The sequence below is a fragment of the Solanum lycopersicum genome, chromosome 5 (genome assembly GCF_036512215.1).
Source record: "Solanum lycopersicum chromosome 5, SLM_r2.1".
Lineage (NCBI taxonomy): Eukaryota > Viridiplantae > Streptophyta > Magnoliopsida > Solanales > Solanaceae > Solanum > Solanum lycopersicum.
In genome coordinates, this window is record NC_090804.1 from 34,596,556 (window position 1) to 34,668,644 (window position 72,089).

The window sequence follows — 72,089 nt, forward strand, 5'->3', positions numbered from 1 at the left end:
TATCCTGGTACCGGAACGTGGCACCCGATCCATATACTATCCTGGTGTCAGAACGTGACACCCGATCCATATATTCTATCCTGGTACCGGAACGTGGCACCCGATCCCCTAATCTCACCACTTTCATTCATCAAGCCTTCTTTTATACCAAGGCATCATCATTAACAAAGTAGATTAGGGTTTCTTTTCAAGATTTGGGATTCAATAGCTTCATCATGCTTATTTATTCACAATTACATAATCACATCATTCATGCAAGCATACAATTAAGCATATAGAAGGTTTACAATACTACTAACACATATCATTCGCTATTAAGAGTTTACTACGAATAGCATGAAAACCATAACCTACCTCCACCGAAGATTAGAAATCAAGCAAGCAAATTCCCAAAGCTTTGTGTCCTCTTCGTTTCTCCTCTTTCTCGTTCAACTTCCTCTCACTTTCTCTTGTTCTTTCTATTTTCTTTATTCAAATCCTCTTTCTTTTACCCTAATTAGTATATAATTAAGGATAAAAGATGGCAATAATGCCCCACTAATTAACTTAAGGTTACCTCTTTTAACCCCCAAGTAATTAGACTTATTAACATTAACCCACTAACTTTATAATTAAGGCAAGAATAGTCAAAAACGTCCCTTAAAACGTATCAAGAAATCCGACCCGGACTGGGATTGCGCAACCTGTGACGGGCCGTCGTGCCTGCGACGGTCCGTCCTGCAGGTCGTCGTAAAGTTCAGAGACCCAAATTTCCACCAAGGGTCTATGACGGTCCGTCACACCTGTGACGGCCCGTCCTGCCATTCCGTCACGAAGTTCAGAGAGTCGATTTTCCGTACCCAATTTCAAATTTTCTAAGTGTTTTGAAACAAGACACCCTCGACGGTCCGTCGTGCCCATGACGTTCCGTCGTGGGTTCCGTCGTCTCAGCCTGTTTTTCCAGAAATAAAATCTGCTGCTCAAAACGACTAAACAGGTCGTTACACTTTGTTGTTCGTTGGCCTAAATATTCGGTAAGCTTTCCGTAATTCAAAATCAACATTCAAAAAAGAATAAACATTCAAACACACCATCAATGTCAGTTTTCTTTTACTTTTTGGTAATCAAGTTTAAAAATTTATAGTTAAATTAGAATAAAAATCTAAACTTCTTTGGGACTCAACAAATATGAATTATATATCGGTTTCAGAAAATTAAACAGTAATTAAAAATAAAAATATGACAACTAATAGTAAAGCAACGTGGATCATATATGCAAGGATTCATAACAACAACAAAGTGCGGAGTCTTGTGATATTGGCATAGCTCCTCCCTGATGTATAGGACAATGTTATAAATGAATCTAAAAGTGAGACATATTTTGACTACATTGGTTGTAAATAACGGTAAAAAAATATCATACAAAATAAAATACATTAAATATAGCTCATTTTAAAAGAAATTACTAATTAAGGACTCAAATTTGAGAAATTAAAGAAACTAAGTGTTGAGTAGCATGTTTCTCTAAATCTAAACCTTTGCAATGTAGAGAAAAATAGCTTAAACTCATATGCTCACATAAGCATTATTAGTGCTTAGTAGCGTATTATCAAATATATAACAAACTAAAAAAATAAAGAAATTAAAAGGGAAAAGTTACAAGTATCTCTCCCATCCCCCATCTCCCCATCCCACTCAACTATACGTGAAATTTCAGCGATACACTTTAACTTTACATGAGTTCTAATACCCCCTTGAATTGTTTCAAATTGTAATTACACACCCTTAACACAACCTAAACCTTATATTTTATCAAAAAAAGAAATTTAAATAAAAAATATCAATTTAAGTTTTAATGTTAATTAATTATCTCTACTAATTAATTATAAAAATTTCTAATTAAAAATGAAAATTGTCCATATTAATCAAATTTTAATACCTTTTTTCGTATCTCACATGCATCTAGAAGAATAAATACACTTTCTGTGTCACCTCAGCATGGAATAGTGTGTTTATTACACTTTAAAATAATTTGAGGAGGCGAGGGTAATAGAACTTATGTATAATTAAGGTATGTCGCTGGAATTTCGTGTATAGTTAAGGGAGTACTTATGCCTTATCCCAAATTAAAATGAAGAAAAAATTCCATAAATACCATCACGGAGAGCTGTTTACTTCTATATAGTATGAATTTTCTCCCTCTCTCTTTCTAATAACAACCAATTATATGCCATCCAACACATACTTTTAACTCATATTCTTTAGAGTACATATAACCCCTTAGGCATTTAAATTTAATAAATTTAAGAAACTAAATAAGGTAATATTTTCTTGGGGATTAGACTCTAATTTCTCTTCTCCATTATTTCTCTCTTCTTTTTTTAATCTCTTTGTCGATTATTAGACTTTGACAAGGGAAATTGAAGTGGAATACAACGATAAGAAAACACACAGAAGATAAAATAATTTTCTAAATGTGAATTTTCTAAAACATTAAAAAATAAAGTAAAAATTTATCTATTTAGTTGAGGAGAACCTAACATTTTAGTTATTTCTGTTAGGATCGAAAATAAGTAAGTAAAAATGTGAAAGCTAGCAAAGCAAACCTCGAAAGATCAAGAGTAAGAAGACAACGAGAAATATACCAAATGACACAAAGATTTAACGTGGTTCGGTCAATCGACCTACATTCACAAAGGAGATGAGCAGTCCACTATAAATATGAGAGTACAAAATACAGAGAGAAACAACGTCAACCAATTTACTCGGAATATTTGAGAGGTTCACACAAGTGATAACGTATCAAGCTTGTGACCCATAAATTTCTCTCCCTAATCAAAACTATCAAAGTCTTTAAGACTACATTGTGAATGATGATTAAATTAGAAGGAACATGTCTCTATTTATAGATTCTTAAACCTTTTCCCACTAGAAAAAGGAAGTCAATCCAAAATATTTTCCTAAAAGGAAAATCTATATATGGTAAGAAATCAGGGCAAATAAAAACCAATAGATCTCTCCCTTGACCTGAATTTCTAACAAAATAAATTTGTCAACCTTCTTCACTTAATCTTCAAAAAGTTGCTTCTCCTCTCCATAATCTCCTTTGCAAAATTTATGTCTCAACACAGAGAACCTCTCTGAAAACATTTCTCCAACAAAATCTTCATTACTGTCAAAAAAATTGCTGCTAGAACTACACCGCCAAGATGAATACCTCTGTCTAACCTGGTTCAATCATCGATTATCGAACCACTGAACCTGACTCAATCATTAAATCTTGCTCTGATACCACTTGTTAGGACCGAAAATAAGTTGGTATAAATGCGAAAGCTAGCAAAGCAAACCTCAAAAGATCACGAGTAAGAAGACAGCGAGAAATATACCAAAAGACATAAAGATTTAACGTGCTTCGGTCAATTGACCTACATCCACTATAAATATGAAAGTACAAAATACAGAGAGAAACAACCTCAACTAATTTACTCAGAATACATAAGAGGTTCACACAAGTGATAACGTATCAAGCTTGTGACCCTTAAATTCTCTCCCTAACCAAAACTCTCAAAACCTTTAAGACTACATTGTCAATGCTGATTAAGTTAGAAGGAACATGTCTCTATTTATAAAGTCCTAAAACTTTTCCTACTAGAAAAAGAAATTTAATCCAAAATCTTTTCCTAAAAGGGAAACCTATTTATGGTAAGAAATCAAGGCAAAAAAACTCAACAGATCTCCCCATTGACCTGAATTTCTAACAAAATAAATTTGTCCACCTTCTTTACTTAATGTTCAAGAAGTTGTTTCTCCTCTCCATAATCTCTTTTGCAAAATTTATGTCTCAACACAAAGTATCTCTCTAAAACAATTTTTCCAACAAAATCTTCATTACTTGTCAAAAAGGTTACTGCTAGAACTACACCGCCAAGATGAACACCTCTTTCTAATCTGGGTTCAATCATCGATTATCGAACCACTGAAACTGACTACATCATTGGATCTGGCTCTGCTATCACTTGTTAGGACCGAAAATAAGTAGGTGTAAATATGGAAGCTAGCAAAGCAAACCTCGAAAGATCACGAGCAAGAAGACAACGAGAAATATACCAAAAGACACAAAGATTTAACGTGATTCGGTCAATTGACCTACATCCACAAAGGTAATGAGCAATCCACTATAACTATGAGAGTACAAAATACAGAGAAAAACAACTTCAACCAATTTACTTGGAATACATGGGAGGTTCACACAAGTGATAACGTATCAAGCTTGTGACTCATAAATTCTCTCCCTAATCAAACTCTCAAAGTTTTTAAGACTACATTGTGAATGTTGATTAAGTTAGAAAGAACACGTCTCTATTTATAGAGTTCTAAACTTTTTCCTACTAGAAAAAGGAAGTCAATCCAAAACGTTTTGTTAAAAAGAAAAATCTATTTATGGCAAGAAATCACAATAAAACCCAACAGTTTTCAAGCGGGTGATAAATTTTTTGAAAAAAAATTCCAGCAAAGTACTAAAAAAATAAAAGTAAACAGATTTTTTGGAGCAATGCAGTTCGTTAAACATGAAATTCCGTTATCGTCCAGCGGTTAGGATATCTGGCTTTCACCCAGGAGACCCAGGTTCAATTCCCTTGTTTTTCGACCAATAACAATAATATATCCTATGAATAGAAATTAATATTAGAAAGAAAGGTTAAAATATTCGACTGACTCAACTGCACTTTCTTTTTCAAAAGTCACTAAACTTTGTCAAATTAATTTTTATGATCATTTTTGAAAATATAATTATTTATACTTATTTATTGACAAGACAGTAATATGTGATTTTTTAGGAAATAAACGGGGTCATAGTACTTTTGTACTTTGTATAGTTTAGGCCTATGAGCTAGACATTTAATGGCACGATATGAAAATTATGATTCGAAAATTTGATGTTTTAATTTTTGAAAATGCTATTCAATTACTATATAATTATAACTTTAATAATTAAAGGTAAAATAAATCGGTAATAAGTTTGATCAACTTCAACTTATATATAATAATATAAAATTATGATTTCAATTTTTAAAAAATATACTAATTATATCATACTAACATCATATATAGAAATATTAAAATAAAATACGAATAATTTAATTCGTTAACCAATCTTGCGAAAAAAATATTTTAATCAAGATAAAGAAATCAAAATTCAAACATATAAGTAATCACTAATATTATTTTATATATTTTATATGATATTTGGTATTTCAATTTTGTATTATAAATATTTAATACCATAGCACTTAATCAAACTTTTATAAAATGCATCGGTTTGCTTACTTTCTGACATCTGCTGTGATGCCAACTTCTAAATTAAAATAATCAAAAAGATAATGTTATCATGCTATTAGATTAATTACAATCTTATAAACTTCAATTATTTTTTTCATTACACAATAAAAGGCTACATTCACGCCCTTCATGGGAATCTAGGAATTTCCAAGTTGACTTTCTTTTTTGGCGAGTATTGATTAATTTTTCATAATACTTTATCCATCTCTATTTATAATTTAATTATCAAATATTGATTTGATACACCAATTAAAGAAATATTGATGGATATAATGATTTTATCATTTTATTTGATTTTTATCAATTAATAGTGCCCTAAACATATTTATTTACTACTTTTTTTAAAGTCATTACTCAATATTAATAAATTAAGATATAATAAAAAATCATAATTTTTTTTTAATTTGTCAAAAATAATAGACAAAAGGAGAAATCAAATAAAAAGATTTTGACGAGTAAATAGGGACTGATGGAAAGTAATACACAGGGACTAATGGAAAGTAATGCATGGTTTTATGAATTTGAATTCCAACAACCATAAAGCCATTCTTCTAATCCTAAAAGTTCTTTCTTCACTTAAAAAAAAGAATTAAGTAATATTTCTTTGTTCCAGATTTTTTCTTTTTAATACATTTTTAAAAGTATGATATTAATAGAAATAACTATTTTTTTTTGTAATTTTTAAATGAATTTTTTTATAATTACAAAAATATTTAAAAATTATTTAGACCATTAATTTTAATTTTTTTTTAAACATCATATTAAGTTAAACATGCTATAAAATTATTTAGACCATAATTTTTTTTAAATCCCATTTTTTCTTAATATCTTAGTAAATTAAACATGCCCTATAAATTGAGCCGAAGATGAAACAAAAACAAGTGCATAGTGAGTCAGAAAACTATATACAAAAACTTTTGTATTCATTTAAACTTGTTTTATCATATTTTGATTCGGCATAAAATTCAAAAAAATAAAACATATATATTTTATAAGTTTAAATTAAAAATATATTAAATCAAAGTAGTTTTAAATTTTTATGATTTTAAACGATTTATGTGAAAATTTGAAATTAAAACTTCATCAATTTTCTTTTTCTTTTCAAACATACTTCTTAAAAAACAATTTAGCATAGCAAATACAAGAAGGCCTTATCCACGCCCCTAGATTTAGAACAAACAAAAAATAGTGGTTTTTGTAATTGTTATCTAATTGCAAGGGCAATTTTAGAAATAGATGAGTACTAAAAACAATGACATAAAGGCAAATGAAAAGCCTCTTTAAATTTCACACTTTGATGATTCAACAGAAAGAGGAAACAAAAAAAAAACAAACAGCAGAATAGTAAAATTGCTTAGTGGCAAGATTTTTTTAAAGCCATGGCTGCAGCAGCAACAGAAGGCAAATGGATCAAGGTTTTGGCTCTTTTCCCTATTAATTTCATCCATTGCAGTCTTATTGAGTCTTCTTGTTGTAGTTAGTTCTTTTTTATTTGTATGGATGGAACTAGAATTTTAATTTTACTAGTTCTGAATTTTAAATAATAAAGTTATTAAGTTTGGCTGAATCTGTTTACGGGCTCTTAGTGAAGAATTGGGATAACATAACTTATGCTGATAAACTGATCAAGGTTTAGTTGCTGATTTCAGCCTGAATGAGAAGGGGATAAGTTATGTGATTAAGATTGTACAGATTTAAAGCACCTGGATTGTCCCAATTTATATCACATTTGGTTGGGCAACTTTCACATAGAGCAAATAAAAAATTCATATTTGTATGCTATAGCAAAGTTTTCATAATTGCGTTCCATAGCGAATATAGAAACTGTATAATTCGCTATACATATACAATTGAAGCGAATTGTATAAAACGAAGTGTATAAAACAAGAAAGAGAAAGACACTTGGACAAAGAATTGTATAAACGAAGTGTATAAAACGAATTGTATGATTATAAGTGTATAGAACGATTATATACAATTTGAATTTGTATAAAATGAGAAAGAGAAAGATAAAAGAGACTTGGACAGGGAATATACAATTGAATCGAATTGTACAAAACGAGAAAGAGAAATTAGATACAGTTTGAATTTGTATCAAACAAGAATGAGAGAAAGGCAAAAGAAACTGGGCAGGGGAGTATTTTTATTGTATAATAATAAGTGTATAGGACGAAAATATATGTACTTGCATGTGTATATATAATTTTCTCACGTTTTATACAAACAGAAACACAATTTATACATTTCGCAAGAGGGCAGAAAGGGGAACAAAAATGTATGTATTTATACAATTTTCTCTGCTTTATACAAATAGAAATAATTTTTATATACTTGTGTTTGTACAAAAAGTGAGGAAGCGAGCGAGAGATTGGAGTGAAAATGGGAGAGTGGCGAGCGAGATTTTTGAGAGAGAGGCGACTGACAAATTTTGGCAAACGTTTGCTATGGAGCATAATTAAATCAAACCCTAGCTACTCCATTTATTTTAGATTATTAGTTTGCTATTATATACAATTATCCCTATTTGATTTGATACCAAGTTTTAAAACAAAAGCATACTTTTGAAATAAGTGATGCAAGTCGTTTGTGTAGTTATAGATCACTTTATTAGCGAGCATTTGAGTTAAATTGTTAAGTATTAAATAGAGGAATGTGTCACTTTTTTTAAATTGATTAAAAAGGAAAACCTACAAACTTGACAACCTTGTGTTGAACTTAATTTATGCTAAACTCGATTAACGAACAAATAGGTTGTCATTTTGGTTTTATAATTTTTTAAAAAATTGGGATAGAGGGGAAGTTCAAACGGTAGAGGATATTGCAAGATAGGATATCTTAGTAGCCAACTAACTTAGCTACTAAAATAGTTTCAAGAAAAAATATTTCTTGTGTTCTTTCGTGTAGAACTGGTAATAGGATGTGATACAAGTATATACCTTGAAAAATGCTTATTTTATTGGGGATTAAGCTGTAGTATAACATATCTTTATGCAGAATTGATGTCAATTGATGCAGATTTAGGATTACCATAGTTTTGGTTTTTTCAGAAATGTCTTTCTGGCTTAATGATGAATTGTTGCTCTTGATGGTTTCTACTAGATAGAGTAGCTATTTCTTGATTGTTTCAGTAACCCTTTTTGTAGTCTTTATACTTTCAAGTTGATGTCATGATATTGTTAAATAGACGTAGAATGGTGTTTGTTTCATTCTCGTAAACGGGATAATATTTCAATTTTCCTTCAAGTTCCTAGGCTGTGGAAGTGTATGATCAACTTTAAACTTGTTGTTGGATTGTTATTTACATTGACCCTCCAAATGCAGCTGGAGGAAAAAGGCGCCGGACCTGGGGCAAGAAGCTCACATGCCATCACCATTGTGGGACATAAGGTCTATTCCTTCGGGGGTGAGTTCACACCTCGTGTCCCTGTTGACAACAAATTGTACGTGTTTGATCTCAATAGCCAAGAATGGTCTGTGGCTGATGCTGCTGGGGATGTCCCTCCCCCTCGTGTAGGTGTCACTATGGCCACTGTAGGGGAGACTGTCTTCATCTTTGGTGGCAGAGATGCCGAACATAAGGAGCTTAACGAGCTTTATTCTTTCGACACAACTACCAACAAATGGACCTTATTGTCTAGTGGTGATGACGATGACCCTCCTCATCGGAGCTACCACTCGATGACTGCTGATGATCGGAGGATCTATGTCTTTGGTGGTTGTGGAAATGCTGGAAGGTTAAATGATCTTTGGGGTTACGACGTTGTTGATAAGAAATGGATCAAATATCCTGTACCAGGGGAAAATTGTAAACCAAGAGGTGGACCTGGTTTGACAGTGGTCCTAGGAAAAATATGGGTTGTCTACGGATTTTCCGGTGATGAGCTTGATGATGTACATTACTTTGATACAATTGAAGAAAAGTGGATGCAAGTTGAGACAAATGGTGAAAAACCTACTGCTAGGAGTGTATTTTCAACAGTTGGGATTGGGAAATTCATTTTTATCTATGGTGGTGAAACAGACCCTAGTGACTTAGGTCATTTAGGTGCTGGGAAATTTGCGGGTGATGTCTATGCACTTGATACAGAGACACTAGTTTGGAAGCGGTGGATGGATTCCGGTGACCATCCAGGGCCACGAGGGTGGTGCGCCTTTGCTAGTGGACAGCGAGATGGCCAAGAGGGGCTGCTGGTTTATGGTGGCAATACACCATGCAATGATAGGCTTGGTGACATTTTCTTTTTCACTCCCCTGGTGGAGATTTGAGTGCTGGAAATGACATGTTTTCAATGTTGTAAGAAAAAACAATCTTCAAGTTTGAATTTGAGTTTTTAGCCTTGTGTTGGATAATGGGGGAAAATATCTTCAGTACTGTTTATTGATGTTCTTATAAAGGTTTGTTCAATTTGTTAAACCAGGGTGTATGTTGTTGAAAGTCTTGCTTTCGATCACTAATTTTTATGTTTAAATTTACATATAATACATAAATATGTCTTTTCACTTGACTTCAGCTAACATTTATGTCATTTAACTTTGAATGTGCATAATTAAACATTTAAACTTGTATAAAGTTGAACGAATAAAGACACACATCTTACGCATCATCCAACATGATAATTTGTATCCTATGGGGTGTCCTATATGTATTATATAAATATGACATTTAAATTGACTTCATGTTACGTTTATGTCCTCCAACTTTGGATATGCTTAAGTAGACACTTAAACTTGTATAAAGTAGAACAAGTAAACACAGTCCTACATGACACAATACACGTAGGACAAAAAATGACATGTAGGATGTCATGTAGGACATGTGTGTCTATTTGTTCAACTTTATACAAGTTTAAATGTTTACTTGTGCACATCCAAAGATGAAGGACATAAGTGTTTGAAGCCAATTTAAATGCATTTTTATGTATTATGCATGTATTATATTACTAGTATTGAAAACGTGCGCTGCACGTTTATCTTCTATTACAATCTAAAATTTATGTAAGTCTGATCTCATGTCTATATAAATATTTATCACAATATATTTTTATAAATAGGCTAAAGCTTGTATTTAATACGGTTCTATATAAAACTTACTTTTGCATCCAAAAGTAATTGAAAAGAAGGATTTCAAATATTGTCTTCTAGACTAAAATATCTAAACATATGTTTTTCTATACAAATACAAGGTGACAACTAATTCTTTTCATTTAACTTTCAGTTGTTTGTTTGAAAAATAAGATATGTGGAATTATATAAAATTAATTAAGATAATATAGCATCTGATGATATGTGGAATATCAAGGAACTCTTGCTCCAAATCTAAAAAGTGCACATAAACATCACTAACTTGGATGCTTTTTTTTTTTTTTAACACTTTGAGCTGGTACTTAGGTGAATGCAATAAAAAATAGGTACACCACATAATATTCGGATATGACCATCATTAATCTAAAATGATTTTCTTCCAAAGATTGTAGCTAGCTAGGTATGATATGAAACAGGAAAAACTGAGCTCTTATAAAGTAAATGGAATAAATTTAATGACAGAAAGATAAATGTAGCACCTTTTCGATGATCAATTTACATAACATAATTAAGTGAAATGACAAAGAAAGGAAGAAGAGAGTTTTCATCTCACTTAGCCAAAGTATGTAAATCAGTGAAACGCGTTGAATTTCTTCAATAATTGCCTAAAAATTAAATATCAAAAGAGAATATATCAAAACATGAACATGTATTAGTTACTTACTATGTTTGTTAGAAGGTCAACTTTGTGAAAAGATGAATTTAATATCCGTAAATATATTCAACATTCATTTTCATCACATTGCAAGCTCCTTATGAAGTTTTAGAATGTGTACATACATTTTTCTCCGGTAAAAAAAATAAAAAAATATAATGAAAGTGATTATTGATCCACTAATGTATTTAGAGTGAAATGAAAGATTTATTTAATAGTCATGCTTTTCTCTCATAAAACCATAATCAATACCGTACAACTCTTCATTCACCCTCTTTATAGTAGAAGTGAACAACTATAGGTAATGGGAGAGTAATTTAGATAGGAAGAAAATCAAAAGCCAAAAAACTGATGAAACAATATGATATAGTTATTATTTAATATTTAATTTATTAATAATTTATAACATTTTAATTAAATGCAGGGGTAACACGGTAATTTAATTTTTTTCAATTTTTTTTAAATTTATAGTAAGGGTAAAACAGTAATTCAATTTCTAACTTTTTTTCCCACTTATATATATGATGTAGGACTCGTTATCTAATTGTTAAACTTGTATGTATTTCTTGGTGCACACCCAATGTTAGAGGTATAAATATCAAATAAGACCAAGTTAAATAACACAAGTTTTTTTTTTCAAAAAAAAGGACACATTTATATATGATAATTTAAATTTACTCGAATTTAGTACATTAAAATAAACTTAATCTTTCATTTTCATGTTTCAAGTTTAATTAAGGGAAAAGACATAAATTACCCTCGAACGTGTATCGAAAAGTCATTTACACACTTAAATTATTGCGGCGACCTATTATACACCTAATTTTGTTCAAATTGATATTAATACCCCCTTTCGAAGACAATCCCAGTTTCTGTCAAAAGAAGTGTTGTACACGCGTTTTCACATATAAATAAAAAAAAATAATTTTAAAAAACCTTTATCTCTTGATACTTTTTTAAACCTTTCAAAAGAATATTTGGGCATCTTCCCCCTCTCATCATACTTTTCTCTTTTTTAAATATATTTCTTCTTTTTCTCCATTGTTCATAAATTGAAGGAAAAAATAAAAATTTGAAGAGAAAATAGGAGTCAATAAGTCAATTATGAAGATGAGAGCAGAGGCGATAGGCGCGATGGGCAACACCATTGTTGCCGGTGGAACAAATAAAATTTTCAGATTTGTAAAATTCTTTTAAAATCATGATAACTAATATGTGAATCAAGCATTTCATTAGTATTCTTTGTGGGTAATGATTAATCAAATATGCTATGATGATTCGAGACATAAAAATGACATTGTGGTGATTGTAGGTAGTGCTCCGGCGAGAATAGAGAAGACAAAGATGGAGAAATCACTTTCTTCAATGAATTTTTGATAAATTTGGGCAATATAATCATGAATTTTATGTATAAATGTTATAAGATTTTCAATTGAAATCGTTATCTTTTTCGTAATTATTTTTCGGTAATCTTCTCCGGTGAATCCTCCGGCAAGTTCGAACGGAAAAATCATGAATTTTAAGTTGAAAAATATTGACATTTTTTTTGAAGTCATCATATTCTACTCCTTTTGATTTCTTTTTACAAGTTCTTCTTTAAGGATAGAGTACTGGATGTGCTTCCATCAAACAATCAATGGTGACAAATCTAATGATTCCTAAGAAGGAGAAGAAGAAGAACTCAAAATTAAGAAAAATGTGAATGCTTTGAAGAAATTAGGGCCACCAATAAAAAGATCAAAAAAGAAAAAAATTGAAATAATTGATATATTAAAAAATGTAATACATAATTATATAATGACCAATAAAATATTGTCACGTGTTCAATTTTTTCATTCTAACATATTAAAATATTGTACGCACCTTAAGGAAGGTGAATATATTTTCTTTGTCATATCACATTCTGAGGGGGTATTATTATCATTTTGAATAAGATTAGGAGTGTAATAGGTCACTGAAATAATTTAATCATGTAACTGACTTTTCGATATAAGTTCAAGGAAGAATTTATGTATTTTCCCTTTAATTAACATAGTAAGGCCCTAATGGCTACTCCTACATAACACTTCAAATAAGTGATTTTATTCAACCTTCCAAAAACATTTATTAAATAGGGTAGTTTAATATACTACACACATTATATTTACTGATTTTTAATAGATATGACTTTTTGTTAAAATGACCCTTATTTTAGGATGAAGTAATGCAAAACATAAATTTATGTGTAAAATTCAAAAAGCTGAATACTAAAATCTTATATGAATAGAACTCTTTATAAGTTTAAATTTTGACATCAGTATATGAGAGTATAGCACAATAAAGAAATGAAGTTTGGCTCCCACATTTGTAAACTCTAATACCTAGTTATTTTTTAGACTAAAAAGCATATATCCACAAGGATTAAAAAAAATTGAATCTGTTCAACTAATTAGACATTAGACAAAAAATTTTTTGTCTAAAAAGGAATGCCACTTTTCAAACAGTTCATTTTTTTCATTATAGCCACACAAATATTCAAGATTTATTTTAGATCAGAAATTGTACAGTTAGAGCAATGTGGGCGCTGTCCTTGCTCACCTGATAAGAAGACAAGTGAATATCAGAATCTTCACTTGAGCATGATAGGCCATCATGACTCTCACATTCTGAATACAAGACATGATTTTGAGATATGTTGCTCGAACTCTTTGAAAAATCTCGACGGATACATGTTAGATCCTCTAACAGTAGTGCAATTTTGCCTATCACTTTGTACATCGGGCAGTATCTTATGAAATGTCCTGGTTTCCCAAACATGTGAAAGAGATCATTTACATTTGTGGGTTTACTTCCACTTCCTCTTCTTATAAACCAGTCATTTCTTCTTACAACGTTATAAAACCTTCAAGTCAGATAGGTCATATCTTCATCTTCTTCACTGAACTCACCTTGAGAAGTCTTGAGAGCCAGATATTTTTTATCTTCAGATCCTTCTTATATTGATCATATTGCTTGTTAAGCTCATGAGTTTTTAAGTTTCTAGTTAACTCATTCATTGCAAGTATTTTCAGATCTCTGGTTTCATTAATGACATAAACATTGTTTTATCATTTTTTTGCTTGGATGAATCGTCTCACCTAGGCTGTGTAGCTCATTTATGATGGAGGTAAACCTGGTGCATCTTTTGGATGATTTCACCTTCTTTAATAGTGAAGTTCTCATACTGAATTGGGAGCATGTCCATTTTAGATTCTTTCACCTGACTATTTCCTCTATAAGTTATTTACAATCTTTTCCAGATTTCTTTGGCAATCACATCCCTAGATCTAATTGTATTCATCATGTCCTATACCACAGACAAGTAATTTTTTGCTTTATAATTCATTTTGATCTTCTTCCGATTAGCTTCGTTGTACTCCCTTTGTGTCTTAGGAGTCAGTATTGTTGTTTTTCCTTCATTAACTTTATTCATAAGAACATGAGGTCCATCCAGAGTGATGTCCGAAAGTTCTCTATCTTCAGCCATGATAAAATTATGCATTTAGTCTTCCACCAACCATAGTGTTGACCATTGAATCAGGGGTCTCTGTCCTTCGTCCAAGTTTGGAGGAACTGCCATCTGAGCAAGATCCTCTCTAATTAAGTCGTATAGAAGTTATATACTAATTGTTTGCTTGTATGAGCCCACCGTCAATCATGTGACCAATTCCCTTGACTATGCTAGTAATATAAAGAAGACTTAAGTCATCCACAACAACTTAAAAGTTATCCTCATATTTCACTTACACACCTCTTTTGTTCAAAACATATACCCATTAGATACTTTTTAATGATATGCATTACATGTGTAGTACACGCCTCAGAAGCGCATGAAACCAATACAATTTACTTACAAACCAATCAAAAAATTACATGTCAACATTTAAAAAGTGGAGCAAAAGTTTGAATGAATATATATATATATATATATATATATATATATATATATATATATATATATATATATATATATTCCTAACAATATCTTCTTCCCCAATTCCAAACCACTTAGCCTTTTGCATTTTCCTCACTGGATAAATCCTTTAGCCAACGTCTCTGCCACACCTCTTTCCGTATTCATCTTTATTTTTCCTTTCTACTATCATCCGTCAACACCAATATCGTCATTTTTATCTTAATCGGAAAAGTGTCTATTAAATAAATGACCGTCAAAATCAAAAAATTCAAAAGAGAATTAACTGATATATAAAAAATATAATCTAACCTTATAAATTGCTAAAAAATTCAAGAGAGTTAAAGCTACAGAAGGAATAATAATAATAATAATAATAATAAAATAAATAAAGAAATAAATAAATAAAAAATTAGATTGCGTCAAAAAAATCCGGCAAGCATCCATTTTTCTGACCAGACTATTACAAATCTAATTTGTTTTCTATGAAATTGTTAAAAAAGTCAAATCCTAAAGAATCCACAATACAAAAAAATACCAAAAAATCTCAAATGATGTACGAAGAAGAGAGTGAGAAACGGAAAAATAGCAGCTATTGTATTGATACAAAATTGCCAAATGGGAATAAAAAGAAGAGGATAGGTAGCAATAATGGTGTTGATGAGAGGAATATGGTGAAGATACTTGCCGCTCGTTATCGGGCTATGGTGTTCCGGTGGACTAATTCTTCCGGAAAGGGGTTATGGGTATATAGGGTTGATTTTTCTTTTTGTATTATTTTTTACTTTAAAATAATTTTTATAAGATATTTTTGAATAACTTTTTGAAAATAAATGACATGTCAAAGTTTAATTTGTTATTGTGCCACGTCATGGCGAGTGAATCTCACACACTTCAAAATTTTTGGCTGATTGTCAAAAAAATGTCTAATAGGTATCAATTCAATATAGTAGATGTGTTCAATAGGTACAAACCTTAGTTGAGGCGTTTAAATGAATTATGTGGACAACTTTAAGTGGCTTTGGATGACTTAAGCCTATAAAGAACAACTAATGCTTGAAGTAATAAACACATATGTTATGTGGAAACTTTCTTACTCAAGAGAATAAAAACTATGGTCTGTCACATAATATATCTCAAGGCTCCACTAATTTCAAGAAATTAAGAATACAGACTCGAGTACTCACAAAGGATTCAACTCTTAGTCCTACCGACCTTATAACACCTCTATTACAAGACTCAAAGCAATAACTCTATCGCTACTATATCAACTACATCTAGTTGACATAAACTTCAAACGGTTACAACAAGACTAACTCTAGTCATTAACTCAACTCTTAAAACTAAAATGAGCCAACACGATCTAATCTCCTTTATAACATATGAATATATCTCGAGCACAACACACTAAACTCAAATACAACTCGAGAATTTGGTGCACTCAATCAGGTCCTTGATACATATATGTGAATGGTTCTTTCGTGACAAAATGACTTTTTTGCTATTGAATATTTTTTTTACTAAAACTAGATTGTTTCTTATCAATGTGTTTAATGTATATAAGATCAGAGAGAAAATAACTTAGTAACATGTCATTGGTCGATGACTGGGCACCTTCGATGATTGGGCAACCTATGTAGCAGGTTCCCACCTACCACTCCACACAATTTCTGCAGCTTTATAACTGCACTCTATTGACTTGTCTTGTACAACTACAACTCGAAGGATCACATTCCTTTACCATATCCTATTTTCCATAGTTTGTTAAAGACTTAAGTCATATGTGGCTTTTTTAAGTTGTCCGCATATTTCACTTCAACACCTTAATTTAGGCTTGTACACATTGATTAATTAAACCTTAACAAATTTATACCTATTTAACACAAAATGATAGGAAAATAAAAGAGATATGTGTGCATTTTAAATGCTCATACATAGCAAATGGACCAAGAAACGATGACACATGACAATTGGATTAATTTTTTTTAAAAAAATCTTTTTAAATAATCAGAAAGCAATTTAAGAAAGTAAAATTTTATTTTTGAATTAACCTACCCCACTCCACCTCACCCTACCGGACACCCACCATCTTCTTCTTCTCTGTCGATCTTATTCCCCTGTCCACTGGTTTACGTTTACTAGTAAACTGTCACCTCCATCCTTTTTCTACTTCTCCGTTTCCTTTCCACTAGTCGTTGCGCCTCAATGCTAGTCAACCATAGTCTCCATCCCTTTCTTCTTCTCCATTGATTTTTTTCCCTTTCACCGGCATCAGTAATACACCATTATTGTTCATCTAATCTTTCTCATTCACCTTTCATTCTAATAGCATCAAAACCTTCTACTTGTTATCTTCATCTTCTTTCCACTAATAATTTTTCGTAACAATTACAAGAAAATTTTCAGTATTTTATCAAAAATAATGAAACTTTGCTAGAATATTTGAGACTTTAATTAGATTTACATAGGAAAAAAAGGACAAAATACGAGAAGAATTGAAGAGGATGAGAGAGAACGGTGGAGGGGGTGATGTGTGTGTAAAGAGATGGGAGTAGCTGCGGTGAGGGAGGATGTGAAGAAGACGAATTTATTTTAATTAATTATTATTTGTACATTATTTACTAATTTAGTTTATTAGATGGAAAGAAAAAAAAAACATTTCCAATGATTTCATGCTCTTAAGGAATGTGAAATACACATTTTTTGTCATGGAAGTATTTTGTGTCCACTAGAAATCATTTTTAAATATATTAGATATTCAACATGTATCAAGCTAAATTAAAATGTAATATGCGGACAACTTTAAGAGTTTAAAGGGTGCATATGACTTAAACTTTTTTTAAATCATCAAAAACACCAAAATACAACATACAACAACTGAAATCTTTCCATGGCTTTAGAAATAACAAAACCACCAAATTCATGGCCTACTTTGTTGTTCATGTTATATTCCAAACATACTTAGAACAAAATTTTAAAAATCTTTGTAAGACGACAAAGTTTAAGAACATTTTCACAACTAGAAAATTAAGACTAGTAGTGAAACTAGAATTGGACGCAAATTTAAAAAAAATATACGAAATATTTTTCTTAAAGAAGAATTGTTGTTAATATGTGTCTAAAGAATCTTATTGATTCCAACAAACTATGCAGAAACACGAAGTTACCAAGTTTAATGAACCAGTGAAGAACAGAAGAATAGAAGAACTGAAATTAATTCACAAATCTAAAATTTGTAAAACACGTACCAGAATTTGAAAAAAATTTAATAGGAAAAAGATCAAGTCCACTAAACTAACAAAGTCCCCTTAAGGAAATTATTCCCCTCTAGTATCCGAGGTTTGATTTGGAATATGACCTCCCAGGGTAAGATGATCTCAATCATCAGAGTATAGATATCAGAAACTCCGGTGTCAGCGAACCACTCAACGGCAGTAAAGTACACTTAGAATTCTAGATTTAGTAGTTTAAGAAGAAGTCCATGAATTCTATATTAAAATGAGAGGAAATCCCTCAATTTATAGAAAACAAAGGGTAGTGCAAAAAGGTTCTTATTGCCCTTACAGGAAAGGTCACAAACCTTTGGAAAAGTCAGAATCTTTCAAAAACGTCATTACCTTTTATAAAAGTCACAACTTTCCATAAAAGTCACAACTTTTCATAAAAGTCGCAACTTTTCATAAAAGTCACAACTCTTCATAAAAGTCGTTACTCTTCATTTTTCATTCACACCTTTTTAAAACCCAACACTTGGTCCCTCCGTTTTTCTTTGTCACCACCAACTTTGACAGTCTTTATAGTCAACTTCGTGCATCGAGCAACCTCTAATAAGATGGCTTGGTTTGCCAAATTTATGATATAGATCATTATCATTTGAATATTTGCTTTCACCCCTCTTCTCAAGAACCCTTCCTTTCATTTTATAACCTTCTGAAACCTTGGAGTAAATTAAGTCATATCTTCATCTTTCTCATTTAACTCATTTTGAGAAGCCTTGAGAGCTAATGTTTTTTTCTTTCTATAGATCCTTTATAGGTTGATCTTATTTCTTGTTGAAATCATGGGTCTTTAGATTTCCAATCATCCATATAGTGAGTTTCAAGGTAGCTTTAATATTAGCATCAACCTTACTTTCTCAAGATTTGGAAAGAAACTTGAAAATCTTTCTCACTTGCTTACTCTGGTGAATCATCTCCCCAAGAAAGTGTAGATCATTTGTGATGAAGGTGAAAGTGTTATGCATTTTGTTGAATAGTCTCACCTTCTTTCTAATTAGTGAAGTTTTCATACTAAGTAGCTAAAGCACATCCACTTTGGACTATTTTAACTTGGCTTGTTCTTTCATCAGCCATCCTTATGATTTCCTTTATCTCTTTGGCAGTTTCGCAGGACAAGATTAAGTTGTATTCATTGGGTCTTATTCCACAAACGAGTAGCTTCTTTTCCTTGTATCTTTTTTCAATCTTCTTTGTGTCGGCTTCATTGTATTCCTTTCTTTTTTTAGGAACAACTTTGGTGATTTTTCCTACCTTGACATCCTTCATGGCCATGTGCAGTCTATCCAGAATGATGTCCCACAGTTCACTATCCTCAGGTATGATGAAGTCGTGCATCCCGAGTCTTTCACCATCCATAATATTGTCAATTGAAGTAGGGAGGTCTGGTGGTTGACTGACCTTCTTCTAGATTTGGGTGTTAACTGTATAAAGAGTTAAGGATCAGATACCAATTATTCTCTTTTATGAGTCCACCACCAATTAGGAGATCAAATCCCTTAATTGTACTAGTAACAAAAAGTAATGTGAATGCTTAAAGTAAAGGCCACATATGTTCACGTGCACTAATTAGGTGCCTCTGATGTTTGCAGTGGCGAAATTTGAGAGTTCCAACGACATTGTTCCTGCATTGCATTTTTCCTCAAGAATGGTTCTGGTACACTAATTTTAGCAATTTCCAGTAGTTCACTAGTTTTGACTATCCCAAGTACTTATCTTATTTGGCTCAAAAAGACTCGAATCAGAAATAAAACACTAAGCTATCTTAACAAAGAAAATATCTAAAGCTTCAGTTTCTGAAATGATCATGGGTTACCTCTCATCAAGCTCTTGATTAACATCATGACACGATGCAAATATCTTTACCACCTGTGTCTTTATTTGGAAGATATGAATCTTTGCGCCAATTTTGAATAAAGAACATGGATATGCCCATGGGGTGGTGATATCGAGACAAAACAATATTGAGGGTATACTATTTTACGTGTTTTCACCTTCAAATGATCAATTTTCATTTTTTCTTGTCGACTTGACAAATTTCAAAATGTCATGGCTTGACCCCACTCTTCCAGATTTACCATTATTTCAATTCTAATCTTCCTAATCATTTTGGAGAGGCAGTCGTATGCAAACTAGTACCTATTTTGGAGAGGACTTCAAACCTCATAAAAAATAATGTAAGGGCAATTGAGAAGTTAAGGAATTACAAATCACTTATTTTAATCCAAACAACTCATACAAGTAAAAACAATTTTGAGGGGGTGGGATGAGGGGACGAATTTTGATATAAAATGAACACAAGGATAAAAATAGCTAGATAAAGGATAAATTGATCAATGACCTTCACAACCTAGGATAACAAGGAGATCTGGGAATGAGAAATCAATCAATATCTATATGATCCATTACAGACAATTGTTTACTATCTAATTAACATGTCTCAGGATTCTCGATTATACACCCACATCTCTCCATCGTAGGTAAATATTTCTCAACTAGTTCTTTCAAACCTATCAAAGCATTCCAATTTAAGCAACACTACTAAGAGTATGTTTGGTATGAAGGAAAATGTTTTCCTAGAAAATATTTTTTTTGAAAAAATAAGTGAATTTATAACTTATTTTCTCATATTTGATTTATGGGTAGAAAATAATTTTTATTTTTAGCTTGAGACTAAAAAGTATCTGTACGAAAATAAATTTTGTTTCGAATCAACCCCAATAATTGATCTAGGACCGACCCCAACCCCGACAACCAAACTAGGACAATACTCCGATGACTGTTCCAATTTTGATCGTGAGATTTGACCTAGGATTTTTTTTTCAAAAACAGTTTTTTTTAAAAAAAAACTGACGGGGTGGCAGCGAGGGGGGGGGGGTGGGAGGGCGTAAAAAATGATTTTTTGAAAATTATGAAATATTTTTCAAGAACAATCACGGGGATGGCCTGGGTGGGAGTGGTGATGAGGTGGGGTCGCATAAAAATAAAAAAAACTTAAATTGGAAATATTTCCCAAAAAATATTTTTTTTAAATGACGGGGTGGCTCGAGTTGGGTGGCCTTGTGTGTGTGTGTGTGGGGGGGGGGGGGGGGCAGGGGGGATGGCGTAAAAAAATTTAAATAAAATAAAATTTGAAATACTTTTCAAAAGCAATTTTTTGCGGGGTAAGTATAGGGGTAGTAAGGGTTGGGTGAGGTAAAAAATTTTTAAATTTGAAACATTTTTTTAAGAATATATTTTTTAAAAAAATCATTTTCATAAATAAATTGAAAAATTGTAATTTTTTTTGAATGAGAAGGGGCAAGAAAAAAAAATTAAAAGGATTAACTTGAGTTTTGGAAATTATATTCTTTAATTTTGGAAGGAAAATCATTTTTTTTAAATTTGAGGAAAATGAGTTGATTTATGTAACGACCCGCTAGGTCGTTTTGAGAACTAGGACTAATTTGACTCCTTTTGAAAATTTAAAGGGTTATATTTAAACTATTAGATAACTATGAGTACCCAATTGATGAAACTTTTATTAAATAAGTAATATAGATAATAGATTAGTGGGGTTTCACGGTTAACAAACTCTTGTTCAGAAAATAAAAGGGGTGGGGGCAGAAACTTACTGTAAGCGACGAACGAGAGGAAAAACAATAAGAATTGCTCAGGTAAACGCAAGAAATTTTCATTCTTTCTCAGTTCTACATATTAAAATAGGTTGTCAGAGGGCATTAGAATGTTGTTATTATTATATTCTTAGGTTGTTTATTAAGGGTGTTTTTTTTCATGGGTAAGATGTAGTGTATAGTGAGTTGAGAATTTATTTATTATCAAGGATTGGGATTTCTAGGAACGTTAGTGTGGTTATTAGGTGATAGTCTAATAAAATCCTAATCGCTAGACGTATTGTGAAAATCTGGGAACTTGATCTGCAAATTTCCCTCCCGTATAATTAATTGTTGCATAAGAATGATGGGAAAGAATGTTGAGCCAATCATTGGGCAATGATTGCCAATGATTGGCATGTGACAAACAGGCCAAATTGTCACCCGTACAGAATGACAAATTGGAGGAGAATTGCAGGCTGCTTGCGACTGATGTCGTGCATCGTTAGGGTGAAATTATTCTTATTTTATTTATTTACAAAATTAATTTACTAGTTTTTGATATATTGAGATAGGTAATTAATTATTAGATATATATTATATGATCTAACATTGAAATTTAGTGTATTTAAGAAATTAAGGTTAAATTCTTGGCTTGAAATTTGACAAATTGACATATAAATCATATCAAGATTTGGAGTTTGGTTGAAAATATGAGTGGATTTTAGCGTCTATGATAGACATATAATAATTTGAATGTCTACAAAAATTGCTTACTTACGAATATTGCAAAATTGGTAGATTGGGAACGTTTCGAAACCTTGCGAAAAGGAAAGGAAAAATCTTAAAAGATTCGTGGCACAAGTTCGGCATCTAAGGTATGTTAAGACTTTTTAGACTTGTTGAAGGACGTTTTCCTAATTAAAAATTAAAAATGAAAATAGACAAAGGGGTAAGGGGGAAAGATGGTGGTCTCGTATCAATGGTGTGACGGGCATTGGTACGAGTACCGGTGTTATAAAAAGGAAAATACTATTATAGAATGTGGATTGAAATTTGAGAATGCCAAAGCATATGGGCATTAGCTGATATATTATTGGCTTGAATTCCTTGTGTGATTGTGTTTTTTTTATTTCACTCGTATAGTTGAGATAATTGAGGTGGTTATGTATTATATTCATATTGATTGATTGAGATGCATCATCATTCCCTCTATTGAAACAATATTGTGCACATGCATCGAGATGAGACTGAGTATAAGTTGGGCACGTGGAGATCGTCCGTGCTGGGGATGGTGAGATGTTAAGATTGTAATTTGGGCACGTGGAGACCGTCCGTGCGAAAATTGTTTGATATTATGATAGTGCGTTGAGATCGTCCGCACAGACACGTGGAGATCGTCCGTGTCGGTATATGGACCTCGCGAGTCCCCCATGGGTCATGAACTCTCGATGTATTTCCGAGGAGTATCATGTATATACGGTTGAGTGAGTACTGGGTATTCTGAGACATATCATTACATGGCATCATATTGCATTGCATTTCATCCCATCATTCATTCTTGATGACTATATGTTTCATTTGGTGTTTGAAAAATATTAAATGTTGATTTCCTTTATTGATGAAACTTAAATAGTGAGTGTAATATATATATATACTTGTATAATTTAAGAACTTATTTTTTTATATAAACTCCCGTCACTACTTCTTCGTTGTCGGTCAATGAGACATACTGGGTACACGTGGTTTCGTACTCATACTACGCTTGTTGCACTCTTTGTGGTGCAGATTCGATTCCGAGTAGGAGCACATCTCGTGGAGCAAATTGAGTCCGGCTTGAAGTTCTTGGAGTTGTAGTGAGCTGCTTGGCTGTTCCGTGGCCCACACCTCCCTCTATCTTTTACTTATTCTGTTATTCAGTATTCAGACAGGATATCCCTTATGTTAGATTTGCCTTTTAGTTTCAGACTTGCATCGTATTTTAGAAGCTCTTTTACTCATGACACCATTTATTGGGTAGTACTTTTTTCAGTTTTCCGCATTCGTACTTATAAGAACTCAGTGTTGGAGATTTGGAAATTGTTGTCTTTTCACTTCTTTGTTAGTTAAGTTTGTTAAAAATATGTTTGTTGGCTTACCTATTGGTTGGGAATATAGGTGCCATCACGACTCGTGATTTTGGGTCGTGACAAATTTGGTATCAGAGCCGGGTTCATCGGTCTCAAGAGTACAAGAGCAATGTCTAGTAGAGTCTTGCGGATCGGTATGAAGACGTCCATACCTATCTTCGAGAGGCTATAGGACATTTAGGAAATATTCTTTTCTTTTATTCCTTATCGTGCACACTTGACCTTGTAGAAATTCTAATCTTGATATCTCATTCTCTCTCAGATGGCGATGAATCGTACGTCGGCAAGTGGTGGTCAGGATCCTAATCATGCGCCTGCTTCTGGGAACCCTATTCGAGGTAGAGGTAGGGGACGAGCTCGAGGTCGGGGTAGGGGCCGTATTGCAGCACCTGTGGGTGGTCAAGTACCAATAGCTACCCAGGGTCATGATAGGGCCGTACCTCCTGATGCAGATGTTCTTCATGGGGATGTGCAAGATCGTGTCGAGGGGGATGGGCCAGCTCAGGCTCCAACTAGTACTATTGTTCCCGCAGTGCTTCAAGATACCCTGGCTCGTATGTTAGGAATCCTAGAGGGGATGGCCCAGGCAGGAGCTTTGCCTGTCACTTCTGATGGCTCACAGACCCGTGTTGGAGGTCAAACTTCAGATCCGATAGTTGCTCCAGATTCTCAGACTCCCAGGACTCAGCCAGCTGCCGCTGTAGCTCCTCGTTTGGATAGTATGGAGTTTCCAGATATGACATCACATTTGGTGAACAGGCCTTCTATGACTATTGATGAGCAAAAGATGTTTGGGAGGTTCAGACTAATGAATCCTCCTACTTATACTGGTGACTTAGCTGAAGATGCATATGAGTTTATAGTTAGTTGTCATGAGAGGTTGCATAATCTTGGATTAGTGGAGTCTCATGGAATTGACTACACAGCGTTTCAGATGACTGGCTCTGCTAAGCAGTGGTGGAGGGATTATATTAGTAGTAGGCCAGCTGGATCTCATCCACTATCCTGGACTGAGTTTACTCAGATATTTCTATCCAAATTTGTTCCACGCAGTGAGAGGGAGCGCAAGAGGGCCGAGTTTGAGGGTTTGCAGCAAAATGGTATGTCAGTTGCAGAGTATGAGGGTAAATTTCATGCCTTGGATAGGCATGCTTCGATGATACTTCCCACAGAGGCTGAGAGAGTGAGGAGGTTTGTTAAGGGGCTGATTATTCCAATTCGTCTAGGAGTTTCTCAGGTTGCTGCTTCTGGTGTTCCATTCCAGAAAGTGGTAGATGCTGCTAAGTAGTTGGAGATGATTTGACGTGAGGGATTTGAGCAGCGAGAGGGCAAGAGGACTCGTTATTCAGGTGATTATGGTGGTGCTCCGTCTAGGAGTCAGGGTTACTTGGGCAGAGGTTATCACCCTCAGTCCAGCAGACCCATTCATGCTGCCATACCAGTGTCTGAGGCTGGTTACGCTGGGCATAACTCTTCGAGCTCGGTACATACTTCGCAGGGTTCATCTTCTAGACCTGTAGTTCGTGGAGGGCATTCTGGTCATTCCGGTTCCTCTCATCAGTCGGCGTCTCATAGGGGTTGCTTTGAGTGTGGTGATATGGGACACTTTGTGAGAGACTGCCCTAGGACCAGACGTGGTGGCTTACATCAGGGTTCTCAGGTTTCGACTTCCAGGGCTGCACAACCTCCAGCTAGGGGTGGTGCACAGAATGGTAGAGGTGGTTCTCATTCAGGTAGAGGTGGTTCTCCTTCTGGTCGAGGTGGTGGTCGTGGAGGTCCACAATCTGATGGAAGTCGTTCTCACTGTTATGCTTTTCCAGGTAGGCCAGAGGCTGAAGCCTCAGATGCTGTTATCACAGGTATTATTCCGGTTTGTCATCGACCAGCTACTGTATTATTTGATCCAGGCTCTACTTATTCTTATGTGTCCACATATTTTGCTCCTAGTCTGGATATATTGTGTGAGTCTCTTGATTTGCCGATACGTGTTTCTACTCCTGTCGGGGATTCTGTAGTTGTAGATCAAGTGTATCGTTTATGTACTGTTACTTTGATGGGGTATGACACTCATGCAGATCTAAAGGTCTTAGAAATGATAGATTTTGATGTGATTCTTGGTATGGATTGGTTATCTTCTTACCACGAAATTTTAAATTGTCATGCCAAGACCATCACTTTAGCTATGCCTGGAATTCCTATAGTAGAATGGAGAGGTACTCTTTGTCATCCTTCTAAGGGTGTGATATCATTCCTTAAGGCTCGTCAGTTGGTACAGAGAGGATGTTTGGCTTACTTGGCCCATATTCGAGATACTAGTATTGAGACTCCTATGCTTGAGTCTATTCCAGGGGTAAGTGAATTTTCAGAGGTATTCCCGACCGATTTGCCAGGTCTTCCACCAGATCGTGATATTGATTTTTGTATCGATGTGGAGCCAGGCACTCGGCCTATTTCTATTCCTCCTTATCGTATGGCACCGGCTGAATTGAAAGAGTTGAAGGAGCAGTTGCAGGATTTGTTGAGCAAAGGTTTTATTAGACCAAGTGTATCTCCTTGGGGTGCTCCAGTGTTATTTGTGAAGAAAAAAGATGGATCTATGCGTATGTGTATTGACTATAGACAGTTGAACAAGGTAACCATTATAAATAAATATCCGATACCTCGTATTGATGATTTATTTGATCAGTTACAGGGTGCTTCAGTTTTCTCCAAAATTGACTTGAGATCTGGCTATCATCAGCTGAAGGTTAGGGCGGAGGATATCCCTAAGACGGCTTTTCGAATACGTTATGGTCATTACGAGTTTTTGGTGATGTCTTTCGGATTGACTAATGCCCCAGCAGCTTTTATGGACTTGATGAATGGAGTGTTCAGACCATATTTAGATTCCTTTGTTATTGTCTTCATAGATGATATATTGATATACTCACGCAGTAAGGAGGAACACGAGCATCATTTGAGGATTGTTCTTGGGATTCTAAAGGAGAAGAAGCTTTATGCAAATTTTTCAAAGTGTGAGTTTTGGCTTAGTTCGGTAGCATTCTTGGGACATGTAGTGTCCAAGGAGGGTATCATGGTGGATCCTAAGAAGATTGAGGTGGTTAGAGATTGGGTCAGACCTGCTTCAGTTACTGAGATACGGATTTTCTTGGGCCTTGCAGGTTATTATCGACGGTTTGTTGAGGGTTTCTCATCCATTGCATCTCCATTAACTAGATTGACACAGAAGGAGGTGACTTTTCAGTGGTCTGACGAATGTGAGGTTAGTTTCCAAAAGCTCAAGACTTTATTGACCACTGCTCCGATTTTGACCCTACCCGTGGAAGGAGAGGGTTTTGTCGTATATTGTGATGCTTCTCGGATTGATCTTGGTTGTGTATTAATGCAGAAGGGAAAAGTGATAGCTTATGCTTCGAGACAGTTAAAGGTTCATGAGAAGAACTACCTTATTCATGATTTAGAATTGGCGGCTGTGGTGTTTGCATTAAAGATTTGGAGGCATTATCTTTTTGGTGTGCATTGTGAGGTGTTCACAGATCATCGTAGTCTCCAGTATATATTCAATCAGAGGGATCTAAATTTGAGGCAGAGGAGATGGTTGGAGTTGCTCAAAGACTACGATATGACTATTCTTTATCACCCAGGCAAAGCAAATGTTGTAGCAGATGCCTTGAGTCGGAAGGCGGTAAGTATGGGTAGCCTAGCCATGTTACAGGTTGGCGAGCGTCCCTTAGCTAGGGATGTCCAATCCCTGGCCAATAGCTTTGTGAGACTTGATATTTCAGAATCTGGTAAGGTGTTGGCTTATATGGAGGCTAGGTCATCCTTGTTGGAGCAGATTCGGGCTCAACAGTTTGATGATGGTGATTTATGTAAGATTAGGGACAAGGTGTTAAAAGGAGAAGCCAAGGCTGCAATTCTTGATGGTGAGGGAGTTTTGAGGATTAAGGGTCGTATATGTGTTCCTCGTACAGGTGATTTGACTAGATTGATCATGGAGGATGCTCATAGTTCGAGGTACTCTATTCATCCAGGGGCTACTAAGATGTATCGTGACTTGAAGCAACATTATTGGTGGTGTCGTATGAAGAGGGACATAGTAGATTTTGTATCCCAGTGTCTGAATTATTAGCAAGTGAAGTATGAACACCAAAAGCCTGGAGGTGTGACACAGAGGATGCCTATACCTGAGTGGAAGTGGGAGCGTATTGCTATGGACTTTGTGGTAGGATTGCCATGTACTTTGGGTAAGTTTGATGCTATATGGGTCATTGTGGATCGACTGACTAAGTCTGCACACTTTGTACCAGTTCAGACGACCTATAATTCAGAGAAGTTAGCCAAAATCTATATTCGAGAGATAGTTCATTTGCATGGGGTTCCTATATCTATTATTTCAGATCGTGGCACCCAATTTACATCTCATTTCTGGCGGTCTATGCAGAAGGAGTTGGGTACTCGGGTGGATCTTAGTACAGCTTTCCACCCTCAGACTGATTGGTCAGTCTGAGCGGACTATTCAGGTTCTTGAGGACATGTTGCGGGAATGTGTGATTGACTTTGGTGGTCACTGGGATCAATTCTTGCCATTAGCGGAGTTTGCTTACAATAATAGTTATCATTCGAGCATTGAGATGGCACCATTTGAGGCTTTGTATGGTAGGAGATGTCGATCTCCAATTGGTTGGTTTGACGCATTTGAGGTTAGACCCTGGGGTACAGATTTGTTGAGGGAGTCCTTGGACAAGGTCAAGTTGATCCAAGATAGACTTCTCATGGCTCAGAGTAGGCAAAAGAGTTACGCAGATAGGAAGGTTCGTGATTTGGAGTTTGTGGTTGGAGAGAGGGTTTTACTTAAGGTTTCACCCATGAAGGGTGTGATGAGATTTGGAAAGAAGGGCAAGTTGAGTCCAAGGTACATTGGTCCCTTCGAGGTTGTGGAGCGTATTGGTGAGGTGGCATATCAGTTGGCTTTGCCACCTGGGTTGTCAGGTGTCCATCCTGTATTTCATATTTCAATGCTTAAGAAGTATCATCAGGGTGGTGATCACGTGATTCAATGGGATTCAGTGTTACTTGATCAGAATTTGACTTTTGAGGAGGAGCCGATCACCATTTTGGATAGGCAAATTCGGAAGCTAAGGTCCAAAGAGATTGCTTCAGTAAAGGTTCAGTGGAAGCATCGTCCAGTGGAGGAGGCTACGTGGGAGACAGAGGCAGACATGAGGAGTAAATATCCTCATCTTTTTGAGCGTTCAGGTTAGCTCATTTCTTTTTACATTCGAGGACGAACATTTGTTTAAGTGGTAGGTGATGTAACGACCCGCTAGGTCGTTTTGAGAACTAGGACTAGTTTGACTCCTTTTGAAAATTTAAAGGGTTATTTTTAAACTATTAGATAACTATGAGTACCCAATTGATGAAACTTTTATTAAATAAGTAATATAGATAATAGATTAGTGGGGTTTCATGGTTAACAAACTCTTGTTCAGAAAAAAAAAGGGGTGGGGGCAGAAACTTACTGTAAGCGACGAACGAGAGGAAAAACAATAAGAATTGCTCAGGTAAACGCAAGAAATTTTCATTCTTTCTCAGTTCTACATATTAAAATAGGTTGTCAGAGGGCATTAGATTGTTGTTATTATTATATTCTTAGGTTGTTTATTAAGGGTGTTTTTTTTCATGGGTACGATGTAGTGTATAGTGAGTTGAGAATTTATTTATTATCACGGATTGGAATTTCTAGGAACGTTAGTGTGGTTATTAGGTGATAGTCTAATAAAATACTAATCGCTAGACGTATTGTGAAAATCTGGGAATTTGATCTGCAAATTTCCCTCCCGTATAATTAATTGTTGCATAAGAATGATGGGAAAGAATGTTGAGCCAATCATTGGGCAATGATTGCCAATGATTGGCATGTGACAAACAGGCCAAATTGTCACCTGTACAGAATGACAAATTGGAGGAGAATTGCAGGCTGCTTGCGACTGATGTCGTGCATCGTTAGGGTGAAATTATTCTTATTTTATTTATTTACAAAATTAATTTACTAGTTTTTGATATATTGAGATAGGTAATTAATTATTAGATATATATTATATGATCTAACATTGAAATTTAGTGTATTTAAGAAATTAAGGTTAAATTCTTGGCTTGAAATTTGACAAATTGACATATAAATCATATCAGGATTTGGAGTTTGGTTGAAAATATGAGTGGATTTTAGCGTCTATGATAGACATATAATAATTTGAATGTCTACAAAAATTGCTTACTTACGAATATTGCAAAATTGGTAGATTGGGAACGTTTCGAAACCTTGCGAAAAGGAAAGGAAAAATCTTAAAAGATTCGTGGCACAAGTTCGGCATCTAAGGTATGGTAAGACTTTTTAGACTTGTTGAAGGACGTTTTCCTAATTAAAAATTAAAAATGAAAATAGACAAAGGGGTAAGGGGGAAAGATGGTGGTCTCGTATCAATGGTGTGACGGGCATTGGTACGAGTACCGGTGTTATAAAAAGGAAAATACTATTATAGAATGTGGATTGAAATTTGAGAATGCCAAAGCATATGGGCATTAGCTGATATATTATTTACTTGAATTCCTTGTGTGATTGTGTTTTATTTATTTCACCCGTATAGTTGAGATAATTGAGGTGGTTATGTATTATATTCATATTGATTGATTGAGATGCATCATCATTCCCTCTATTGAAACAATATTGTGCACATGCATCGAGATGAGACTGAGTATAAGTTGGGCATGTGGAGATCGTCCGTGCTGGGGATGGTGAGATGTTAAGATTGTAATTTGGGCACGTGGAGACCGTCCGTGCGAAAATTGTTTGATATTATGATAGTGCGTTGAGATCGTCCGCACAGACACGTGGAGATCGTCCGTGTCGGTATATGGACCTCGCGAGTCCCCCATGGGTCATGAACTCTCGATGTATTTCCGAGGAGTATCATGTATATACGGTTGAGTGAGTACTGGGTATTCTGAGACATATCATTACATGGCATCATATTGCATTGCATTTCATCCCATCATTCATTCTTGATGACTATATGTTTCGTTTGGTGTTAGGAAAATATTAAATGTTGATTTCCTTTATTGATGAAACTTAAATAGTGAGTGTAATATATATATATACTTGTATAATTTAAGAACTTATTTTCTTATATAAACTCCCGTCACTACTTCTTCGTTGTCGGTCAATGAGACATACTGGGTACACGTGGTTTCGTACTCATACTACGCTTGTTGCACTCTTTGTGGTGCAGATTCGATTCCGAGTAGGAGCACATCTCGTGGAGCAAATTGAGTCCGGCTTGAAGTTCTTGGAGTTGTGGTGAGCTGCTTGGCTGTTCCGTGGCCCACACCTCCCTCTATCTTTTACTTGTTCTGTTATTCAGTATTCAGACAGGATATCCCTTATGTTAGATTTGCCTTTTAGTTTCAGACTTGCATCGTATTTTAGAAGCTCTTGTACTCATGACACCATTTCTTGGGTAGTACTTTTTTCAGTTTTCCGCATTCGTACTTATAAGAACTCAGTGTTGGAGATTCGGAAATTGTTGTCTTTTCACTTCTTTGTTAGTTAAGTTTGTTAAAAATATGTTGGTTGGCTTACCTATTGGTTGGGAATATATGTGCCATCACGATTCGTGATTTTGGGTCGTGACAATTTGGAATTTTTTTTTCAAAACATTCAAGCAAACTTAACATGAGAAAATTGAAAAACAATTTCCCTTCCCACCTTAAACATATCTCTTAACTTTTAAAACTCCCTCTCATTTCATATAATATATTTATGTATATGTCACAACAGTAGAAAATTATGTGTACGCACCTGAATAAACGTTTATGTGTATGATATGAGATGTGTATTTAAATTCAATTAGTCAAATTAAATAATATTTTTTTAAGATTATCAATAATATCAAGAACGAAACTAAAAATTCACACCAAAATTAGAGATAACTTGAATGTCACATCATCAACAAACTAATCAATTTTTCAAACAAATTAATAAATAAAAAGAAAAACTCATTTGCGAGTTTTAAAGCTCTAAGTAGGAACAGATAATTATGGCCAATTACACTTCGTCCAATTAGTTTACTCTCTCTCTCTCTCTCTCTCTCTCTCTCTCTCTCTCTCTATATATATATATATATATATATATATATATATATGTATGTATGTATATATATGTATGTATATGTATATATATATATACATATACATATACATACATATACATATACATATACACACACACATATATATATATATATATATATGTATGTATATATATGTATGTATATGTATATATATATATACATATACATATACATACATATACATATACATATACACATATATATATATATATATATATGTATATATATATATACACATATACATATACATACATATATATATATATATATATACATATACATATACATACACACACACACACACACAGATATATATATATATATTTCAATTATATATATATATATATATATATATATATATATATATATATATATATATATATATATATATTATGTATGTATGTATGTATGTATCTGCCCCATATATTTCAATTAGGAATTGATAAATCAATTTACCGAATTGTATATCCTTAATTTTTCCAGGATAAGGGTGCCAATGACCCAAAATCTTATGAATTGGACACAAAATAATTTTGTTTTGGGTTGAATTTATTGTGGACAACATAATCCACTTCTAAAGTGATGCCAATACTTAACTAACTCTAACTTAATTGTAAGGTTTACCTCCATTTGGATTTATTGCTTGGGATTTATTCTGGGGTAAATTTTAAAAATCACATAATTTGAATATTACATTATAATTCCTGTGTTTTCATATTTTTTGTTATTTGCATTTTTAATATGAGTTGCTATGCTAATAACAAGAATAAGTGACTAAAATTATAATGAGGTGTAATTTTAAATTGTTTTCAATAGAAGGTAAATTTGGACATTTTCTTGTGTACAAATATATTCATATCAATCATTTTTTTTAAATTCAAAATGATATCATATAAAATATTCTTCTCAATTAGAGTATTCCTTTTTATTAGCATCAAAAATATTTCAAAAGATTTGGTTTGATTTCAAACACCATTTATTTTGAATAGGAGAGAATAAAATGTTACCATGTGATTTTCTATTGAGATGGACACTAAAATAAGGTTTATCACTATGGAAATATAGTTTTGTTATATCTAAAGTTGACAAAATTAATAAAATTATAACCTGTCAAATTCATTCAAAGTTTAGATTGATCCAACACTGAAGAGAGATTTTGAGATTTCTATGTATATCAATCTTAATTAGAAGCTATTAATCAGCTTTATATTGATCTACATAATGACAATACTCATCGAGCAATTATAGACATGGATGCTAACATGTTAAGTTGGCACAGTTGGTAATAATTCCTGGAATCTATCAGTGAACCACTTAAAGTTGAAATTAATTTTTACTTATACATCTCAAATTAAGGTTTGTTCATTTTAGACATATATTGTTATAAGGATTTTAATGATTGTGAAAACTAAACAATCTAAACATTCAGAAATTCTATCAATTATTCAGATCGTAGAACTATATGATTTTCACATAAATATTACTATGATAATTCAATCAAGAATATATACATGAATTAACCATTATAATTCTTGACTTGATTGAGCGGAAGTCTTTTCTTTTGATTTTTCAGAAGTTGTTTCTCTCTCACTTGTCTTATACTTTATGAATAGCTTTGATGGACAAGACTACCTCTTTATGGCAGAGAGTGCACCCTTTAAATAAGAGTGTGTTTAACATCATTATCACATTTCTATCATGGTGAATAGTGGAGATAATAAGTAGTTTTAAAACTACCAAGTAACTCCTACTTAATGAATAGTTGGAAAAGGTAATGGGTAAAGTGAAAAACTTAATGGGTAGTTGAAATTTACTAAGTAACTTGTCCACTTTCCCTCTTCTCCACACATATTAGTAACTTCTCCACTTATCCAATTAGAATTAGAATTTATTTAGTTATTAAATACTAAATCAAAATAATATTAATGTGAGTGGGTAAAAAAACTAACATTCTCCCACTTGTCACACGTAACATTATTTACTTAATGGTTTAATAAACATTTCAATTACAATGTGCACATATACTAAATCCAACATTTATTGTTGTTTGAGCAGATCAACTAATAGGTGTCATGGAGGTAACACATCAATTTTCGACATAATTCCTTCCATGTACTACAATATTAGCATATTGCCCAACACAACCTTTAAATACATAATGACGTAAGGTTAATGCTTAGAATATCTTTATCTAAAATAATATATGTAACTGTCATTCTGAACATAATGATACAAGAGAAAACATGTAATAACAGAAATATATATATATATATATATATATATATATATATATATATATATATATATATATATATGTATATATATATATATATATAATCTTTACATAAAGTCATTCATTGCTATTAGTAAGACCCATTTTTTCAACATGTTCAGCAAATGTTTTGGGCGGTAATATTTCGTCAAAGGATCATCAATCATAAGTTTGGTGCTAATGTATTCAATTGTCACTTTATGTTTCTGGATTTCTTCTTTCACTGAAAAGTATTTCAATTCCATATGCTTGACACCCTTTGAATACTGATCATTTTTAGAGAAGAAGATTGTTGTAGTATTATCACAATAAATTTTCAGCGACTTGGAAATATTGTCGACTAGTTTAAGTTCTGAAATAAAGTTCCGCAGCCAATTACCCTGAATTTTGGCCTCAAAGAATGCCACAAACTCAGCTTCCATAGTGGATGCACTAGGAACAAATATCCAAATGTGAATTTTCTTATATCCACACAACCAACATAATCAGAATCTGAGTGGATGCAGTAGGTTCAAATATCCAAATGTGAATTTTCTTGTATCCACACAACCAACATAATCAGAATCTGAATATCTAATCACATCAAGATGATTAGATCTTCTATAAGTGAACATATGATCTTTAGTTCCTTGCAAGTATCACAACGCTTTCTTCGCAGCTTTCCAGTGATCCATTTCTGGATTACTTTGATAACGACCTAACATTCTAACAACGAAACTGATGTCTGGTCTAGTACATGTTTGGGCATACAGTAGACTCCCAATTACTGATGCATAAGGAATATAATTCATTTGCTTACTTTCCAATTCATTCTTTGGACATTGATTGAGACTAAATTTATCTCATATTTAAATTGGAACGGGACTTGATGAGCATTTTTCTATTCTAAATCTTTTTAATAACACTTTATTAAAATAGGTTTTTTGAGACAAACCTAATAATCCTTGTGATCTATTTCTAAATACTTCTATCCCAATCACATAGGATGCTTTCTCCCCATATCTTTCATTTTAAAATTGTTAGATAGATATCTCTTGGTATCGTGCAACAAACCAAGATCATTAGTAGAAAACAAGATGTCATTAGCGTACATGACTAACATAATAAACTTAATCTCACTAACCTCAGATATATACATCGATCAACAGTGTTTTCCTTATATCCAAAAGTTAAAATGTTTCATTAAACTTAAGATACCATTGTCGAGAAGGTTGTTTAAGTCTATATAATGACTTCTTAAGTTTACACACCAGTGTTTCTTTCCTTTACAAGAAAAACCCTCAGGTTGATTCACATAAACTTCTTCCTCCAAATTTCCATTTAGAAAGGCTGTTTTCACATCCATTTGATGTAGCTCTAAGTCATAATGAGCTACTAAAGCTATTATAATTTTGAGTGAATCTTTTCTAGAGACAGGTGAAAATGTTTCTTTATAGTCATGACATCTTTTTGAATGAAACCTTTTGCAAAAAGTCTGAGCTTGTGATGTTTGATGTTGCCAGTTGAGTCACGTTTTGTCTTAAAGACCCATTTACACCCAACTCTTTTGCAACCTTCTAGTAATTCAATAGGGTCCCATATTTCTTTTTGTTCCATAGATTTCAACTCATTTTTCATAGCAATTTCTGAATCGTGTAAATATACCAAATAATCATCAGAAATAACATATCTTTTTTGTCTTTGTGATTTTCTTAATGCTATTTCTTGCGGTAAATCTACTGCAGGTTCATAAATTATTGCTTCATTGAGATTAACATGAGCATCAATTTGTTGTTCTTGTTGATTGTTAGGTTGTACAACAACTTTAGGAACAACATCTTCAAAAGAGATAAAATGTAGATAAACCCTCACCCCCTAACTTCTTTAATTTTCACTTTACGTGGTTCTTCACTCCTACTAACTTCATCATTCTCAACGAACCTAGCATTTTCAGTTTCAACTATTCTTGTACTATTATTATGAAAGTAAAATGTACCCTTTTAATTTTTTTGGATAACCAATAAAGAAACCACTGATTGTTCTTGAATTCAATTTCTTTTCTTGTGGGTTATAAACTCTAACTTCTGCCGAGCAAGCCCAAACATGCAGTCTTCGGGACTTCTTTACTATGAACCCTATTAAGTAAGAAAACGACATTCCTTAAAGCATACACCCACAATGAAAGAGGAACAAATGAATTACTTAACATACTCCTGACCATGTCATTTAATCTATAATTACACCTTTCTGCTACACCATTTTGTTATGGTGTTTCCGGCATTATGAATTAAGCATATATCCCATGCTTTTCAAGGAATTTAGCAAATGGTCCTCGGTGTGTCCATTTTCGTCATATCTTCCATAAAATTCACCATCTCTATCTTGCTTGATTATTATCACCTTTCTATCTAGTTGTCTTTCAACCTCAATAATAAAGACCTCTAAGGCATTTATCGTTTGAGATTTTTCTTGCAAAATATAGACATACCCATAACGTGAAAAATCGTTAATAAAAGTGATAAAATATTTTTTTTTACTTAAAGATGCAATATCAAAAGGACCACATATATCATTGTGTATAATTTCATGAAGGTGTGTGCTTCTTCTCGCTCCTTTCTTTGTGTCTCTTGTTTATTTTCCTTTAGTACAATCCACACAAGTGTTAAGTTCTGTAAAATCCAAATTTAAAAGAATTTCATTATTAACTAATCTTTCCAATCTTTCTTTGGATATATGATCTAAACGTTTGTGCCACAAGAAATCAGATTGTTCAGTCACCAAACGTCATTTAGTTTCAATATTATGATGCAAAGTTAAGAGTGTTTCAACAAATAGATTATCAAGATTCACTTTATTTAATTTATCATAAAGAGTACCAGTACCAATGAGATAATTATGTTTAAACAAACTAAAACATCCATTACCAAAATTATAAGAGTATCCAGTCTTATCCAACTTAGTCCAAGAAAATAAATTTCACAAGAGAGAAGGTACATAACAAGTTTCAAGTAAATCTAAGTGATGCTCAATATCAAGGATCAAAAGGTAAGTTCCTATAGCTTTACCTAGAGCCTTAACTCTATTCCTCATATACACATATCTTTCATTCTGGTTTATGGTTTGTGTTGTAAGGAATCCCTGCATCGTATTAGAAACATGAACAATACGTCAATCCACCAAGTATTATTAGGAACTTCAGTTAGATTTGATTTGAGACATGTAAAAGCACTGTGCTTACGTTTCTTCTTGAGCCATGCCTTGAATTTCAGACAATCTTTCTGAAAATGTCCAGATTTTCCATAGAAACGACACTTTGTATTCCTTCTTATGTACTTGAGAGGGGGAATCATTAACATTATAGTGCCTTTGTTTTCCCTTAGCATGTTTCTTTCCTTTCTTTCCAACTCCTTGATGACTTAAAAAGTTGATGGAGTGGGTTCCTTGATTCTTGAGCCTTACTTTTTCCTGAACTAACATTTAGTGCAATTCATGCACATTTCATTTGTCTTTCATGGTGTTGTATTTCATCTGGAAAGGGACATACTTAGACGGTAATGAGTTGGTGATGAATTGTACAAAAAAAATTTGTTCCACTTGCATTCCCAAAGACTTAAGTCTTGCTGCTACGTTTGTCATTTCAGTGACATGCTCATGCATGGTACGTGAACCATCAAACTTCGTGGTGGTCAAAGTACCCATTAGTGTCCTAGCAAGAGACTTATCAACAATTTGAGAGGATTCTTCCATGAATTTCAAAAATCTTTTGCATTTTCAGTTTTGAGAAGAGTAGTCTTAATGTTGCTCGCAATATTCATTAGCATAAACATTATGCCTAATCTGTTAGATCAATCCCAATTCTTATAATAAGACCTTTCTTCACTAATGCTAGTTTCAGTAATAGCAGTTGGATTCTCAGTGTAAAGTGCAACATCAAGATCTAAAACTCTGAGGTGGAATTTGTTCTCTTCGCACCAATCTAAAAAGTTAAGGCCTTAAAGGCCGTCATAGAAGCATAGTGTGAATGAAAAGCAATACTGAAAATATAATATTCTCATTTTTTAATAATTTGATTTATGAATTTTATACTTACTATCAAATTCATAAATGGTTTATAATTCTTTAATGTATATTGATGTCCTCCTTTGGGCGAAACATCAAAATACAACTTTAAACATAATGATGCTTAGATGTGAATTTAACGTAATTTAATAATTTTTAATGTATCAATCAATAATATTTATTATCTTTTGATAAATAAATAAAACTAATGACACATCTAATTATCTCTTTAATTTTCAATGGTTATAAAATGAAATAATCAACCTTTGGGTGATCCGTAAATATCTTACAACCGAAAACTTCAATGTATCCATAAGTTATATCAGTTATATGCTTCAAAATAATGGATAATTGAATATACATTTAATCATTATTATTTTGAATTAATGGTTCAAAGATTAGACCACTTTGGTGATTAAGTAATCTCATATGCATAATTTTTTAATAAAATACATCATGATAGTGAATAATTATTTCACTTAATGCTATCTATTACTATTTTCAAATAAGGAAAACACTAAATTTTTATGAAAAGTCACTAATTCTTAAACTTGGCTCTGATACCACATGTAAGGATTTTAATGATTGTGAAAACATAAACAATCTAAACATTCAGAAACCCTATCAATTATTCAGGATCATAGAACTATATAATTTTCACATAAATGTATTACTATGAAAATTTAGTCGAAAATATATATCTGAATTAGCCATTGTCACATCCCGAAACCACACCCTAGAAGTTAGGGTCAATCTCGGATTGCAACCGGCGTACTTGACCTCTCGGAGGTCTTGTAAAAGCCCTTACATATCATTTATCACATATACATAATGAAAAATAGTGAGGAATTAAAACTTTTCACAAAACGTTTCATAGTCTTTAAAAATCTTTTATATAAAGTCATAGGAAATACTAAGTCTCAATCTCATCAAACTTAAGACACGAGAACGCTTGGGACACGACCCATATGAAATACGAATATAAAAATACTTAGTCTAGTACAATACTTCAATAAGAAACATAAAAGACATCTATGCCCTCGAGTCAAATGAGGACATACTTCAACTTCTCTTGAACGATCCTACATTCCAAGTCTTCTTTCCCAAATGCTCCTCACCTACCAACAACTATAGAGATAGATAAAAGCATGAATTAGTACAACCGCATGTACTAAGTATGAAATAATGCATAAAAATCATGAAAATGAACATTTATTGGAAATATGTTTCTTTTCATTTAAACATCATAATATAATCACAAGAATAACATTTATCAACTTAGAAACATATAAGATGACATTTAACTAAATATTCACATTTTTAGAACCACATTACAGTAGCTTAACTTCATTGTTGTTTTCTATTTCCTTTAAACCCTTCCTAGCATGTAATATTCTCACTAAAAGTTATCCTAAGACTCACTTGAGCAACACAAAGAGAGACCTCCCATACAACCTCCCTAAGCATGCCTATATGACCCTCAAGAGTACTTCTATAAGACGCACACACACTTACAAGACATCATACATACCAACGTATAGCTAACATGATATTCTCTTTCTAAAGGCTATCAAAAGACATGCTTAAGTAAATCAAGAAGATAACGTCCATGATTGACCTCTTCAAGACTACCTAAATAATCATTAAGACTAATTAAGTTTATATCATGTCCACATAATCAACATCTTCCCCAACTAGATTCATTCTTAAGACTCATCAAGGTAAGATACAAAGTGACCATTTCTATGCCACCTTCACACCTTAACTAGACAACCGTTAACTACACTAGATAAGAACTTATTCATTTAACATACTTTCTTTCTTAAGTCATTATATTCATTAGTTCGTTTAAGACTCATACATCACATAAAGGACATTCGAGTAATGGTCTTGTACAAGACCTAGGAACTCTAATTAATACCTTCAAAACCTATTGTGAAATGTATAGACACCATACCACCACCGAAACTTCATAGAACTTCTTTAATTCTAGTAGTTATTCCATATGATGAGAAAAATCAATAACCGACATAGACCATGATAGAAAGACATGAAATATTATGTTCTAACCTACTCCGATGAGGGTGTTTAACTTGCCAATGGTAGAACTTAGACACATCCCATGTAGGCACATGATAAGGAATATGAAGGAAATGCTTTGTAATCTAGTCTCATTATTTAGCTAGAACTAATTCCCTTACCATACTCACTCGGTACTAGCCTTCGTTCCTATAGAGTAATTTACACTTAAGGTTCATATAAAGGGGTTCCATATCAAGTTCATAACCCAATCACATTTAACCTACCAAAGAAAGGTCCACTAGGGATACCTCACAATGGCGACAAGAAGCTCATCATGAATTTCCTAAGGATTAATATGATGTCGTTCCATCCAATTAAACTCAATTCTATCATTCCTTTACTTTGAAGGATACCATTATGGCTTACGACTTTAACATTCATAACCTTACCACTAGGTTCAAGGTTTCACATAGAAGACCATCTTAACATCATTTAAGGTCACATGTCATTCATACCTTCAAGACTAAACAAATTTAGCATCCTAAGCCAAGACATCACATATTCACTTTCATAAATGAATCAAGTAATAAACACAAGTCAACCAAGACAAGACACCATATACTTCACTTCAATACATATTACATGTCATTCTAGAAACACATAGACATAACCATATCCTCTTTAAGTAATCTTATACACTAACTTATCATCATCAATATGGCCAACATAGACTCATGTAGTCAATTAGGAATAACCAATCATCAACCCTGAGACTATACACACAAAGCCATAATCTTGGTCTAATATGGTCACCTACATAACATCAATAGAAAAACACATATACTTTCACATTATTTATAATGTATTTAGACATTATCATACTTCACGCAATCATCATAATACTTCAAGTAGTTTTCCTACAAGGACATGATCATCATATTACTTAAAATAATGCCGACAAGGCCACATCAACTGCAAGTAAAACACATAACACCGCTACCATAAGTGGACCAAACCAATCACAATAAAATTGAAGTATAATAATCATAGAACAAAGGAAATAGGGCAGTGTCCCACCACTCCATCTTCAATACCTCAATTCAATGCTAAACCATTCAATTCGATATCATAAGGCCCTTATCCATGGCCATAACCAACGATTCAACATAATTATAACAATATTTATGAAACTAGGTCAATTTACTACATATTCATCAATATAATACACCTTATATATCAATTTACTATAATTATTACATCAATGAATAGCCTATATGAAACTACATTAGAGTTCGTAAACATAAGATCAATATCAAGTAACCCATAACTTAGTCAAAAACTTGGGTTCATATAATTCATGGGTTCATAGGTTATTTAGGTTAAAATCATCAATACAATAACAATACAATCCATAATCAATGTTTAAAAATCATCAATGCAAGAACCCACGGTAGATCATGAAACTGGACAATTCAACTCTAGAAAACGTTAGTAAACTTCTTTGAGAGTTGTGCTCCTTGATGTAGAGAGCTTAAAGGATAAAAATACATACCTCAATGAATCTAATTCTTCAATTTGATGAAGAATATCCACTCAATTCTCCAATCCAAGCCCTTCCTTGAGTTTTGACTCCAATGGAGTTCTATGGAACTCTAAGGGATTTTGGGGTTTTGATTTGGAAGAATGAAATATTATAAGTGTTAAAGACATATATACATGTTTAAAATACCTAAAAGACCTTTAAGTAACCTCCAAACATCTTATTTGTACGTGGAGTGAATTTACAAGTTCACCCCTCACTCGGTAGTGAACTGCATGCAGGAACAAACCCATCGACGGTCCGTCCCTTGACCAACGGACCATCCTGTTGGTCCGTGGTCTGGGATTGAGGCCTGTCTTGGGATTCCTCTCACCCACGCCTAAGTTCCAACTGACAAAACCCTACCAATGGGGCGTCGATTGCCTCTATGGATTGGGCTGTCTTGGACAATCTTGGGCACCATGAAGGGTCCTTCCTCAAGGATCCTTGGATGGTCCTTAGAGATGTTTTCCCGGACTTTTCTAACCCAAATATGCACATATACAAGATTAGAAACTCTAACATGAATTTCACCCAAAAAGAACACCTAAAATTTGATGAAACATTCCTAGACACACAAGATCGTTTCAAGGCAAGACTTTCGAACGTCATGGACGTTCTTAGATGTTTGACCTCCTAACTTCACGAAACTTGACACAGTACCTATATACATCATAATTAATCATTTAAGTACCTTTAAACTCATGAATCACATATAAAAACATGGAACCACATGTGAGGCACATAGATGACTTAGTCTCGAACGTTCTGGTTGTCCCTTGACGTTTGTCTTCCAATGCACCTAAACTCTTAGACACTGCCTCAGTACCATATTTAGACCTATTTAGGGCCTTGGACCATCATGACCAACATGTTATTCTCTGGTTCACCTAAGTCATTTTTGAGATCTTACAACTATTATAATTCTTGACTTGATTGAGCGGAAGTCTTTTCTTTTGGTTCTTTAGAAGTTGTTTCTCTCTTGCGTTATACTTTATGAATGGTTTTGATGGATAGACTATATATTTATGACATAGAGAGGAACCTTTAAATAATTAAACACTTTTTTTGTAGCCAAACTAAACTTTGGCCTTACTGAACATCTCAAACCACGCCCTCGGGGATTGCTTTAATCCATGCAGGGCTTTCTTCAATCTGCATACTTTTTTTTACTCCCCTTTCCTTCCATATCCGGGTGCTATCTCTATATACACCTCCTCGTGCGAGTCCCAATGCAAGAAGACATTTTTCACACTTAACTAATACAATGGCCAACGGTCTGTTGCTGATTCTAAGTCAAAGGAACATCATTCCCATGTTTCCATCATGGTGAGTAGTGGAGATAATGGGTAGTTTTAAAACTACCAAGTAACTCCCCACTTAATGGATAGTTGGAAGAGGTAATGGGTAAAGTGGAAAACTTAATTGGTTAAAGTGGAAAACTTAATTGGTAGTTGGAAGTTACTTAGTAACTTCCACACTTTCCCACTTCTCCTAACATATTAATAAGTTCTCCACTTATCCAATTAGAATTAGAATTTAGTTATTAATTATATATTAAATTAAAATAATATTAATGTGACTGGATCATAAAATTAACATTGTAACTTGTAGGACTTTGATGTGTCATTTGACACTTTTTAGACAATTAACAAAAAACTAAGAAGTGCACTACACTCGCTAATGATGTATCAAAGTGACGAATTAAATGAAGACATTTGACATACATACCAAAAATAAGTATTTGGAAGATATTGTATGCAAGAAAACTATTTAGTTAATTACTTAAAACAGTGTTACATTTCAATTATTAATATTTTAAAAAAAAATTGATGTTAGAATTGTTAAAATATGCATAACAAAAGTTGTATTCAAAATCACAAACTTATAGAATAGCATAATAATGTAATCTAAATAAATTGTGAAACTCTAACCTTTTATAGCTTTTACACAACTCGTTCAGGGATTGTACTTCAGGATTATAGCCTTCTACTAATTCCTGACTAACTCTCTCAATCAAGTTTTCTGTTGGCAAGAAAATTTCCAACAAGATGAAGGTCTTTCCTTGAGAACCACCACCCCTTTTATACTTTTCAGTATAATGGAAATGTTTGAAAGATGAAATGTTTCTAGTCATAACAAATAGCCATATATAGTTATTAAATACACATAGGTATATCTAGATACTGTTAAGTGTATCAAGTATTCATGACCAATAATCACAAATTATCATTATACACCATTAAATGTATTTTGACATTGCTAAGAGTATCTAACAACAACGATAAATAGTTATCAACAACTACTAAATATCATTAAGTGTAAAACGAAAGTCATAAAACACCAAAGGTAATAAACTAATAAATTATCATTTAACACCATCAATAGCCACTAATAACCATTGAACACTATTATTTGGTCCTTTCATCTTCCCAGGAAACAAAGAATTACAATATTTTCTTCTTTCTTCATTAAAAGAAATAAAAAGTTCTTCTATTTTAAACTAATAAAAGTCAAAAATGATTTATGCCTAAACTTACAAAAATACTAATAGTTCTTTTCTTTTTCAAACTCGATCAATTAATCAGACATAGTAGGGACCACATATTTATCAACAGAGCCTTACAAATATAATATTTAATTCGTAAAAAGCATGAATTAACCATATTATAATAAATCATAGATTATACCACTAAAAATTTGTAATTGTACTATTCTATTTAATTTCAATTTTTTTCTATTAAAACTTATTTAAATTCCCATGTTAGAATTATCGAGACAAATCAATTACATCAAAATTCTAAGAAATATAATCCATTGCCTAATTTAATCCTTTATCTTTATGCTTAAATTGATTCACATGAAAGATATACATGTAAAATCCACTTGCAGGTTTTCACGTGACTATTTATAAGCAACCATAAGGGGTGTGTTCTTCTCATATCGGAGATATGATTCTATCAACTAATTATTCTTTCACGAATGTAATTCTTTATTATCCAATACATTATAAATATTTTGACTCATCACAAAGTCACACCTTTTAATAGATTTAAATAATAAACTAAACTGCATAGATCATAATAACTACATCAAAATTAACAATATAAACTCATGTAATGGAGTAGAGATATTATTTATTGAAATTCCGAATCTAAGTACATATCTCATTTTGATCAATTCAATATATGTAAAATTTACTAACACAAGAAGTTAGAATCTTATTATTCTCATAATCAAGATTGAATTATATTTAATCTTGTTTACAATCATCAAGATGTTTGTCCAACTTCACCTTTGATTGTAAACATTTAATTTATAACTTATAAGAACCAATAATTTTAATCTTCCGCTTATGAGTTAAACAACTCCATACCCAAAAATCATCTACTATATAAGTAATGGACATACACATAAACATAATAATCTATTTAAATAAAGACTTTATTGTATTAATTAATATAATATGTGAAGTCTCTATAAATAATTAAAATCAATATTATAACTCAATCATAGGGTTAATAGTATATCCCAACAATCTCCCACATTAGACTCATAATCATGCATGTACAATTTTAACACTCATTACATCCATATGCTTATCAAAAGGCTTTTCAGGTACGCCTTTGGTAAATTGATCCGTCAAATTATTCTTCGATTCAATCTTCTAAACTCTCACATCACCCTTTGAGTTATATGATAAATCAAGTGATATTTCCTCTCAATTTACTTACTCCTTTTATGGATTCATGGTTTTTTTGAGTTGGCAACTGCACCACTGTTATCACAATATGGTATAATTGGTGCTTCATAGAAGGAACGACTCCAAGATATTTTTGAGTCAAACAACCTTTTTAACCGCATCATATGCAACTACATATTCAGCTTCCATGGTGAAATCAGCAACACACGATTGCTTTATGATCCTCCAAACTATGGATCCACCTTCCTGAGTAAATAAATATCCTGAGGTCAATTTTCTAAAATCTCTATCTGACTGAAAATCTGAATCTCTATATATAATAGGTACAACATTGCCAGGGTGAAACAAGCATATAATCCCTAGTCCTTTTAAGATGCTTGACTGCAGTTCAATGTTCTTGCAAAGGGTTAGACTTAAATATGCTAACCATGCCTACAACAAAGTACATATCAGGTCTAGTACATAACATAGCATACATAAGACTCTCTACGACAAAAGGGTAAGGGAACCGCCTTCATCCTTTCTATCTCATCGGTCATTTTGGGTGACTAATACTTTGATAAAGTAATATCATGTCTAAAAGGAAAAACCCCTCTTTAGAGTTTTGCATGCTAAACCTCACAAGAATAGTATCAATATAAATTGTTTGAGACAAGTCTAATATCTTTAGTTTGTGATATCGCAAAAGATTAATCCCAAGAATATGAGTCGCTTCTCCCAAGTCTTTCATATCAAAACACGACGACAAAGACTCCTTAACAAAATTTAACATGCTCATTTTATTTCCTATGAGTAAGGTGTCATCAATGTATAAAAATGTTACTATGTCTTCCTCCCATTTCTTATAGATGCATGATTCATTTTCAAATGGATCTAAACCAAAAGTTCTAATAAAATTTTAATAACAAATATTTCATGCTCGAGATGGTTGTTTAAATCCATAAATGGATATCTTGAGTTTAGAAATTGATATACCGTGAGTTTATAGTATTCTAATGCATTTCACTTAAGAGTTGTATGTGTCTAGAGCCTTTTTGTATTGATTTTGATGGTTTTGTATCATATCTTGTAGGAAAGATATTTAGGTGTGAAATTAAAAAAGACAACTGAAAATGTGCAAAAAATGGCATCCACGGAGGCAATCGACTGACCGTAGATCCATTGACGCCGTGTAGATGGGTATCGTAGATGGCCAACCCAGGCATTGGATGAAATCAGGAAAATTTGACCAAGTGTAGAATCACGACGAGCATTGACGGTCCGTCAATCAATTGACGGACCATATTGGTAAACCATAGAATGAGATTGCGAGGGTTCAGTGCTTGATTTTTGAAGATTCTAAGTATGGAGTTATGGAGGGGCATTGAAAGGACCGTCGATTGATTGAAAGACCGTACTGGTGGTCCTTCAATTGATTCAGAGAGGGTAGATTTTGGATGCTAAAATATTTTCTAAGTCTTGGTTGACGGAAGGGACTTACGGATCGTAGATCAATTGACTGTCCATAAGTCAGTATCTTAGATTGAAGACGCGTGCCTGAACAAACTTTTATTATTTTTTCCCTTTCTGATTAGGAGTTTTTTTTTCTATAAATAGGTTTTGTTAACCTCGTCTTTGGGGTTGGCTACTATTGTTATTGTTCTAGTTTGAGACGTTGGAGATTAAGTTTTGCAAAATTTAGCAACTTTTGATTTCTTAAGTTGATTTTGAAGATTTTGGTGTTGATATTCAAGTTGAAATTCCAGGTTTATTTGTCTCATTATGTAAGTTTATAATTTTTTCATCTAAAATAATGAACTGTGTTCTTGTGATTACGGGTAACTAAACTCCACAATTGAGATTGTGTGAACCATGAGCAATTAACAACGTATGAATAGTAATGAAGCAATCTTCGAATAGTGTTTTGAATGAATTAATAAGTCTTTCATTTAGAAGTATTTTTCGCAGTTGTAAACGTTAAAACTTGCCTTGTTGCTACTTGCCTGACCAAAGAGGTAGTTAATAAGGAAAGAATTATCAACATAGATTTAGTTTGATACTATCTAATAGTCTAGTATCGATTGGTGCGACAGTGAAAACTAATCCATACATTAATGAGATTTCTAAAATGAAGAAAGGTAAGGGTTATTAAATTCTACACAAGTAACTGGACCAAGGTACGGGGTGAAATTCTTTATATGTCGGACGACGGATTTAAACATACATAACTTATCACTTTGCGTGTAATACACAAGGAAGGATCACTATTACTAGGATTACCGCATTATGAGCTCATGGAGAACACGTCCCTTGTTACTTTCTCATTTTGATAACAACCAAAGTTAATTCTTACTTACTTGATAACTTCATAATCTTAGGATTTTGTTTCACAAACACCCTCCCTTGTTTACTTACTTGTTTCAGAAATACCTTGACTAAACGAATATAATTATGGGTTAAAATTAAGTCTAAAACATATTCCTTATAGTTACAACACCAACCTATTAATTGAGTTCTTTACTTCATAACAATCTCTTATGCTTCTTTATGGAGGTGTAATTTAGAAGTTGGGATCGAGTGGGGTAAACGGATCGTGAGTGATAAGGTGAAGTTTGAGTAACCCAATTTACGATTTTGTTTTGGGGTTTTCTTGCCAGTGTTATTTTTCCCCAAGAGACTGTTTAAATTTCTGTTGAACTGGCATATATTAGGATTGTATGTGTAGAAGCAAGAAAGATTGAATTATGATGGCTTGTGAAAAATGAGACTAGTCCAAAATTTGTGATATATCCTTGAATTCGTAGAATAAGATAAGTTGAATTTGTAGGCTCTAAATATTACATGATAATGCACCAACTGCATGACCCGAGACTAATGATGGGAATTTTATGGCAGTCACTACTCGAGGGGTTAAGCAAACCATTGATCCATCTATGCCATCTGGGTGGAGATTGATGCTAGAAAAGATACTGAGGTGACAGAGATTAGTAGAGAGAACGGCAATGTAATTATAAAAGAAGATGTGATCACATCCCTTTACAAGGACTCCACCTCCCTTTCCTCAAATATTAGCAAAGAAAACAGAAGAAGGAAAATACCACAGGTTCATCACTATTCTAAAATAGCTTTCCATCAATGTTCTGTTGATAGAAGATCTAGAGAAAATGCCTGGTTATGCAAAGTTTATGAAGGATATGATTATAAAGAAGACATATGTGAGTTTTGAGTATAACGATAAGTTGCAACATTGTAGTTCTATTGCTATAAGATCCTTTGTAGAGAAAAAAGAAGATCATGGTGCTTTCACTATCCCTTGTACCATTGGGTTATTGCACTTCGCCAAGGCACTATGTGATCTTGGTGCTAACATAAATCTCATCCCATTGACCATTTACAAGAAATTGGGATTGGGTGATGCGAAACCCACTACGGTGCGGTTGATCACGACGGATAGAATTGTGAAGAGGCTTACCGGAGTTCTACATGATGTGCTAGTGAAGATGGAGTCATTCATTTTTCTATGTGATTTTGTTATTCTTGATTGTAAGGTTGACTTTGAGGTTCCCATTATCCTTGCAAGACCATTTCTCGCCACGGGTGTGTTTTGGTTGAAATGAATAAAGGGCAGATGAAGTTCAGGCTTAACAATAAAGAAGCAACTTTACATATTTGTAGGTCCATTAAGTAGAGTGGTGAGATCCAATCGGTATATGCTATTACTTTTAAAAGTGAGAGTGCTTCGAAGGTTCAATTCAATGAGAAACTGGGTATTGAGGCATTAGAAGTAGTGATAATGAACTTTGAGAGTGATTTCATCGAAGTGTATGATGAGTTGGTGGCTGAACTTGATAGGTGCGAATATCGGTCAAAACTTAAAAAGATGGAGTTGGATATGAAAATTCGTGAGACTCCACCAACGAGACAATCTATGGAAGAGAAACCTGAATTGGAACTTAAGGCTCTACCCCACATTTGAGCTATGCATTCTTTGGTATGGATGAGACACTCTTGGTCATTATTGCAGTGAATCTTAATGGGTGACAATTAGAGTGTTTAGTACCGGTGCTAAAGATGTTCAAGTGAGTTATTGAGTGGACTATTCCAAATATTATCAAAATCCTCCCGGTATTTGTTGCCACAAAATTGATCTCATGACTGATCATAAGCCCACTATTTAGCATTAGAGAATAATCAGCCTATGCAAGAGATAGTGAAGAAGGAAATTATTAAATGGTTGGATGCTAGATTCATCTACCCTATTGCAGACAGTAGTTGGGTATGTCATGTTCCGTGTGTGCCTAATAAAGGTGGTATTATTGTGGTCCTAAATGAACAAAACAAGCTTGTGCCGATGCGACCGATGACCAGATGGAGAGTTTGCATAGATTGCCGGAAATTGAGTATTTGGATAGAGAAGGACCATTTTCATATGCCTTTCATTGATCAGATGCTGGATAGACTTGTAGGATATGTATGGTACTGCTTCCTTGATGGGTTTTTGAGCTATAATCAAATCTCTATAGCCCCGGAAGACCAAGATAAAACCACCTTCACTTGCCCCTATTCGACCTTCGTATATAAATGCATGCTATTTGGGTTGTGTAATGCTCTAACAACCTTCCAGTACTACATGATGTCGATTTTCTCCGACATGGTTGAGGACACTATTGAGGTATTCATAGATGATTTCTCAGTAATTGGTGACTCTTTTGATAGATGCTTTGATGATCTGGCTGCGGTATTGAAAAGGTGTGAAGATTGCAGTTTAGTGCTAAATTTGGAGAAGTGTCACTTTATGGTAAAAAAGGGCATAATGTTGGGATACCAGATTTTTAAGAAAGGTATTGAGGTGTATAAGGCAAAAGTAGAAGTAATAGAAAATCTTCCTCCACCTATCTCGATAAAAGGTTTGAGAAGTTTTCTAGGGCATGCAGGTTTCTATTGGAGTTTCATAAAAGATTTTTCGTAAATTACACATCCTTTGTGCAAGCTGCTTGAAAATGAGAGTAAATTTCACTTTGATGATGCTTGTGTGATAGCATTTGAAGATTTGAAGAAGAAGTTGGTCTCAACCTCTATCATCATTGCTCCAAATTGGGGGGAACCGTTTTGAAGTCATGTGCAATGCTAGTGGAGTGGAGCTTGACGTCGTTTGGGGCAAAGTCCTGGGAAGATACTTCACCCTATTTAGTATGCAAGCAAAGCTCTAAATGCAACAAAAAAGAATTTACATGGTTATAAAGAAGGATCTTCTCGCCGTGGTGTTTGCATTTGAGAAATTTTGATCTTATTTGCTTTGGACAGCAGTCATAGAGCACGCCGACCATTCGGTGTTGAGGTATTTCATGGACAATAAGGATACAAAAATATGACTCATTCAAAGGGTGTTGTTGTTGCAAGAATTTGATTTTGTGGTGAAAGTCGCAAGGGGACAGAGAACCAAATCGCTGATCACTTGTCTAGATTGGAGGATGACAATTAACTTGAGATTGTTCACAAGGGTGAGATCAATTCCATGTTCCCAGATGAAAAGGTATTGGCTGCTTCCCATGACCTCATTCCTTAGTTTTCTGGTTTTGCTAATTATTTGGCAAGATATTTTTGGTACCTTCGGATCTTTCATCTCACCAAAGGAAGAAGCTCATGCATGATGTAAATAAGTTCTTTTGGGATGAGTCATACTTGTATTGTAGTTGTGCTGATGGGATTATTCATCGATGTGTGCCCGAGATTGAGATGTTGAGATTTCTTGAGCTGTTGCATTCATTACCTGTTGGAGGGAATCATAGTGGTATTCGGACTGCACATAAAATTTTACATTGTGCATACTATTGGGCAACCATCCACCAAGACTCTCATCATTTTGCCAAGTCTTATGATTGTTGCCAAAGAGAGGGTGGGATTTCAAAGAGGAAAGAGCTTCCTATGAACCCAATAATGGTGATCGAGTTATTTGACATATGGGTAACTGATTTTATGGAGCCATTTGTGAGTCCATATGAGATGAAATATATTCTAATTGCGGTTGATATTTAACTGGGTGGAAACAATTGTGCTCCTTAACAATATAGGCAAGAGTGTTGCCGCATTTTTTAATGGAATATCTTCTCAAGATTTGGCACCCCAAGGGAAATTATCAGTGATGGAGGTTTCCGCTTTTGCAATAATTTTTTAAAATGTTGCTTGAGAAGTATGGTATCTGCCACAATGTAGCTACTCCTTACTATCTACAGATTAGTGGGCAAGTCGAAGTGTCCAACAGAGTCATAAATCCAATTTTGGCAAAGACTTTGAATGCCAACAATACAGATTGGTCAAGGAAACTTCATGATGCTTTATGGGCCTACCGCACCGCATACAAGACTCTCATAAGTATGTCTCCATACCAACTCGTATATGGAAAGTCTTGCCATTTGCCGGTAAAGCTAGAGCATAAAACCATGTGGACAATGAAAAAGCTTAACTTGGATTGGGGAGCCGCGTCAACTCAAAGGGTGAATGACTCGCTCAATGAATTTCACCTTAAACCTTTTAAAGTGTAGTCGTGTATAAAGAGAAGATGAAGAAGTACCATAATCAAAGGACTGAAAAACAAGACTTTGTAGTTGGAGATATTGTACTTCTATTCAATTCTAGGTTGAGCTTATTTCCGGGCAAGCTCAAGTCCAAGTGATTTGGACCATTTTTACTCAAGAAAGTGTTCCCACATGGAGCAGTGGAGCTTAAGAATAGTAAAGGAGAAAGGTTCACGATAAATGGACAGAAGATCAAGCTTTATCTTGGAAATGTGGAGATTGTGCAAAAAGTGATTGAGGTCTGTAATCTTGATGAAGTTTGAGTAATCAAGATTCTTGCGTTGTGTCGCGTTGTTAAATCAAGTGGTACTTGGGAGGCAACCCAATGTGTAAAATCTAGCCAACCATAGGTTTATAATTCCTGTCAAGTAGTTTTCTTTTGTTTATTTGATTTCTTGTACAAGCATAGTTTGTTGTTAATGTTTGGTTTAAGTGTTGGCTAGATATAGCATAGGGTACGTGTCTAAAATGTGTCCAAAAAGTATAAAAAGATGGCTACTTGTTGTTACATGTGCAGGAGCTCAAGTCAAGATCTATAGAACATGGTTTGGGGCAGAGGTCTATGGACCCCATCGACAGTCCATCAATCCATCGACAGACCGTGAATGGCGTCTGTAGATCCCATGTAACATTCTAATTTTATCTCTGTCAGAGTAATTGACATCCCCATTGACTGACAATCAATCGATCAACATACCGTCAATGGGGTCTCATAGGTCCAACCTCCAGCCTGTTGACCCGACCCAAACTCCCTTATTTAAGAATTCCACCATTCAAATTAATTTCCCACTTCCATTTTTGACCCCCAAAATCGTTTCTCCTTATCCCATCTCCCTTAAATTACTCCCCAAATCACTCATCCACTCCCATAAACCATCCAAATCCCATTTCCTAAAATTCAAACTTTCTCTCTACCAAACCCTCCCCCATCTCATTCCCATAAGTTCAGTGTTCGGGTTCAGTGCTCGTAGGAAGCTTTTTATGGTAGTGAATAATGGTTCCATCATATCACTCCTTATTTCTTGTAAGATAATAAGACTTCCCCTCAATTTTTGATTCTTAGATTGAACATAGAAAGTTTAGAGTCGGATTTTGACCTTGGGGGTTTGTTTACGAAAAAAGCATGCTAGAATTAAACTTGTGAACACACTTGGTATAATTAATAATGATTGTGTCTAATTCTATTACCCGTAAAATGTGTTTTTAAGTCTAAATATTAGTTCTGACCTAGGGTTCCATATTTTGTCTGAAATAACCATAAACATGGATGAATTGGACCCCTAAGAATGACGAACTAGCACAGTATATGTTGAAATGTATGAGAAGAGTAGGAGAATGTTTAAAATGATTAAAAACTTGGGACCATTAATTGGAAAGAGTTATTTAATGTGACATAGACCTCATCCACGAGACCCCGTCTATGGACCTTCGATCAATTGATGGACCGTCGATTAATCGATTAACCATCAATTGGGTCCGTGGATTGATACACAAACAAATTTCACTAAATAATAAATGAAAAATGTAGACTACAGTTAATATTGATGGAGGGACCATTCTTCACACGCCTTGTTTCTATCAGAGACCAATACTTTTATCCCTTCGATCCATCGAGGGGTTCCATGGACCGTAGATCAGTCTACGGACCGTCAACCCCACCCTCAATGACAATTGAAGCCACTATTTGTAAATTTTTTAGTTTATTTTGGTACTAATAACCCTTCCACATGTACCATGGCACCCAAGAGGCAAGTGGTATACACAAGAAAGGGAATATTCTAGTTGACTTCCCCGACTCTCTAGTTGATCAGAACACAAATACCTCACCCACTGCACCCCAGACTAGTAGAGGCACCCCCCTAGAAGGTGAACCTCGACATAGTCACTGCCTCCTAATTTGATGAGGAGCGCACACTGATCGACTCACCAACTGGGGCTTCTTTTAGTTCTGAGGGTGAATCCACATCTGGCTCTGAGTTATTCACTGTTTCGGGCTCTGTGTTTGACCATTCTTCAGGGTCCAAGTTGGCCCATGCTTTAAGCTCCAGTTCTAAAGGAGCCACATGGTCAAGAAATAATGAACAAGAACCCTTGCCTGATGAAGCTACTAGATCGAAAGCAACACAACACAAAGAAATGATGATCCTTCTAGTGGCCGGTTAGACAAATATATGGGTGTTGAGGGTTAATGACATGTCTATCGAAATGCTAAGATGCTGATTGATAAGGAGATGATGTTTCGATTGATCAATGAGGAGTGTCGATTCCTCACAGGGAGCTTGCATACAGTTCCAGAGGTACACCAGATTGTTAAACTCCACAAGTGCAACTGGATGGCGCGGTACCTTGGTTCATACAATGAGGAGATTGTGCGGGAGTTCTATGCTTCCTATGCTGCCACTCTTAATGGTCGATCACAAGCAGGCAAAGCCCGAAAAAAAGGACCCTCTCACTTACACCATGGTCCGAGGTTGCCGAGTGGAAATCTCACAGGACACCATCCGACGATTTTCATAAGACCCTATAACTGGTCTAGATTGGGCCATAAATGCTGTAGAGTTTGATTATAGGTAGGACATAGTTTGGACCGTAACTTTCAAATGAGTGCTAAGAATGGAAAGTTGTTGCGGATGGAGAGTGTGCAGAGTGGGTCACACCACCCCGACGGGGCATTAGAAAGGCGATGCTAAAATTTGTGGCCAAATTCTTCTGGTTGTTGGTGCAAAACAAAGTCTCACCCACAAAGAGTGACAATCAACTCACATGGGACAGGGCAGTCATGGTTGCATCATTAGAAGCCCGGTTGGAGATTGATTTTGCTCATATGATGATGGCAGAGATTCACAAGAGTACATTCAAGACCTCTATGACTTAATTCTTTTCTTGTTAGATCTTTCCGCTGCGCAGCGATTCTGGAGTTATGATTAGGATAAACTGATACACCCGACTGGCAAATTAGATAAAGGAATCATCATAGATGAGGCTAAAATTGCGGCACCTCGCAGTAAGGCCCCGGGTTGAGGTCCATTCCTTGGGCAAAAATCTTGCAGATACGATGGAGCATGCACAGATAAATGACCCCACCATACCATATCACACCGACACTGCCCCAACCTTCTCTTCTCATACCGCTAGTAGGCCGGCAGATCGTCCTCGTTTACGCCACCAACAACAACTGATGTTATCTCATTGGCCAGGTTCAAGAATTTAGAGGCTCAGATGACCACTTTGATGCACCATATCCACCCGTGGATAAAGAAATCCATAGCAAAGGCTGAGACCCCAATAGAAAAAAGGGTATGTAAGCCTCATTTTTGAATTGATTACTATTGTTATTGTTCTAGTATGAGACTTTGAAGAGTAATTTTTGAAAACCTTAGAAACTATTGATTTCATAAGTTGATTTTGAAGATTTTGGTGTTGATATTTAAGTGGAGATTCCAGGTTTATTATTCTCATTATGTAAGTTCATAATTCTTTCATCTAGAATAAGGAATTAGTTTCTTCTGATTATGGGTAACTAAACTCCACAACTAGGATTATGGGAACCATGAGAGATTAACAATGTATGAGTAGTCATAAGGAAATCTTCGTATAGTGTTTATCATGCATTGATAATTCTTTCATTTAGAAGTATTTTTAGCGGTTGCAAACGTTAAAACTCATATTGTTGCTACTTGTCAAACCAAGAAGGTATTTAATAAGAAATGAATTATCAACATAGATTTAGTTTAATATTATCTAATAGTCTAGTGTCGATTGGTGCGACGGTGAAAACTAAGTCATACATCAATTTGATGCCGACTATGAGGTAAAAGTAAGGATTAGTAAATTGTACACACGTAGACTGACCAAGGTGCCGGGTGAAATTCTTTAGATGCCGGATCAAGTATTTAAAGATATATAACTTATCACTTTGCATGTAATACACTATGAAGGGATTGCTATTACTAGGATCACCGCGTTATGAGCTTATGGGGAACACGTACACCCTAGTTACTTTCTCATATTGATAACAACCGATGTTAATTCTTGTTTACTTGATAAGTGCATAATCTTAGGAATTTCCTTCACACACACACACCTTGTTTTCTTACTTGTTTCGAAAATACCTTGACTAAATGAACATAATTGTGGGTTAAAATTAAGTCTAAACCATATTCCTCATGGGATCGACCCCAACCTATCAGTTGGATTCTTTACTTGATAACGACCGTTTATGCTTCTTTAAGGAGTTGTAATTTGAGCATATCACAAGCCATGTGTTCATTTCCATTTACCATGCAAACTTTTAATTATGTCATATAAATACATTCATCAAGACTTTCGTTTAAAAAGGTCGTCTTGACATCCATTTGCCAAATCATTATTATAATGATCAGTAATGGATAAGAGAATTTAATGGATTTAAGTATGGTATCGACAAAAAAGTTTTCTTATAATCAATTGCTTCTTTTTGAGCAAACCCTTTAGCAATAAGCCAAGCCTTAAAAATTTTAACATTTCCATCCATACATCTCTTTTTGTTGTAGATCCACTTACAACCAATAAGTTTAACACCTATTGGTGGTTCCAAAAGATCCCAGACTTGATTTGAGTACATAGATTCCTTTCGGATTTCATAACAATAACCCATATTTTGAAAATCTTTATCATATAGTGCTTCAATGTAATTTTAATTGTTTTGTATTTGTTTCTTTAGGGATTCTATCGTACGGTTCTCCTAATATCGTAAATGGTTGTGGTTTTCTAATAACTTACCCACTATGAAGACTAGCAACTACATGATTTGCTACATCTTGAACTAAATTATGAACATTCTGAACTACTTCCTCCATAATTTCAAGTTGCGTGACATTCTCCCACTACATTGTGGTAGCGAGATGTCTTGAGTCTACTTTTGAGCAACCTCTAGGGCATCCTTTTGAGGAACCTCTTTTCAACGACATTTCTCTCATGTCACGACCCAAAACGAGTCGCGAGTGGCACCCACACTTATCCTACTATGTGAGCGAACCAACAAATCTAAACCCCAACATTTCAACCATAATAAACAGAATATAATGCGGAAGACTCAAAATCTTATTAATATAACCAATAAACAAGCTTCTAAAGTTTATCAACTAACATCCCCAAAATCTGGAAGTCATCACACCAAGAACATCTATTATCAAGTTTCTAAATCTAAGAATATTACGAAGCTAAAATAAGTAAAATGATGTCCATGTCCGAACTTCAAGACATCAAGACTTGAAGGAAAGAATCCAGTCCGAGCTAGGAATAATATCTCACCCTGAAATTTGATATGCTGAAGACTGGCTAGAGTTGCGGACGAGTCGAAGTCGATGGCACATTTGCTGCACTCCACAAATAACAAAGAGAAGAAAATACAAGTAGGGGTCAATACAAGGAACAAGTACTGAGTAGGTATCATCGGCCAACTCAAAATAGAAAACAATATACATTGAGTAATAATATAAAATCAACTATAGCACTTAACATGTGATAAGCAACAAACAACATGAACAAGTGTCAATAACAATAAAGTAAGCACGTATTAAGTCAACGGTATCAATATCACCGCTGAGGACTCAAGCCTCCACACCATACTCATTTGGGAAATAGGTTCTTTAAGTTTGAGTATATTTCCATAATTCAAGATTCATTCTCTTTATTCCTCTTGTGTCGGAACGTGACACTCCGATCCCCTAATACTACATGTCGGTTCGTGACACCCGATCCCCTAATAATACGTGTCGGTTCGTGACACCCGATCCCCTAATACTACGTGTCGATTCATGACACCCGATCCCCTAATACTACGTGTCGGTTTGTGACACCCGATCCCCTAATACTACATGTCGGTTCGTGACACCCGATCCCCTAATACTACGTGTCGGTTCGTGACACCCGATCCATTAACCTCATTCTTTTAGTTCAACAAGCCTTCTTTTATATCAAGACATCATCCTTAATAGAGTGGATTTAAGGTTTTTAAGATTCCACAGTATCATCATTATAATCCATCACCATTTACATAATCACAACATGCAACAACACAATTAAGCATATAGAAGACTTTACAACACCACCCAATACATATCAATCGCTATTTAGAGTTTACTATAAAATATCATAAACCATAACCTACCTCCACCAATGAACCGTGATCAAACAAGCTGCTTCCCAATGCCTTTGCTTTCCTCTTCGTTCTCTCTTCTCTCGCTCGTTCGTTCTCCTCTTCTTGTTCTTTTTCTTTCTACCCTAATTATCATATAATTCATTATGATAAAAGTAACCCATTATTTATTTTAAGGTTATCTCCTTTAACCCCCAAGTAAATAAGTTATTAAACTTACCCACTAATTTCATACAGTTTGTCGAAAATAGTCCAAAACGCCTCTTAAAACTTATAGCAGAAATCTGACCCAGTCGAGGTTACGCCGCTCGTGATGGCCCATCGTGCCTGCGACGGTCCGTCCTGCAGGATCGTCACAGAGTTCAGAGAGTCAATTTTAGCGAAGATGCTTGTGATGGTCCGTCGTGTCTACGACGGTCCGTGCTGCTCTTCCGTCGCGAAGTTCAGAGAATCGATCCCAGTACCCAGATTTTAGAGTTTAAGTGTTTTGGCACGAAGACACTCGACGGTCCGTCTTGACCATGACGGTCCGTCATGTGATCCGTCGACACAGTCAGTTATTATCAAAAGTAATTCTACTGCTCGAAACGACTAAACAGGTCGTTACAATAAATACCAATTTACCCATCGTTCGTCCTCGAACGATCACAAGAAGAAAAACAAGGGCGAGAAAGAGTACCTGAATCTGTAAAAAGGTGTGGATATCTTTCTTGCATATCAGCCTCCTTCTCCCTAATGGACTCTTCAACTGGCCGATTCTTCCATTGAACCTTGATGGATGCAATCTCCCTTGATCTCAACTTGCGGATTTCTCTATCTAGAATGGCAACAGGCTCCTCCTTGTAAGACAAATTCTCATCAAGAAGAACTGAATCCCAACGAATAATGTAGTTTCCATCCCCATGGTATCTTTTCAGCATAGACACATAAAATACCGGGTGCACTCCTGACAGTCCTGGAGGCAATGCCAATTCATAAGCCACCTCCCCCACGCGCTTTAGAACTTCAAATGGACCAATATACCTCGAGCTAAGCTTACCTCGCTTACCAAACCGCATCACACCCTTCATGGGTGAAACCTTCAGCAAGACTTGCTCACCCTCCATAAAATCCAAGTCCCTAACCTTTCGATCTGCATATTATTTCTGCCTGTTCTGAGCGGCTAGAAGCTTTTCCTGAATGAGTTTTACTTTATCTAACGACTCCCTCAAAAGATCGGTACCCCATGGTCTTACCTCAAATGCATCAAACCAACCAATGGGAGACCTACATCTCCTCCCATACAGTGCCTTAAATGGGGCCATATCAATACTAGAGTGATAGCTATTATTGTATGAGAACTCTGCTAGGGGTAAGAAGCTATCCCAATGACCACCAAATTCTATCACACATGCACGAAGCATATATTCCAGCACTTGAATCGTTCGCTCAGACTGACCATCGGTCTGAGGGTGAAATACGGTACTAAGATCCAACCTAGTACCTAATTCAGCATGCAATGTTCTCCAGAACTTAGAAGTAAATTGCGTACCTCTATCTGATATGATGGAAAGTGGAACTCCATGCAATTGGACAATTTATGAGATATAGAGTCTGGCTAATTTCTCTGCATTGTAAGTCACCTTGACCGGAATGAAGTGAGCAGACTTAGTTAATCTGTCAACAATTACCCAAGTGGAGTCATACTTACCCAATGTCTTTGGAAGACCAACTACGAAGTCCATTGCAATTCTCTTCCACTTCCATTCAGGAATGAGCATTCTCTGAAGTGTCCCCCCAGGCCTCTGGTGTTCATACTTTACCTGCTGACAATTCGAGCATTGAGCAACAAAATCAACAATGTCACGCTTAATCCTTCTCACCCACCGGAGTAGAAACACGAATAGGCATATCAATCAAATCACAATGTAAAACAAGACAAGTAGAAAATGAGGAAGATACATATGAAAATGTGGATCTAGGATCAAATAATACAAAATCCATGCAATAACAAACCAAAAGATTACCTGTGATAACAGCATCAGATGTCTCTGCTTCTGACCTCCCGGGGAAAGCATAACAATGGGCCCTATCACCTGTCTGCCCGTTGCCCCTACCATGTTGTGCTGCAGTAGCTCCAGCTTGCCCGCCACCTCGGCTGATTTGGTGACCACCATTACCTTGTCCACCACGTCCTCCAGAATGACGGCCTCTCCCATGACCAACTCTACCTCTAACTATTGGGGGTCTGTAACTCTTTTTTGGACAAAACCTCCTAATATGTCCAGTATCTCCACATCCATAACACTCTCTGGAGTCAAGCATAGTCCTCTGTGAGAATAACGAAGTCTGGGGATAACCTCCAAACTCAGAGAAATGCTGACCAGTCTGCGGTGGACCCCCAGCTACAGCCTGCAGTGAAGACTGAATAGGTCGGGCTGGGTAACCTCCTGAACTCTGCCCTCTGGAGTAAAAACCACTAAATTCACCTCCCTTACGAAACATCTTAGATGTTGATGCCATGGTGAAGTCGTCTGGCTTCACTCCCTCCTCCTCTATCACAAAATCTACCACTTCCTGAAAGGATTTTGCTGCAGCAGCTACCTGTAAGGATGGGATCTGCAAATCTGACCTCAATCCTTTCACAAAACGGCGAATCCGCTCTTGTGAACTGAAGTAAAGCTGGGTGGCATACCTGGATAGTGCACGAAACTTAGCCTCATAAGAAGTAACTAACATCCTGCCTTGCTCTAGGCTGAGGAACTTATCTCTCCTCCTATTCCTCAAAGTCCGGGGTATATACTTCTCCATAAATAGGCTAGAGAATGATGCCCAAGTCATAGGTGGTGCCTGTGCTGGTTGACACTCAACATACGATCGCCAACACATTTTGGCATTTCCCTGAAACTGATAGGTCACAAACTCAACGCTAAACTTTTCTACTATGTCCATCTTATGTAGCAGCTCATGAAAATCAACCAGGAAATCATAAGCATCCTGAGATTCAGCACCCTTAAAGACTGGAGGTTTCAAATTCAAGAACTTAGTGAAAAGTTCATGCTGATCACTTTTCATTATAGGTCATGTAGTCAACCGAGGAAATGTGCCTATTTCCAATGAGGCATCCATACGGGGAGCCACAGCTGCATGTTGTACTCCCGGAACCTGAGGTGTTGGTGCAGAAAACACTGGGGGTGTCTGGCCTTGATCAGATAACCCTCTAAGATAAGCAAGAACCTGGTTAATCATCTCTGGGGTAGGTTGGGGTGGTAATTCCTCATTCTGCACTTGCTCATTCTCCCCTTCCTCACCATCTCTTACTACTTCCTCAGTCGGTGGAGTGTAACGACCTGTTTAGCCGTTTTGAGCAGCAGACTTCAATTATGGAGAAACTAGCAGAAACGACGGACCCCACGACGGACCATCATGGGCACGACGGACCGTCGCATGGTCTCGTTTCAAAACACTTAGAAAATCTGAAATTGGGTATGGGAAATCGACTCTCTGAACTTCGTGACGGAATGGCAGGACGGACCGTCACAGGTGTAACGGACCGTCACAGACCCTTCAGAGAAATTGAGTCTCTGAACTCTGTGACGGGCAGCAGGACGGACCGTCGCAGGCGCGACGGGCCGTCACAGACTGTGCAATCCCAGTCTGGGTCGGATTTCTTGATACGTTTTAAGGGACGTTTTTGACTATTCTTGCCTTAATTATAAAGTTAGTGGGTTAATGTTAATAAGTCTAATTACTTGGGGGTTAAAAGAGGTAACCTTAAGTTAATTAGTGGGGCATTATTGCCATCTTTTATTCTAAATTATATACTAATTAGGGTAAAAGAAAGAGGGTTGAAATAAGAAAAAGAAAAGAACAGAAAGAGAGAGAAGGGAATCGATAGAGAGAGAGACGATCGAGAAGGGGAAACACAAAGCTTTGGAGAAAATTTGCTTGCTTGATCACTAATCTTCGGTGGAGGTAGGTTATGGTTTCTCTTACGATATTCGTAGTAAACTCTTAATAGCGAATGATATGTATGGATAATATTGTAAACCCTGTTATGTGCTTAATTGTATGCTTGCATGAATGTAATTATATAATTGTGATTATATAAGCATGATGAAGTTATTTAATCCCAAATCTTGCAAAAACCTAATCTCTTTGTTAATAATGAGGCCTTGGTATGAAAGAAGGCGTGATGAACTAAATTAATGAGATGGATGATGCCTTGGTGAGAAAGAAGGCTTGATGAATTGATAAAAAGAGATTAGGGGATCGGGTGTCACGAACCGACATGTAGAATTAGGGGATCGGGTGTCACGAACTGACACGTAGAATTAAGGGATCAGGTGTCACGAACCGACACGTAGAATTAGGGGATCAGGTGTCATGAACCGACACGTAGAATTAGGGGATCGGGTGTCACGAACCGACACGTAGAATTAGGGGATCGGGTGTCACAAACCGACACGTAGAATTAGGGGATCGGGTGTCACGAACCGACACGTAGAATTAGGGGATCGGGTGTCACGAACCGACACGTAGAATTAGGGGATCGGGTGTCACGAACCGACACGTAGAATTAGGGGATCGGGTGTCACGAACCGACACATAGATTTAGGGGATCGGAGTGTCACGTACCGACACAAGAGGATTAATGAATATGAGGGAGCGGAGTGTCACGTACCGACACAAGAGAAATAAAGATAATGAATCTTGAAAGATGTTAATCTACTCAATCTAATGAACATAATTCCCAAATGAGTATGGTATTTGAGGCTTGAGTCCTCATGTGTGAATTTGACGGTAATTGTTAATAATATAGTACTTGTTGTTGCTACATGTTGAGTATCATAGTTGATTTTATGATATTATTTGGTATATATTGATTTCTATTTTGAGTTGGCCGATGATATCTACTCAGTACCTGTGTTTTGTACTGACCCCTACTATTATGTTTTCTTCTTTTTTACTTGTGGAGTGCAGCAAACGTGCCGTCATCTTCGACTCAACAGTAACTCTAGCCAGTCTTCACTACTCCGGATATCAGGGTGAGCTAATGCTTCTAGCTTGGACTGGATCTTCCTCTTCATGTCTTGATGCCTTGAAGGTCCGGCATGGACTAGCTTTTATGTATTTTTAGCTTCTTAGAAACTCTTAGTTAGTACTTTGATCATAGATGTTCTTGTGGTGATGACTTCCAGATTTTGGGGATAATAATAGTTATTGATTTTATTAATGAGTTTAAGTCTTCCGCATTACTTTCTATTGATATTATATTGAAATGTTAAGGTTTAGATTGGTTGGTTCGCTCACATAGGAGGGAAAGTGTGGGTGCCAGTCGCGGCCCGATTTGGGTCGTGACATGGAGGAGTCACCGCCCTAGTACTAGTTGGGCCAGGTGCTTGTCCTCTTCCTCTAGAGGACGTCCTCCCGCGACCTCTACCATGGCCTCTCGCCACTGCATCTCTTCGAGCTACAGCCCCAGTGGCTGGCTCAGACGCACCCTGTCTTGCCGGTGTTGATGTTGGCGCAGTTGTTGCTCCAGTTCTAACCATCTGCGAAATAGAGTGAAGATGGTCAGTTACCAATTTGTATCACCCAGATACCAATTGGATCCAAGTAATAGCACGAAAGAAAGAAAGAATGGAATTTTGCTAAAATCCTATAGCCTCTCAAAGAAAAGTAAGGGCGTCCCCCTACCGTTCCTCAAGACTCTACTAGACTTGTTCTTGTGTGATGAGACCAACGAACCTGATGCTCTGATACCAAGTTTGTCACGACCCAAAACGAGCTGCGAGTGGCACCCACACTTATCCTACTATGTGAGCGAACCAACAAATCTAAACCCCAACATTTCAACCATAATAAAATGCGGAAGACTCAAAATCTTATTAATATAACCAATAAACAAGCTTCTAAAGTTTATCAACTAACATCCCCAAAATCTGGAAGTCATCACACCAAGAACATCTATTATAAAGTTTCTAAATCTAAGAGTATTACGAAGCTAAAATAAGTAAAAGGATGTCCATGTCCGAACTTTAAGACATCAAGATTTGAAGGAAAGAATCAAGTCCGAGCTAGGAATAATAGCTCAACATGAAATCTGATATGCTGAAGACTGGCTAGCGTTGCGGACGAGTCGAAGTCGATGGCACATTTGCTGCACTCCACAAATAACAAAGAGAAGAAAATACAAGTAGGGGTCAGTACAAGGAACAAGTACTGAGTAGGTATCATCGACCAACTCAAAATAGAAAACAATATACATTGAGTAATAATATAAAATCAACTATAGCACTTAACATGTGATAAGCAACAAAAAACATGAACAAGTGTCAATAACAATAAAGTAAGCACGTATTAAGTCAACGGTATCAATATCACCCCTGAGGACTCAAGCCTCCACACCATACCCATTTGGGAAATAGGTTCTTTAAGTTTGAGTATATTTCCATAATTCAAGATTCATTCTCTTTATTCTTCTTGTGTCGGAACGTGACACTCCGATCCCCTAATACTAAGTGTCAGTTCGTGACACCCGATCCCCTAATACTACGTGTCAGTTTGTGACACCCGATCCCCTAATACTATGTGTCGGTTCGTGACACCCGATCCCCTAATACCACGTGTCATTTCGTGACACCCGATCCCCTAATACTACGTGTCGGTTCGTGACACCCGATCCCCTAATACTACGTGTCAGTTCGTGACACCCGATCCCCTAATACTACGTGTCGGTTCGTGACACCCTATCCGTTAACCTCATTCTTTTAGTTCAACAAGCCTTCTTTTATATCAAGGAATCATCCTTAATAGAGTGGATTTAAGGTTTTTAAGATTCCACAGTATCATCATTATAATCCATCACCATTTACATAATCACAACATGCAACAACACAATTAAGCATATAGAAGACTTTGCAACACCACCCAATACATATCAATCGCTATTTATAGTTTACTATGAAATAGCATAAACCATAACCTACCTCCACCGAAGAACCGTGATCAAACAAGCTACTTCCCAATGCCTTTGCTTTCCTCTTCGTTCTCTCTTCTTTCGCTCGTTCGTTCTCCTCTTCTTGTTCTTTTTCTTTCTACCCTAATTATCATATAATTCATTATGATAAAAGTAACCCATTATTTATTTTAAGGTTATGTTCTTTAACCCCCCAAGTAAATAAGTTATTAAACTTACCCACTTATTTCATACAGTTTGTCATAAATAGTCCAAAACGCCCCTTAAAACTTTTAGCAGAAATTCGACCCAGTCGAGGTTACGCCGCTCGTGACGGCCCGTCGTGCCTGCGACGATCCATCCTGCAGGGTCGTCACAGAGTTCAGAGAGTCAATTTTAGTGAAGATGTTTGTGACGGTCCGTCGTGTCTACGACGGTCCGTGCTGCTCTTCTGTCGCGAAGTTCAGAGAGTCGATCCCAGTACCCAGATTTTAGAGTTTAAGTGTTTTGGCACGAAGACACTCAACGGTCCATCGTGTCCATGACGGTTCGTCGTGTGATCCGTCGACACAGTCAGTTATTTTCAAAAGTAATTCTACTGCTCGAAACGACTAAACAGGTCGTTACATCTCACTACGTGGATCCAACGGTATGTTAATAAGTGTTTTAGGTAGTTGTGTTGATGCTTCACTAGTAGTCATTCCTTTGCTTAGTTCCTATAACACAAGTTTACTTCTAGGAACATGGTTTATTAAGTAGTCATGTTCCATAATCTTGGAAATTGTTGAAACAATTACCTTTTGTTCCTTGGGACAATAAAATAAATCTCCTTCAGTTTCTTTTGGATATCTAGTGAAAATTCACACTTCTATCCTTGATTTTAATTTATTTGTTTTACCTTTTAATACATGTGTTGGACATCCCCAAACTCGAATGTATCATAGACTAGGCTTACGCCCATTTCACAATTCGAATGGGGTTAAAGGAACAAATTTTGAAGGAACCAAATTTAAAAATGTAATTTATAGTTTCTAAGGCATATCCCCAAAATCTGAAAGACAATTTTGAATAACTTAATATTGATATAACCATTTTCAAAAGAGTTTAATTTCTTCGTTCTGTCATAAAATATTGTTATGGTGTTCCTAGGACAGAATATTGAGATGTAATGCATTATTTTGATAAGTATTAAATGTATTTCGCCGAAAGGTATTCACTATCACATCTGATCGTAATGTTTGAATATATTTACCATGTCGCTTTTCCATTTCTATTTGAATTCTTTGAACTTGTCAAATTGTTCAGATTTATGGCACAACAAATACATGTCTTCATATTTTGAGTAGTTATCTGTGAAGTCACAAAATACTCAAAATCCCCTCTTGCTCGTATATTCATAGGACCGCACAGGTTAGAGTGAATTAGTTTAAACTTATTACTAGCTCTATTTCCTTTGGAGAGGAAAGGTCTCTTTGTCATTTTTACTTATAAACGAGATTCACAAGCTGAAAGTCCCCCCCCCCCCCCCTATTTAATGAAATCAGAGGTCCATCAGAAACCAACCTTGAAATCCTATTTATAATGATATAACATAGACGTAAGTGTCATAAGTAAGTTTGACTCAATTCAAAAATACGCTTTCTTTTATGAGAAATATCAACCGCCCTTTGTCAACGCATTTCTTTAGACAAAGACTCCATTTTTTCCTCTTTTCTGATGATAAATCTTTCTCAGAACATGGAGTGTGAATCAAACTCATGTTGCTATTTAATTCATTATGATGTAGCATATCATGGGAGACTTCAAATACAAAGAGATGAAGTATTTGGGAGCACCATAGAAGAATTTCTTATCATACTTAATAACAACACATTTATTTACAAATGAAACTTCATAACCAATATCCATTATTTTTGAAACTGAAATCAAATTCCTTCTTATCAGAGGTCATAAAGAACATCTTTTAAAAATATAATTCTGGTATTACTGAAAGAATAGAAAGATATTTCTTATTGTTAGGACTGGTGTTGTTCCCCTTTCGCCTGAAAGATGCAAACTCCATTCTCATTTAGTCGCCAAATTTCCTGAAACCCCTACAAAGAAGTGCAGACATGGTCAGTGGATCCTTAATCTAGAACCCATAATTGGGTAGAAACAACCAGTAAACATGTTTCAATGATAGTTAAACAAGAATTACCTTTGTTCTTTATTTTGGCTTGATAGTCGTGGCATTGCCTCTTATGGTGATCACGATACTTGCAGTGGTATCACTTGCCCTCAGGCTTAGACACACCACCTGTAGCACCTCCGAGTGCCACAATCTTGCACAACTTCTTCTACTGGGCTTTAGCCAACTTAGATGAAGAAGCGACAAATTTACCCACCTTGTATGCTACAGAAGGAGACGTTTGTTGCTTGATAATGTATTCTGCCGTTTCAGTTCATTCAACAATCTCGCAAGAGATAAATCCATCTTGTTCATATTATAATTCAAGAGAAATTATTGAAAAGTTGTCCGACAGAGTCTGTAAGATCATCTCCACCTGAGAATCCTTATCAATAGCAAGCGGCAAGTATCGCCAACTCATGCAGATAATTCATCATGATCAGCAAATGATCCTTGAAAATGGATCCTTTAACCATTTTGGTGGTCTAGATAGCCTTCATGGAAGTTTGCTTGGTAGCACGAATCTTCTCTCCGAACATCTCTTTAAGAGGTTCGAGCATATCATAAGTAGATGTCATACACTGATTTAGATTCTGCAAGAGATTCAATATTGAGGCAAGAACGTAGCACCTTGCCATCTCATCAGCCTTAACCCATTTCTTATAGTCCTTTATCTCCTCATTAGTATCATTTGCTTGTTTAATGAGGCATTATTCAATCAACGCATATTTGAAACCCTCAGATGTTAGAACAATATCAAGGTTTTGTTTTCAGTCCACAAAGCTAGGACCTTTCAGATTATTTTGGTTCAATATAGAGGACATAGTATTGAAGTGAGACATAGTTGATCTAAGAGATATTTGAAACAGATCATTAGTAACATATGTTTTTTTAAAGAACAACTGACACATATAATCATGCTAATGAACAATTAGAATTAATAGGAAAACTTAACTATGCAAGCAAATATATGAGCAAGTTCATGTATATAATACAACTTAAACAAGACAAGCCAACTCAGTTAGAGAGTAATTTGTGATGTTTAGTCAGGTATATATATATATATATATATATATATATATATATATATATATATATATATATATATATATGCACTAGTTATTCAACACGTGTGTTGCACGCGATTACTAATATAACAAATATACAGTAAATAGTATTGCTTATTTAAGCAAATATTTGAATAATAAACTTAGCAAAAAATAATATTGCAGATTTGTGAATGTTTAATGTTGATCGTCATATGTATCCCTTATTCACGCAAACCTATGAAGATAGTCAATGAAGTATTTTATTAATTAAATGGAAATATGTACACAGTTATTTTAACTTGATGAGGTTCAATCATGAAATTAGTTTATCTCACTAATACAGTCTGTCTCACTAATACTACCTCATACACCATATTTCTTTTATATTTTTCTTTTCGTCTAACCAAATGTGTTTTACATGTGTATTCTATGTTATATTATTTAGATATGTCATATGAACATATGAAGAGACAACTACATTTTATATATTCAGATATTTTCACATTTGTTATGAGTTTTTTTATGAAGAACTAGGAATATTTTAAGACAATATATATCGAAGTTAGAAGATCTCGTTATCTTAATAATACATTTGTGACATATATAATACTTTAATAGAAAATCGTTATCTTCATAATACATTTGTGACATATATAATACTTTAATTTAAATACAAATACCTACTCAAATATAAATATATATTTACATTAATGAAAATAATATCTCATAAAATTAGCTACTAAATAAATAATAAAAATTAAATCAATACAAACTTCAACTGACGTTATTACAAGTCATATGAACTATTCTTCGACTAAAATACTGAAATATTAAAAAGTAGTAAATAAGTAAAATAACAGGGCAATGTTTATATAGTAATAAATATTTCGAAGCAAACTTTCTGAGAGTCTAAATCACACAAGTAAATTGATAAATAAGTCATTTTTTTTATCTTGAGCAACAAAAATAAATCGTGAAAATTCTCTTAATTTTTAAAAAATATATTCAAAATCATATATTTACATCACAAGAGAAGTTGTCAACAAAATACAAATGAATTTAGACTACATCATGTTAACTTCATATATTGGACATTACATGCTAAAGTATATATTAACTGAAAAAATAACTATGATATCATCAAAATTATATTATTTTTCTCAAGTACTCGAGGTTATGAAATATACACTCTAAGGATAGAACGACTTACTTAATTAGAAAAGTGGTACCTCATATTCCGCTAAACTTTGTACTCATTCAACGGCAATAAATAACACAAACAATTTACAAACTTCAACTGACTTTATTATAATTCATATGAATTCTTTTTCGCCAAAATATTGAAATATTAAGAAATAGTAAATAAGTAAAACAAAAAGGCAATGTTCATATAGTAATAACTATTTTGAAGCAAATTTTTTGAGAGTCAAAATCACATAAGTAGCATTGATAGTCTTTTTTTTTCTATTGAGCATGAAATGACACTTCTATAAATTTTGAAAAAAGATATTCAGAAGCATATATCTACATCACATGAAAATTGTTAACAAAAATAAATAAATTTAGGATACACCACGTTAACTTCATATAATGAAACATCACATACGAATGTATATATTAAGCAAAGAAATAATGATTATATTTATATTATTTTCCTCAAGTAATCCATCTTATGGAATATACCGACTTACTTCAGACTCACTCATCTAGAATTAATCACACAAAAAAATTTAAAATGCAAGAAGAAGTAGAGTGCATGGTTAGAAAAATTATTGTTGAAAAATAAGAGGACTTCCCTCCATTTATAGTCAACAAAGGATAGTATGAAAAAATATTTTTTTGTGTCTTATCTGAATAATCATTACCTTTCCAAGAAGTCATTATATTTTTGAAAAGTCACAACTTTTTTAAAAAATCACAACTCTTTGGAAAAATCACAACTTATTGATAAAGTAACAACTTTTTGGAAAAGCCAGAACTCATCGAAAAATCGTAATCCTTTGAAAAAATCACAACTTATCGAAAATGTCATAACTCATCGAAAAAGTCACAACCTAAGTAAGGGATATTATAGTAATTCAATATTAAAGTTAGGAGTTTATACTTTTAAGATAATAAAATAAGATATATATATATATATATATATATATATATATATATATATATATATATATATATATATATTTGTGCATTAATCAACATGCAACTTAGTTGAAAAATTAAAAAAGTCATCAAATCAAAAGGCAAACGTAACAATATCATAATATACAAGTTTATACAATGGGAAGAAGGCATGTGTCAACATATAAACTCATATATTAGCTATTAAAATCATTTATTAGAAGCAGGGATGAATCCTTACAACTCTGTAATACAAAAACATTTTTTTTTTGGTAAACAACAAAAAACTGTTCATTAAAAGAACATCATGACATATAAAGATTTAATCAAATATGTATTAAAATCATGCACACTTATTACATTATAATTATATGTAAGACGACTCGTGATAACAATTTTTAGAATATTCACATCAGAAGCTTCATTCAGAATCAGAAACTTACATAATAGAATAATAATGTAAACTAAATAAATTGTGAAACTCTAATCTTTTGTAGCTTTCACACAACTCGTTCAGGGACTGAGACTCCAGGATTACAGTCTTCTACTAATTTCTGACTAACTCTCTCAATCAAGTCTTGTGCAGGCAAATAAAATTTCAGAAAAAGGATAATCTTTCCTTGAGAACCACTACCCTTATTTATGCTTTTTAGTATATGAAAAATGTTTGAAAGATGAAATGTTTCTAGTCATAATTAATAGTCATTAAATACCTTTAGATGTATTTGAATACTGTTAGGTGTATTCAACAACCACGATCAATAGTCATCAACAACAATTAAATACCTTTAGGTGTATTTTGACACTGTTAAGAGTATCTAACAACATAATCAATAGTTATCAACGATACTAAAAGTGTAAAAAGAAAGTCATCAAATACCAAGGGTAATCAACAATCAATAAACAGCATCAATAACCACTAATAACCGTTGAACACTATTATTTGCTTCTTTCATCTTCTAAGGAAACAAATAATAGCAATATTTTCTTCTTTCTTCTTTTAAGTAGATTAAAAAAATTCTCTTTTAAACTAACACAAGTAAAAAATGACTTATTCCTTAAATGAAAAATACTAACATTTCGTCCCTTTTTCGAACTCGATTAATTAATCAGGCATAGTAGGGACCACAAATATATTAGCATAAGCTTCCAACTATAATATTTAATTCGGAAAAAACATGAATTAATCATATCATAATAAATCACCAGATTGTACCCTAAAAATCTGAAACTGCACTCCTCTATTTAATTTCAATTTTTTCCGTTACAACTTATTTAACTCCTAATGTTAGAACGTCACCAATCAATTAAATCAAACTTCTGAAAAATTTA

General features: G+C 34.6%; 3 protein-coding genes across 3 annotated transcripts; all 3 read left to right on the top strand.

Annotated features, from left to right (window-relative positions):
- The first annotated feature begins 6,452 nt into the window (after positions 1-6,452).
- Positions 6,453-9,824, top strand: LOC101257076 (thiohydroximate-O-sulfate sulfur/sulfate-lyase (nitrile-forming) NSP5). Its single transcript, XM_004239259.5, has 2 exons — positions 6,453-6,734; positions 8,641-9,824. Exons 1-2 carry the CDS (start codon positions 6,699-6,701, stop codon positions 9,583-9,585), a joined length of 981 nt encoding a protein of 326 aa, XP_004239307.2. The 5' UTR covers positions 6,453-6,698; the 3' UTR covers positions 9,586-9,824.
- A 14,422-nt stretch (positions 9,825-24,246) lies between these two features.
- On the top strand, positions 24,247-29,248 carry LOC138348777 (uncharacterized). Its single transcript, XM_069298354.1, has 12 exons — positions 24,247-24,610; positions 24,911-25,069; positions 25,211-25,268; positions 25,359-25,636; positions 25,718-25,843; positions 26,060-26,422; positions 27,041-27,145; positions 27,629-27,780; positions 28,117-28,319; positions 28,429-28,643; positions 28,707-28,899; positions 29,110-29,248. The coding sequence occupies exons 1-12, from the start codon at positions 24,247-24,249 to the stop codon at positions 29,246-29,248; spliced, it is 2,355 nt and encodes a 784-aa protein (XP_069154455.1).
- A 19,682-nt stretch (positions 29,249-48,930) lies between these two features.
- On the top strand, positions 48,931-49,742 carry LOC101246531 (uncharacterized). The gene is made up of 2 exons (XM_004239529.2): positions 48,931-49,326; positions 49,455-49,742. Exons 1-2 carry the CDS (start codon positions 48,931-48,933, stop codon positions 49,740-49,742), a joined length of 684 nt encoding a protein of 227 aa, XP_004239577.2.
- Positions 49,743-72,089: the final 22,347 nt, after the last annotated feature.

Bases quoted from the DNA above. Each gene is read 5' to 3' on its own strand.
- LOC138348777 (XM_069298354.1), top strand. From the start codon at position 24,247: ATGGCGATGAATCGTACGTCGGCAAGTGGTGGTCAGGATCCTAATCAT. The intron at 25,269-25,358 runs GTAGTTGGAGAT...TGCTCCGTCTAG, and splicing joins AAAGTGGTAGATGCTGCTAA to GAGTCAGGGTTACTTGGGCA. The intron at 25,637-25,717 runs GTTCTCAGGTTT...GTTCTCATTCAG, and splicing joins ACGTGGTGGCTTACATCAGG to GTAGAGGTGGTTCTCCTTCT.
- LOC101246531 (XM_004239529.2), top strand. From the start codon at position 48,931: ATGCCTGGTTATGCAAAGTTTATGAAGGATATGATTATAAAGAAGACA. The intron at 49,327-49,454 runs GTTCCCATTATC...TCCATTAAGTAG, and splicing joins ATTGTAAGGTTGACTTTGAG to AGTGGTGAGATCCAATCGGT.
- LOC101257076 (XM_004239259.5), top strand. From the start codon at position 6,699: ATGGCTGCAGCAGCAACAGAAGGCAAATGGATCAAG. The intron at 6,735-8,640 runs GTTTTGGCTCTT...CTCCAAATGCAG, and splicing joins CAGAAGGCAAATGGATCAAG to CTGGAGGAAAAAGGCGCCGG.